Source organism: Eleginops maclovinus, chromosome 10, assembly GCF_036324505.1.
Source record: "Eleginops maclovinus isolate JMC-PN-2008 ecotype Puerto Natales chromosome 10, JC_Emac_rtc_rv5, whole genome shotgun sequence".
Classification (NCBI taxonomy): domain Eukaryota; kingdom Metazoa; phylum Chordata; class Actinopteri; order Perciformes; family Eleginopidae; genus Eleginops; species Eleginops maclovinus.
Genome location: NC_086358.1, coordinates 2,187,997 through 2,260,085, shown reverse-complemented (window position 1 = coordinate 2,260,085; position 72,089 = coordinate 2,187,997). Strand labels below are relative to the sequence as shown.

General features: G+C 41.9%; 1 protein-coding gene across 1 annotated transcript; it reads left to right on the top strand.

Annotated features, from left to right (window-relative positions):
* The first annotated feature begins 28,022 nt into the window (after positions 1 to 28,022).
* Positions 28,023 to 70,611, top strand: pemt (phosphatidylethanolamine N-methyltransferase). Its single transcript, XM_063892463.1, has 7 exons — positions 28,023 to 28,283; positions 30,519 to 30,626; positions 53,235 to 53,350; positions 58,643 to 58,788; positions 61,023 to 61,134; positions 69,121 to 69,195; positions 69,602 to 70,611. Exons 1-7 carry the CDS (start codon positions 28,182 to 28,184, stop codon positions 69,654 to 69,656), a joined length of 714 nt encoding a protein of 237 aa, XP_063748533.1. The 5' UTR covers positions 28,023 to 28,181; the 3' UTR covers positions 69,657 to 70,611.
* The last annotated feature ends 1,478 nt before the right edge of the window (positions 70,612 to 72,089 follow it).

Sequence of the window (72,089 nt, the reverse complement as noted above, 5' to 3'; positions counted from 1 at the left end):
GATGAAGGGAGGAAGTTATGTAGGGATGAAGGGAGGAAGGGATGTAGGGATGAAGGGAGGAAGGGGTAGATGGAAATGCTGACTCGTGGCATGGCTACAGTCAGTGTAGCTGTACCTCCAGGGTTTGTTGTTGGTAGATGTCCTGCTTCACTCAGAAAGGAGTTTTCTTATATTGATTTCCTCTCACGTGGAGCTTCACCACGCAGAATTTATCCGCTGAAGAAAGGAACGTTTCTGTTCAGGATGTTGTGACGTGACATTAGATTCAAAATGTACAAAAGTAATTGTTGAACCTCGGCGGGAAGAACACTGAACATTGACTTTTCTGTCCAGGGGTTCAACTTCTAAAATAAAGACCTCGAAGAGAGGAACATTCAACAGATATTCTTCCAGGTGAGAGTTTTCTTTTGGTAAAGCTGCAAGCAAAATAAAGCTGTGTAGGAGTTGTGAGTATAGATGTGTGTTCTGTGTACTGTTGCATACTCCAAATCTCTACTCTGTGATCATTAGGGTTTAAAGATGGCTGATCTTAAATGTTAACACCTTGATTGTGAAGCTGCTTTAAGATGCTACAGGACACCTTTCCCAAATGTCTACCTTCCAACCTTTGATAGTCTTGTGTGGAGCTCAGTTTTCTACAGTTTTTACTCAAACATTTTAGGCTTAAATCTTAGACAAATATGTGTATCGCTCCTGCTGATGGTGACGATGCGGACGAGATGTTCTCTCTTTCTGTTATTATGTCCTTCGTTGAAAGTGGAAAATATGTTTCCATGCATAATCTGTGTTCTCAGAGAGGCTGTGACTCAGACTCTGACTAATAGTTGGTCCAATATCTTTAAAACGTCCCCCTCTGGAGCAGTGCATACCTCCCTCCCTTGCTTGTCTTTGTTTGTGTTTTCTGAAGGTGGGCAACTTGAAGCACATGCTGACCTAGAGAAGTTTGTCATGTATTGTATTATGGGTCAGGGACTTTGATAAGAGGCATGCTGACCTGATTTCTGTTACAATGAACTGCAGATAGACTTTCACTAAACTGCATTTGACAAATATGAATCATTCCTCATTCATTTGGCTTTTAGGCTTTTGACAGTTTAGAAGCCATCTTATAACTGAACAGGCTTTGAGTCTCCAGGTTTCATCAGACATCCAAGAAAAAAGGAGTCAAGTGATCAATGTGTTTCAAAGATGAACATTCAATTTGATCAGCAAAGTGTTTTCTTTACAGCACACCTGATTACCTGCTATAACCGGAGACAGACAAACAAACTGTAAAAGTCTGATAAACCGGCAATTCATAAAAGGTTCTGGCTCCATATTTGAGTTCTAATAAATCAATATAATATATAGTCTACTCCCTTATCCTGGAGCACATAGAGTTAATGAAATGAATCTATAGTAGGGCAAGAAAAGATGGAATTCAACATAATCTAAATAGGAAACTTGCCTCCTAAGCCCACATTTCCTAAACAGTTTTTAAACAAACCACAGATTCCCAATCATTAGGAGGCCTCATGTTGCAAATCATTCATATTGTTTGAAAGGTGCCCTTGTCTCGGGTTGAATGCACACAAAAGTAGATTGCAAAAATGGCAACATTTTCCCAAACAGTCACAATGTTTTGATTCAGTTTTCCAAAAGCTTTTTACACTTCTCCGTCTGCTGATCAGTGAAGCTGCAGTTCCTTTTATGCTCAACAGGTGACAGACATGTACCACAGGTCTGCTAGGAAGCCACAACACCACTCACTGGAGGATGGACACATGATAGAAGAGATACAGGCAGTGCATGTCTTACAGTCAGATGTTTTTAAGACCATTTTTTTTCTGAATCAGCTGAATGCATTGGACAGTTTTACATCTTTACCACCGTGCTTCATAAATCGTGCATGTTCTAAATCATTGTTAAAGTCATTTTGCAAAGAAAGCATTACTAAATTCAGTTTGCAATGAATTAGGTAAACAACGCTATTTTTTGGTCTTGGTTTTGGTAGTTTCAGTAATTGCAAAGAGGTTAGATAATCACCACCATTACCAGTGTTTTGTACTGGGAGAGACCCTGCTGCACCGGGTGTCGTGGTCCCACATCGTGGAGCAGTGGTTCGTGACCTGTCATGTGAAGGTTATGCAACGATGAGAGGTCAGGAGAAGAAGAACCATCCAGAGATTTGACAGTGAAAATACAGCTTTAATCATATAGCTCTTTGTATACAGAGGTTGCAGCTTGAAGTGCTTCGACAGTTTGGCACACAACGCAAGACGAAAGGTAAAATAGGTCCAAAGGTTGGTAAAAGTAAGAAAAGAATACAAAACATAAATGTTTAAAACAGTAAAAGATGAAGACCAGTGAAAAGGGGATATTGCTTACTTAAAGTGAAACAAACCTAAATATTTCCAGTTGTTAAAACAGGTTGACTTAGTTTGCCTTTCTAAAACATCTGATTAGAAACATTTCCAAGCACGATTCAATCTAATCCGGATTCACTGTCTTTATGGATACCAATGAAGCGAAATTCTATCCAGTTTGTATTTCCATCCTCAAAGGTCTTGAAAACTCTGAGAATGAGTACAGATTAAATACAGTTAAGGAGGCCCCGGCCGTGGCGCGACTGGCTGGGGCACCTGCACCGTACGCCGGCGACCCGGGTTCGATTCCCGACCTGTGGTCCCCTTCCGGATCCCACCCCGACTCTCTCTCTCACCTTCCTGTCACTCTCCACTGTCCTATCCGATTAAAGGCAAACAAAAAACCCACAGTAAAATAATGGAAATGACTAATTACTAAAGAGCAATCGAAGGGGGGGTTGCTAAAGCTACGTTTACAGCGTTACGTTTTTAGCTCCTTTTTATGTCTCAAAGGATTCCTTGCCAATTATTCATTAATTATATAAAGATCCTAGTGAACATACAGCCTCCACAGTTTTACTTTCCATACTCAGAGGCATTGAGAAGACAGAATGAGTGTCCCGCTGCCTGAATGTGTGTAAATGTGTGCAATGGTGCGAACAAGTAAATAATAGCCGGTCATCGTCGAGCCACTCGCTAGCGGAGGGCCTCATATGACTGAGCGAGGGCCATCTGCTGCACCAGTTGCTCTCATGTCATTAACCCTGACTGAGGGCAGCATAACCCCGGTGGCTGGCCTGTAGTGGTCAGTGAAAGTGTGTGTGTGTGCTCATCCGTCACTAGTTGCCCAGCAGTCCACTCTACTGCGCTACAGTGAGCAGGATCCCCAAACAGAGCCATGTGATGTGTGTGTTTGTGTGCTTGATTTAGCCTCGGGTTTGTCGAGGAGCTATTATCACTTTGTGGAACATCTTTAAGTTTTCCCTGCTTACTGTGTACACTCACCACACACACACACACACACACACACACACACACACACACACACACACACACACACACACACACACACACACACACACACACACACACACACACACATCCCGGAGGAGAAACGCTGCATGTAACACCTCCAGACAAGGCTCTCTGATGAGACGGTGATCAGGGCCTTTTGGTTGTTTTTGTCTGGATTTTGTTTTTGTTGTTTTGTTGTCAGTCTGTTGTTGATACTGAGTCACAGGACTTTGTTCCACACTCAGCGGCGTAATTACCAGCTGATGGTGTGTTGCTGTAATCAAAGGAAGAAACACTGCAGACCAGGTGTGTTTCTATCGTTGTTTCAGTAACAGTACATCTATGGCGTGCCTCAGGGATCATGTCAGGGAAATGTGTTTCTTCAAAATGCATATTTCTTTGTAGACTGGGCTGAACTACACTGGTTTTACTGGTTTATGCTTTAGTGGATGGAAAGATGTGGTCAAACTGAGCTACACATGCTTGGATTGGACTGGTATGGATTGGTTGGCACTGGACTATGCTTCTTTGGATTTGCACTGAATGGGTTGGACAGCAATTAAATCAAAACTCCATCGGGTTGAATTAGATCATGCTTAATTGGACTGAACTGGACTAAGGAATTGAGTTGGACTGGGTTGGTAGATTGGGTCAAACCAAATGCTTGGATTGGATTGGATTAGACTAAACTAGACATGCTTGGATTTGATTGGATTGGTAGATTTGATCAAATATATGTTTGGATTGGATTGGTTGGAAGTGGGCTATATTTGTTTGGGTTGGCCTGGAATGGTTTGGACTGGACTGTGATGACCTAGGTTGGGTGGGATTGGACTAAATTATATTAGAGTGGACTGGTCTGACCTGGACTGGTCTGACCTGGACTGGTCTGACCTGGACTGGTCTGACCTGGACTGGCCCTAACTCAATGCGGATACTTGAATACCTTGCTTGGCTACATCACACTGGACTTACTTTGAATGTAAGGGATACGACTAGACTGGAATTGATGGGATTGGATGTTCTGGACTATATATGTTGGAATAGGTTGTAATCAATTGGCTTGATTGTGATTTTAATGGATTAGACTGGACTGGATTTTATTGTAAAGGGTTGCACTGATATAGTATTGAGTTGACCCGGGAAAGGACAAAAAGACAAAACGGTATGAGGTGTAATATTACATGTGTCAATGTGATCCCTTATTTCATAGAAAGAGCAAATACAGCATTATCTCTGTTGTTTACAGTCTGTGGCTCTTTTGGGAATATATGAACATCTTGTGTTGTCACAGTCTAGTTCTCTGTAATGTTGGGAAAGGTGCGCCAGTATTTGGACACAAAGCTTAATGTCCTCATTAGAGTTGATTGATAATCAACACTGAAACCAAACAGTTCTTCGATCTCCACCGGTGTTTGACTGCGCTGACAGTAATGTGGGTGTTTAGGTTGTTATAAGCACATGTGAATGATACCACATGAGATCAATATTTGTGTGTGTGTGCGTGTGTGTGTGTGTGTGTGTGTGTGTGTGTGTGTGTGTGTGTGTGTGTGTGTTTGGGTAGTTTCTGTTGTGGAGACGTCCAGCGTTCCAGCTATGCCTTCCCATTAAGATAAGCCTCCTCTCCACTCAGCTGAAGAAAGTCAACAGTGAGGCAAACCTCCAGCTGCGACACACACACACACACACACACACACACACACACACACACACACACACACACACACACACACACACACACACACACACACACACACACACACACACACACACACACACACACACACACAAACACTGTTGTTTACTCTCCTGTGGAGTAGTCAGGATGGCCCACATGAAAATACTTGATCTGTTCATTAACCTCGTCCAGAATTGATCAGATAAGATGACAGAACGAATGGAGAGATCAAAGGGAAATGGGTTTTATTATTAGGAAATGTATTTATTGTGAATATATTTTACTATGTGATGACGGAGGTGAGGGATCAGCAGTCAGGCAAGAGGAAAACATGTTATGATACACAACAGTGTGTGTGTGTGTGTGTGTCACACACACACAGAGGATGGTGGAGAAAGTCCCTTACAGTTGTTGCATTGCATAAAAGACAACACTGCATGAAAAGCTAACATGCTAACAGCGAGAGAACATGTTAGAGGTTCTCCTAACCTTTTAAACCGAGAATTAGCAGGCTAGCTAGCTCACTGCTAACCTGCATACTGATTTAACACTGTTTATTAAAGACCATTAGGTCCAGCAGTGGCTCAGTCAGTAGGGGCTTGGACTGGGAATCGTAGGGTCGCCGGTTCAAGTCCCCAAACAGACTTGAAATATGGAAAGTGGACTGCTACTTGGAGAGGTCCCAGTTCACCTCCTAGGCCCTGCTGTGGTGCCCTTGAGCAAGGCACCGGACACCTCCAATCCCAACCCCCCCATTGCTCCCCGGGCGCTGCACGATAGCTGCCCACTGCTCCTAGTACTAGGATGGGTTAAATGCAGAGGACTAATTTCCCTGTGTGTGCTCTGCTGTGTGCATGTGATTAATAAAGAGGGTTTCATCCTCCGATTCTCTATATGGCATCATGTGATAAGACGTATCGTAGCCTAGCTGTGTGATATGCCACTCCCACACACTTATTAGCAGTGTAGGATTGCATCCTGAAACCTTCCACTTTGCTTTGAGTTGACAAAAAGGCCCTTTCTAGAGTCAGTGATTGGTTTGTGGTTCTGGAAATCTGCAGAAACGTGATGGTGAAACCAGATAGGCTCCAGTGAAGAGAATCCGCTCCTAATGTCGACCTAAAGAGCTAACTCTGAGCTAACAGCACCAAGGCTCGTTAGCGATGTTGAAGATTTGTGTCTTTTCTTGCTGGATGAAGACAAGCCAAATATACAGCGGACAAGACAAAAGGAAAACACAGGTAACCTCATGTCTAGGCAGGTGTATGCATCTGCATTTCCATTGGTTTGAAGCGCTGAGGAAGAGGAGAATAGGAATAAAGACAGTCTTGCATGAGGTTGAATCAGGTAGATGTAATTACAGATGGAAAAGCTACAAAAAGCCACAAAATCAAACAACTTTCGGCTTTACCTTCCCTCCCGGCCAGCTGTGTCCAACCCATGCTTCGATCGTGTGATATTTTCTCACCTGCTTCTCCTCTAAAGACCATGCTGCTATAAAAGTAGGGTACCATGAATGAGGCTGCACATTTTCCACTGATTGAGCCATTGTAGGGCCTCGGTCCTGCAGTGATTCCACAGGGGGAAAAGCAAATGCACGGCAAAAATAGGGGGCATGATTTCACAGACAGTATTTTTAGCCCTGTGTTGGATAAGGACTGTGTGCAGGTTAAAGTTGTCCCTTGATGATGTCATTATGACTCATTGTCTGGACATGATGAGGGTAGCAGGTGGAGGGAGTGATTGCTGTGGTTGGTGTATCTATCGGGATGAAAATGACGAGATAATACCGACGCAAAAGTGGATCTATTTATCTTCAGACCCTTTCAGTCCCCATTGCGCTTCTTTACCGCCTCTTACGTTGCTGCCTCACATCTGCTGCTTGATTGTTATTTTAAGAAACAAATCACGCTCCTGTTTTCCATCCCCAGACTTGTGTAAGAAAAGCGTTGGACATTACACAAGTTTATCGGGGGTCTATGAATAGCCTCCGAGGGACATTTCAGTCTGAGGCCTCTGAGTTTTTTGCACACAACTGTGAAAATGGTTGTCATTTACTTTTGTAATACACATTTCTAATTCCTTCTCTAGGGGTGGAAGTGGAAGGGGGCTCACCTGGGATGACAGGTGTAGCCCTGGAGCCCTCTGGAAGTGTTGTGGGCCAATCAACGAAACCCTGAGGAAGGAGTTTAGTCCTATGAGCTCAACTCTGTGCTTCTCAAAATCAATTTTACATTCCAGTCGGTCTTTCACTTTGGTGTATGTTAGCATTACCTTGGTCTTAGCATTGTGCTATGTCGCATTTATGTACAGTATAGCCTCACAGAGATGCTAACATAGCCGTAGATTTTAAGTATTGCCAATAAAGACAAGAAGGAGAACCTGAAGGTATATCTGTCCAACCAGAGTTCTTCATACTGCTGCTGGTTCTCCACGCAAAGCTAAAGCAGTAAAAGTGATATGTAACAATCTGAGGGTGGATTAAAAGTGCTGCAGAGCTTCTTTACCTGCTTTCCAAAAGCCAGGTGAACAAATCAAACCCACCGGCAGCTTCACGCCTCGGCAGCTACAGTTAGATAAGCAGGAAGACTCAGGGGATCCGGTACGGGGCATTGTCTCAGAGTCGTGCACAGGCAGGTTATGATCATGCCTCACTCAGGACAGTTAAAGTTAGACTGGGACTCAGCCTCGGGACTGTGTTGGGATGTGAGTCACAGACTGGAAAAGGTTGCTGTCTGCAGACAACAAGCACATCAGAGTATTCTTCAGCAGCTTAAAGGAAATAACCTCATACTCTGGTATATAATAAAGACCCACCTTGTATACAGACTTTAAAGCCACAACTCTTTGATCTGACGCCACTAAAGGACTGAAATATCCCCAAAAAAACTCATGATAACTAAACTAAACAAGAACATGTTGCCGGTGTTGGAAGAAGCTAAGTAAATCTACTGAATCACCATTCTTAAGTGCAGTTTTTAGCTGCTTTATTTGCAATTTATGCAGTTTTTTCACCTTTATTCTCAACATTTTGGAAGAAAACATTCTTCATTTGACTCCTTTTTCTTTATTTGACAACATTAGTTACAGATCTATATAATTAATAGCAGATTAAGATCTAATTTATTAACTGTTATTAATTATGAATACAAGGCAGTCTTAAACATGGCCAAAGTTATCTTTACAGCTGCACAATGTTCACATTAAACGATCGATAATACACTGATGTAATAAATATAAATATACAATAACCTTTATCTGTTGACTATCCTTGGGTATGTTTAGGAACTATTTATTTACTATATTTATTTATTTATGGATTTATATTTTATCTACTTTATTCCGAAAATTGCCATTTTTTTTATACTAAAGCGTATTTTGATTCCAATACTTTAGATTTTTTGGGAACGCAGACACTGATCATGTAACAGAACGTTTCCATACTGTGGTATTCCTACTTTTATTTAAGTCAAGGATCTGTTTGTTCTTCCACCACTGCACGTTACAACCCAGGTATGAGGAACCTAAAATCCAACTGTGACACATAATGGAAATTGGCTTTGAGGAATCCCTTCTGTTCCCAGTATTTTCCCTGGAGGAACAAAGGACAGTCTGAAAGTGATTTGGAGTTCGGGTCTGAACACGTTGGGAAGGACCTGAGGTGAAAGCAGCTCTGCGAGCGGCCGTGAGTCACGCCTCACAGACTGCAGGTAATGAGAGGCTGCTGCTGGTAGCTGTCCAGCCTGGATCCCACTGCAGGTATGAATCCAGACTGTTGTCATAGCAACATCTGTACAGGTGGCTGGCGAAGTTCGTGACTGTCAATCTAGAGGTGTGTGATTATAGAGACTGTGTGTGTGTGTGTGTGTGTGTGTGTGTGTGTGTGTGTGTGTGTGTGTGTGTGTGTGTGTGTGTGTGTGTGTGTGTGTGTGTGTGTGTGTGTGTGTGTGTGTGTGTGTGTGTGTGTGTGTGTGTGTGTGTGTGTGTGCGCTAGTTTCATTTTTCTCAAGATTGAAAACCATTCTTCTGCTCTTTCGTCGTCTCCTTTTGTTTTTCCTGTCCTCCCCCTCCAACTCAACTCATTCTGTTTTGCAGGCAGTCGTGGAAACTATACTAAGAAGAACACCTGATTTAAACCTCAAATAGATGATGTTTTTTAATCTACTCCATGCTATTTTACTGAAGGCCTTCAATACAGAAATTGCTTTAGTCGTCCCTCCTAATCCAGAGAAGCAACGTCCAGTGTTCTCATAAGACACCACAACACCCCCTGCAATAAACACATTGATTGCATTTGATTACTTGGCCACCGTTACATCACCCACTTGTTTGTTGACTACAGCTTTGAAGCCTTGAGTTTCTGGCTTTTTGTCTGACGCAAGCATCGATGTTTGTCATGTACAATGGGATGGAACAATACCTTGTTAGGCGAACAAAATGGAACAATGAACTTTTGTGAACAGAAAACAATCTGTGACATTTTCTAAGATGAATACACCAATCCTACAAAACCTGCTACTGTCCTGGCGGCCCTTTAATCACGTAGACCATACGGCCCAAAGAACTTCCTGCTGTCGAGTAGCTTGTGATCCTGGGGGAAAAAACGTCCTTTTGTTCTAACTAAAACACACTCCCTCTGCAACAAACACACAGACTGTATATAATGTGTCACCCTCACATTACCCGTCAGTTTGATGACTATTGTTTTGAAGCCTAAAGTTGGATGTTAGTTATTTTGTTTGGCATTATCAACATTACAATCTTGTGTTGCTAGATCCCGAAGAGACACGAGAGGTTTGAACTGAGTACGATCAACTTTGAGCACACTGGAAAGACTAAAGCACCCATTGATGATCAACGTCAGAAATGAAGACATCTCTCTTTACTTCTGTCCAATTCTATAACTAACACTCAAAAACCAGCTCAGGGAAAAAGTCTGGCATATAGAGACAGTTTGTGGTGGATAAATCCAATCTAAAACCCACCTATCCCACGTGTGATGGGAGTTCACAGAACTGTCGATAAAGTTATACATATTCAGATTCACGCTGGTCAGGGTGGATGCCAGTGTGCTCCCAGTAACCTGAGTCAGAGAGGGATTACCCTCAGAGAACACTGTCACCCTGTTAACCTAGAAAACAACACTGCAGTGATTCACGTATCCATCACTCCGCTGAATATAGATGACTTTTTTTTCTACGCAGAGTTTCCAGCAGTCAGCCATTGCATCATGGCAGAGTCTCGTTTTGAAAGATCACCGAGTCCAGTTCACTCAGAGGAGAAATCCATCCTCTCCATCCGCTCCCGGCTGCCGTCAGTCTGCATCTGCTGCTCTTTGAATATAAAGAATATCAGTCTGAACCTTTGCTTTTTCAAATCTGGTACACACTTCGTTAACCCACTGACGGACTACAGACTGCAGCGAATCCCTTTGTGATTTAGAGACTGAAAGTGAACTGATTTTGCCTAAAATACAAAGCAACATAACTTTGCTTTACATTTTTTAAATGCTTAAATGTTTTGGCACCTTTCAGCTCATTGTTTTGGTTTTAAGACATCCAAAGACTGTTTGGTTTGCTCTCAGTGCTCGTATCTACACCGTGTTTTAGCAGCATCAAACATCTTTATTCAGCATGAAAAGAAGCTCTAAAGTCTCCTGCAAACTGTCAAGCTTCAACTTCAGCACCAAACAGGAGACGATATAAAAATGCAAAAGCAAAAGCAAGTATTTTGTGTTAAAGGGCCATATTTTCCAGTCTCTACTTTAAAGAGTCCTCTCCTGCTGATGTTCAGGTGTATATCAGTATGTAGAGTCTCTACTTTAAAGAGTCCTCTCCTGCTGATGTTCAGGTGTATATCAGTATGTAGTGTCTCTACTTTAAAGAGTCCTCTCCTGCTGATGTTCAGGTGTATATCAGTATGTAGCGTCTCTACTTTAAAGAGTCCTCTCCTGCTGATGTTCAGGTGTATATCAGTATGTAGAGTCTCTACTTTAAAGAGTCCTCTCCTGCTGATGTTCAGGTGTATATCAGTATGTAGAGTCTCTACTTTAAAGAGTCCTCTCCTGCTGATGTTCAGGTGTATATCAGTATGTAGAGTCTCTACTTTAAAGAGTCCTCTCCTGCTGATGTTCAGGTGTATATCAGTATGTAGTGTCTCTACTTTAAAGAGTCCTCTCCTGCTGATGTTCAGGTGTATATCAGTCTGTAGTGTCTCTACTTTAAAGAGTCCTCTCCTGCTGATGTTCAGGTGTATATCAGTCTGTAGTGTCTCTACTTTAAAGAGTCCTCTCCTGCTGATGTTCAGGTGTATATCAGTATGTAGTGTCTCTACTTTAAAGAGTCCTCTCCTGCTGATGTTCAGGTGTATATCAGTATGTAGTGTCTCTACTTTAAAGAGTCCTCTCCTGCTGAGGTTCAGGTGTATATCAGTATGTAGAGTCTCTACTTTAAAGAGTCCTCTCCTGCTGATGTTCAGGTGTATATCAGTATGTAGAGTCTCTACTTTAAAGAGTCCTCTCCTGGTGATGTTCAGGTGTATATCAGTATGTAGAGTCTCTACTTTAAAGAGTCCTCTCCTGCTGATGTTCAGGTGTATATCAGTATGTAGTGTCTCTACTTTAAAGAGTCCTCTCCTGCTGATGTTCAGGTGTATATCAGTATGTAGTGTCTCTACTTTAAAGAGTCCTCTCCTGCTGATGTTCAGGTGTATATCAGTCTGTAGTGTCTCTACTTTAAAGAGTCCTCAGAATGTCCTTCTAAAACTGATACTATGTGATATTATTTTATTCCACCTTGATGGTAAACAGACTTAGACATTTTGTTTGCCATATAAAAGTAAAACACAACGACTAGGACATAGTTTATATCTTTCAAACCCGTACAAAGTGAATACCAACGTACGCAAACCCTCACACAGCTGTGTTTTAATGTCACATAAACTAAATAGCTGGCTAGAAATCTTTCTATATAGGCAAAAACCAATTTCCCACAGTCTCCTTCAAAGTCAAGTCTCCTTCTCTAAAGCCAATCATCTCCGGCCTCTGCACAGTAATCGCTATGGCCACTGCTTCCATGGCAACGGGGTATACAGTACACTGCCGAAACAGCATGGTGTGTGTTCTCATTAAAGATGAAGACTAGATGTGAGCATGAGCTACTTACGATTCATGTGCTGACTAAATGTGGGCATCTGTACTGACCTGTTTCTCTTTCCATTGCACAATATTGGCTATCAGGAGAAGGGGGGGGGGGGGGGGGGGGTCCATTTTTGAGTCTAAGCCGATAGAAATACCTGCAGATATTGAACATGCACCTGTGGAAATGCACCACGACAATACCAATGTGACCAAAAGCTGGATTCTTCAAATTAAACGTGCAAAAATAAAATTCTAAATCGTCAATTGGGTTTGTTGTTGTTGTTGTTGTTGTTGTTGTTGTTGTACATGTATAGTTACACACAGCTTCCAGTGGTAATAACGCATCACATGACTCGAGCTAAATACAGACAGTATTTGCGTTGAGACAGACATAGATATAATTAGATTCCCGTGCGTGTGCCAATGTCTGTTTTCCCCTCTTGCTCATCCCTGCATCGCAGTGAATGGTTTCATTGGAAAAGTCCATTAGCACTGCTACCCAGAAGGGGGAAAGTAATCCAATAGAAATGAGCTAATCCAAGGTTCTCCACATTGAAATCGGGTTATATTTAGCTGTTTCTCCTGACTCATTGAAGGTTTGTGGAACATGTTCAATCAGGAGGGTCATTGAGAATAGACTTCCAGCCAGCCTTGTGTTATTGGGATGAGTTCAGCTCAGCCTCGTTCCAGTTTACGTGTTTTTCTCTGGTGTTGTTCTTCCCAAAGTCACGTTATGAAAGATGAACAATGGGCAGAAGGAACGGTCAAATCCTGTGACTCATGTTGCTTCATTCATTCATAAAGACGTCCATCTTCGTGGGTTAGAGTTGGCCTTATTCTACGTCAAATTTACCCACATCAAACACAGCCAGGTGGTTTGAGGTGTGTTACAGTCAGAGCGCTATTTCAGATAATACTAAGTAACACTTGCGCTCCTATTGGCTAGCGCTCTGACAGATTGTACCTGATAGCCTAAGGGGCGGGACATCTCTAAGCAGTTGACCAATCACAACAGAGCTGGCCAGCTAACCAATCAGAGCTGACTGGGCTCTGGTTTCAGACAGAGGGTGAAAAAAGGCAGTATGAAAAAAAAAAAATCAATTTCACTTTTTTCTAAAAACTATTTTTTCCCTTTTAGATCAAATTGAATTTCTTCTCATAATTCTGAATGGATCAGATGTTCCCTCTTCTCTGTCAGCTGTTCTGTTCTGTAGGCTCATTCTTTAAGGGTGAATCTCTAGTCCCACTGTTACGCTTCAACACACAGGACTAAAACTAATCTAAATAATCAAACTCAAAAGATCTTTCGGGACATGACAGGAAGCTGTAGGAACTTGCTTTTTACCCCCAGTTTCTGTGGAGAAAAACCTTCATTCCAGTTTGACTTTAGGCATGATGCTATTCAAACTGATCTTCTATAAAAATGAAGCATTAAAAGTCGAGTGTTCATTCAAAGCTCAGCACTTAATGAGAGCACACCATTAATCATCAGAGACCGTTCGCCTGCAGGTGTGGGCGTTCTCATAACCGCTGTGATTCATTTTGCATTGCAAAACTGGGGTCTTCAAGGTATGCTGTGCAATAATGTTGGAATGAACTTTGTGATTCAGATCTCTTTGAGGTTATCCGAACATGATGTGATCCAGTCTCTTCTGTGATTATGTGAAAGCCTTGCTTGTTTTCTTTCGTCTCCTGATGGTGCTCTGCTTGAACGCCTCTCACAGCTTCCGATGAGGATGAATAAAGAAAACGGTGACATTAAGAAAGGCAAAAGTCTGAGGGTCAAGGTCTCATTGTACAGATTCTACATTTTGTTCCTGGCATTGACAGGAAGCAGTTTAAAACGTTATTTCTTTTTACCACAGATGATGAAAACAAGCGGGTACAATATGTTCATTTTTCTGCATTGACAACCTCCCTATTCAAATGGAAACAGAATGACCTGGAGACTGTATGTGAGGGAGTACTTCCCCCTCTTACTGCTGTGTTTCATTCAGATTTTGCAAAGAAAAAAATCACACCTGTTTCCTTCAAACCTGCTGAAAGAATCCCAAAGATTATAGAGAGAAGTGAAGTGATCTAACTTAGCAGAAGCACCCACATGTTCCTTAATATTGCTGCCGTTCTTTATATTTTATAACACGTTTGGATGTTTTAATGGAGCCCTATTGTGCTTTCCTGTAGTGTGTTCTATAGGTTTGTGTGCATGTACATGGTATGCAAACACTAACATCCCAAAGTTTCCTTAAGTTCAGGCAGAATGAGAAAAAACGAAGAGCCTTTTGAACATTAAAGCATGGAAACAAGTCACAGGAGAGGCAGTACATACTGATATGAAGCTGGGAATGAGCACGGATGAATGCAAGTGCAACCAGCAAACAATCTGCTTTAGGAGAAACCAAGCAGCGAGACAAGGCGCAACACCCCAAACTATGTGATCCATTTAGGCATGTTTTATAAAAGTATCTACTGTGTAAGTATTTACCACATTGACACAACACACATTAAGTAAACCACTTCTGACGTAAGTGCATACCACGCATTTTGGTTTCATCAGTCAGCCATGAATGAAGCCTCTTTTGCAACGAGCAGTTATTGCCAGAACGTGACTGTGCAGCAGCCGCACTGTTCCTCTGCAGTGATGGAAACATTGATCCGTTTGTCAGAGCTTTGAAGTGTATATATATATAATGAATAAAACCAACAGGGATTTCAGAGTTAACATCATTTATACAAGTACATATAAGGCTCTGTTCAACACAGACTCCATTGACAGAAACAGTGTTTTCTTGGCCCGCAGTAAAAGCTCTGCTGTTGCATATTGAACAGTTTACGTAATGCATTTGCATAATTGGGACAAAGGGTTTGTTTTTGAATGTCAGTGTCATTTTGGATGTGTGCCAGACAAAGTATTTTAATATGTACCTTGGTCAGCTGGCTTATTCAGAGGCAAATGTTCTACTTTTTAATCCACAACATTTATTTAACACTTTACTTTCTGTCGATGGCGGCCGACAGGTGTAGACGTGTTTCAAGAACCCAACAAAAATGTCCGTTAGGGGACACGCTGCAGCTTCGCAAGACGATGCAAATATAAAAAACACAAATGTGCCAAAACACACGCAGATGAAGAACCGTCTTCACCAACTTGCAAAAACAAAAAGCTGCAATAACTCAAAACACAACGGCAACCAGGGGACACTGAAAGTGACGCACACAGCTGGGACCGGACCGCTTCAGGATCATAAAGCTGGACGACTGTCTCTGTGGGTAGAGTGAGTCTGTCAGGGAGTCTGTCTCAGAACTGAAGGTGTTTGTCAGTATATCTCAAGGTTAGCTACGTTAGCGAGTCATGTGAGCACATTGTTAGAATAAGACCAGAAAACATTTCAGGTGAGTTTCAACAACAGAGACAGAGACCAGCTTTATGATCCTGGTGGACCTGATGGTCCCAAATGTGTGCGTCACTCTTTAGTGTCCCCTGCTTCTTTCAGTGTTTGGTTTCTGCAGCTTTTAGTAACCGCTGCTCATGTTTCCTCAAGTTGGGTTTGGGCACATCTGAATTGTTCTATTTGCATCGCTTCTAAAGCTGCACAGTGTTTCTCTTGTGTTTCGGGCCATGGTAGTGCATTGGCAGCAGTTATCCACCGTATTCCTTACATAGCATAAACAGTAAATATACACATATTAGGATTACAAATATACTTATATCAATACAGCATCTATAAACTACAGAATAGGAAATATACTGTACAAGTTAGAAACATAGGCCAACTTTCTCCCATATTAAATCCATTATGCAAGTGTGCAGAATGGATGCAGTTGTTTTGATGACATTATAGAAACCTGAAGGAAAGAAAAGCCATATTTTATGTTATTTTGGGAATGTGTTTGTCCATAAAAGCTTGCTAACTCCTCCTTCACAGAACAATCAGCCAAAGATGGAACTGTGACTCAGACTGACAGGCTGAATTACGGAGGCCGCTCTGCGACCGGCTTCCGTCACTACAGCCTCTCATAGACAGACACATAAAATGACTATGATCAAATTACAAAGCCTCGTTAATCTCCTTCCCAGGCCGCGATGAAGAGTCCCCCACAGAGAGGTGACGCATGTTTCCTGACGACAGTGTTGAAAAAAGATCAGAAAGTTGACTCTTTTTAACAGTATGCGGTCATCTTCAACCCATCGATGGGGCACCGTCTACGCTCACTGTCAGGACTTACTAAGCTGAGGTCCTGCTTTAAAAACAACTGCCACATATATCCAGAGCTCATACAGCTGGAGTACAAGTACTCAGATCTTGTACTTGAGTAAAAGTAGAAGTACTCAAGTCTTGAGTAAAAGTAGAAGTACTCAGGTCTTGTACTTGAGTAAAGTAGAAGTACTCAGATCTTGTACTTGAGTAAAGTAGAAGTACTCAGATTTGGTACTTGAGTAAAGTAGAAGTACTCAGGTCTTGTACTTGAGTAAAGTAGAAGTACTCAGATCTGGTACTTGAGTAAAGTAGAAGTACTCAGATCTTGTACTTGAGTAAAGTAGAAGTACTCAGATCTTTTACTTGAGTAAAGTAGAAGTACTCAGGTCTTGTACTTGAGTAAAGTAGAAGTACTCAGGTCTTGTTCTTGAGTAAAGTAGAAGTACTCAGATCTTGTACTTGAGTAAAGTAGAAGTACTCAGGTCTTGTACTTGAGTAAAGTAGAAGTACTCAGGTCTTGTATTTGAGTAAAGTAAAGTACTCAGGTCTTGTACTTGAGTAAAGTAGAAGTACTCAGATCTTGTACTTGAGTAAAGTAGAAGTACTCAGGTCTTGTACTTGAGTAAAGTAGAAGTAGCAGAGTGTAGGAATACTCTGTCACAGTAAAAGTATTCTAAATGTTCCTCCAGTGAAAGTAGAAAGTACTCTCCTCTAAATGTACTTAAAGTAGCGACAGTAAAAGTAGTCATTGTCTGATTGGTCCATTTCAGAATAATATCTCTGATATGTTTTATAATGATTGATCATTAAAGTGTTCTCAGAGCTGGTAAAGGTGCAGCTAGTTTGAATGGCTTTGTATACTGCAGGGTAGCTGCTGGATTTACTGCAGGTGAACTACAGTCTGATTTAAGGGAGAACACTTTGATAGTTCTTTATTTTTAATGGAAATGCCTGTTTTAGTGACGTCCTTGTGACTCACCTGCACGCTTCTTTAACGTTAATGATCCCACTTTGGTGTCATTTCCCATCCATCAGCTGCTTCTATCACGGACATCTTCATCTGAATCAATCGTCAGAGACGGGACAGTGTTTACAGACAGAGCTCATGCACCGCTCGCCTCATTTACACCGTAATGAGGAAGGAGCAGAGGAGGGAAAAGTGGAAAGATGTCAGGAGGGGGAGAGAGGAAGCAGAAAGACAGAGAAGGGACATGATATGAGTTAGCTGAGGGAGAAGTTTGAGGAAGGAGCTTCAAATGAGTTGTAGTTGTAGGTTGTTACATCATATCCAAAGTCATAAGTGGCAGACTGTTCTGAAGCCCTGCTGTGTTGGGGACAAGAAGAAAAGAGTATCGTTTAAATATGGATAATGATATAACATTTTGACAATCTCCTCTCTATGGTGTTGGACTCCTCCATAGAAGTGTTGAGAAGAATAGAAGAAGAGCTTTGAAACCGAGGTTCAAACCATGGCCAATTTCAGCGTCAATGTTGTGTAATTATTGAAAGCTTCTGTATCAAACAAAACAGATCTCCATGTAGTGATTTGAAGTCATGCTTTTTATGTCAAACCCATGTGCTATTGCTTTAGGGCGGTGGTGGCAAAGTCCATAGGGGCTTGGCCTGGGAACTGCAAGACACTGGTTACCTACACTGCTCCCCGGGCGCCGTACATAATGGCAGCCCACTGCTCCTAACACTAGGATGGGTCAAATGCAGAGACCGCATTTCGTTGTCCTAGTACTTGTACTCTGTGCAATGACAATAAGTTGAATCTTATCTTATCTTATCTTTAGTAACCTGGTATTGTATGGTTAATCTGACCGTGGGTCAGGACCGAAAGAACGAGATCGTGGATACAAGCGGCCGAAATGGGATTTCTCCGCAGGGTGGCTGGCATCTCCCTTAGGGATAAGGTGAGAAGTTCAGTCATCCGGGAGGGACTCGGAGTAGAATCGCTGCTACTTCGCGTTGAAAGGAGCCAGTTGAGGTGGTTCGGGCACCTAGTGAGGATGCCACCTGGGCGCCTCCCTAGGGAGGTGTTCCAGGCACGTCCAGCTGGGAAGAGACCGAGGGGTAGACCTAGGACCAGGCGGAGGGGTTACATCTCTCCGCTGGCCTGGGAGCGACCTTGGAATCCCCCAGTCAGAGCTGGTTGATGTGGCCAGGGAAAGGAAAGTTTGGGGCTCTCTGCTGGAGCTGTTACCTCCGCAACCCTGACGGATAAGCGGGAGAAGATGGATGGATGGATGGTTGGAGGATGGATGGATGGATGGATGGATGGATGGATGGATGGATGGTTGGAGGATGGATGGATGGATGGATGGACGGACGGACGGACGGACGGACGGACGGATGGATGTGGCTAATCTTTAAAGACAGATATTTAAATAATAACCCAAAAGAAGTTCATAAGGAAATCGTGTTTGTCACCAGATGATAGCCAATGTGGTTAAACCTGGCCTGTTGACCTGCATTTAACTGAAAAGGGCTGGGTTTGATTGGTCAATACTACTTACACTACTATTTTTTGGGAGACCAAGATAAATAGGACTTTCTTAGAATCTGTCTTGACGAAATGTACATCGTTTTGCATCTATATATAACGCTTTATCAGGTATTTTCGACCCCTCAAAGCACTTTACTTTACCTCATTCATGCAGAGCACTAGGGAAGCTAACATTCACACACACTCACACACCGTTTGCCATCGGGAGCAACTCAGGGTTGATTACCTCGCCCAAGGAAACATCCACATGTTGGGCTGGGATCCAACCAACATCCTGCTGGGTGAAAGACGACGCACTCCCTTGCAGCCACAGACACGCCATCTATAACTGTAGCGTATAGGATGGGGATCTATGGATACACAGAAGGGCTCAAACATTAAATGGATGTATGGTTAGATTAGCAAAAAGCAAAGACGGCTTCCCAGTAAGACCTTATCAAATGATGTATTTACCTATTGCTCATACAGGAACAGTGTAAGCTGATTGAAGCATGTGCAGCTTTGCAGGTTTACGAAAAGTTTCCTTTGATTAATGTCCTTTAAAATACCTCCAGACATGCTTCTTTCTTTGCTGCTTGTGCTATAATTTAAAGGTCAATGTTTGTCCTTATGCAATTTCCCATTTGCTGTCTTAATTGTCTTGTTGACGCAGTTGCCACGCACCATCACTTTGACTTACATTTGCTTCCGGTGATATGGGATGTAAACATATTAAAGATACATAATAATGACATGGCAGCAACATAATAAAGCATTATCTGTTTGTTTACGTGCACACAGGAAAGACAATGAGTAACCACGAGCATACAGTACACAATCTGCACACCCAATGACGCCCTGCATGGATTACAAGAAGTGCATATCAGTTCTACATTACTGTAAGTTACAATCAGCAGTGGGTAAGGATCAATGGTCTTCGTGTAAATTACAGCTGGAGTGGGAACACAGCGTAAAAAAATCAATGGACGATCTGTACCTGCAGAGTAGTGATGAGTTTCATCATCATCATCATCATCATGCGTGCTAATTCGGTTAAGCTGACGACAGCAGTGGAAGTTTAAAGGGACGTAAACAAGAGGAGGTTTCCTTTGATTCATTTGCTTATCAACATCCTGTCCTGCTTTATTTAATCCCTCACTATTGAGATGTATTACAGGGGTCTGACTGTACAATGAGCTGCCAGAAACTAAAGACTATTACGGCAAAAAAGACTCTAGACAGTAAGATGTAGCTGCAGATGGAAGATTGCATGGGTTGATGAATGGATGCTTCAAGGTATCGGCGTAAATGGAGGCATGAATGGAAAGGTAGTTGGAGAATTGATTTAGGATGCTAAATATGGCTCATGATTGGGAAGGCTGATTTCCTTTTAACTACAGAGCTGGTTTCTGTGCAGAGCGGAAAACTAGTTGTGTTATTTTTCGGAGGTGAAGCTGTAATTTGGGGCAGAAATATTCTCTTGATCCATGTCAAACTTTAAAGCAGAGCCAAAGAAATGCCAAAACGTATAGGGGAAAACCAATATAGGAGTTGACAGAGAAGGAACGTATGATATTACACCTACTAGGACTTCCTCGGACAGATAGAGCTGGGGTTAGGGTTAGGGGTGAATGCTTTTGTGCTGAAATCTGTGTCTGTGAAGGTCTTCTCCTGCCTTTCATGTGTAGTAAGTTTCGCACCTTTAGCTTGGTCCATTGATGTACTTAGGGTTAGGGTTATCTGAACAGTAAGTGGTCCAGTCACCAAATTTGATGTGCATGATTGGCTCCTCCCACTGCTTATATGCACTAAGTTTGTCGCTTCTAGCTGCTTCCTTTCATAAAGCTGTCATTGACCCTCCATTGTAAATTGTAGTGGAAATGTCCAAGTGTTAGGGCTGATAAAACAGACATGGTCCTCATCTAACTCCCCAACAGTAAGTGGTCCAGTTACCAAATTTGATGTGCATGATTGGCTCCTCCCACTGCTTACATGCACCACGTGTGTTGCTTCTAGCTGCTTCCTTTCATATAGCTGTCATTGACCCTCCATTGTAGGGGGTTAGGGTTAGGGTCTATATCAGTGCTATTCTAATAAGGATGTTGGTCAGTTTTGGTCAACCATGAGCTAAAAGGAGAGGGAATATTAGACTCAAAGTCATCTGGTGGTCACAGACAGGCCTTCTAATCTGATCTAATGTTGATCGTGTTTCCTGTTTTATTTTGAAAAGCATTTACCTCTGGCTTGCATCAGTTTTTACTTCCTGTCTTTGGGTTTTCCCGTGGTGTGATTGTGCGATTCTTTTCACCTGCTGCTGTCCTGTGTTCCCCTGCCCTCCCTAGCTGTGTTTTATCTTTGGGATTAGCTTATGCATGTGTTTAAGTTCTGGTTTTTGCTTCGTGTCAGATCCTTTGTTTGTGCCTTGGAGGGTTCTGCTATGTTTCGCCCTGTACTGCCTGGATCACAGCCTTAAATTAAGGTATTTTTCTGTTGCTATCAATGCATTTGGGTCCAGCTTGCTCTGCTCCTATGGAGGAAATGGTGGCTCAATGTCTAAATAAGCAACTGTTTACCAAGTTTACCTTGTCAATTTAAAAGAAGGTGATTTGCATTTCACTTCCCCTGTCCTTGAGTGGCTCCAAGAAAAAATTGGTTTGAAAGATAGTCAGTTTCCATATCCAGAGATAAGTACAGCTGCTTCTTCTTCTTCTTCTTCTTCTGCTTCTTCTTCTTCTTCTTCTTCTTCTTCTTCGATTTGGTTAAGGTTACAGAACATTAACCTGTCGGCTGGTTCCACTGACAGCAGCTTTGTTCCTTTTGGATCTATTGAGTTTCATCAACCCGCTGACCGTCTCCAGCACCCGAAACCCAGACTACAGATGAGGACATTACATGTGGGTGAAGCCTTCACACACACAGTGAACAAACAGAGCACAGTGAACCTGGCGGACCCTGTGGTCATGAATGTTTCAGTCATCACATGTCATGTCCTGATTATGACCTTTTTTTCCCGCCTCCTCTCTGGATAAATGCATCCCTAGCTTTTTATTTTCCGGCCCTCTTTGCCCACTTCTAGGCTAATAAAGCACTTCAACCCTGTAAAGCCTAAACATAGAAAAACATTTGCAATTATTGTTTGACCTTTCAGATGTTGTAGGAAACCTCAGGCGCAGAAATGAAAGCATTTTCACGTATTTTACATTTTTGTTTTTAGAGAAATGTTGTAATATTGCAATGTAAAATAAAAGAAATCAAAATAAAATGTGATGAATGTATTCCACAATTACTAAATATATGTTCTAGACCGGTGGTTCTCAACTGGTCAAGCCTCAGGACCCACTTTTTCCTTGGTCAATAAAGCACGACCCAAAGCTTTGAACCACAGCAGTGATCTAAATATCTATGACACATATTTTTGTATTAAATAAAAACAGACTTGGAGACGATCCTGGATCACCACGTGACAACAGTTTTCAAAACCGTTTCTGGTCTCCGACATTTCCGGTCAAACGGCTCCTGCACGCGCACCTTTAGAAACGTAGGCCTTCAAAATAAAAGTTTGACTTTTTTCCTGGATTTTATTTTCTCTACTTTTTTGTTTCACTTTCATATCTGCGACCCCACTTTTGGGGTTTAGAACCACTGTTCTACACCTTATAATATCAATTTGGAAGGTGTGTTAGTTTATGGCCAGACGACGGGACCAATAAACACATTTGCTACCCAATAGCATCATGAGGCTGAACAGAAGGACCTTTGACTTTGACTTTTATAGGAAAACTTAAATTAAATTACAGCCTTACGGAGTTAATATGACTCCATCAATGTCTTATATAATTTGAAGCACATTACTATGTGTCAAACACCACAGTAGTGATTGGATGATCAACTGTTGCGGTACTAAATTAGCTCTCTTCAATTCTCCTCACAGGTTGCATAATGTGTTTTAATGAATATGACTGGTTCCCTTCTCAGTTTCATTTGAATGGCTTTTAAATGCCTCCATAGTGAGAAATTATCCAGTTATTCGCTATTAAACAGCAAGAATTTGAGAGAAAACTGAAAGTTAATCATCTTATCACCCCTAGGACTTGTAGAGGAAGGTGCTCTAAGATGTGGTCAACCTTCATGTTGAAAACAGGTTATCTTTGAGTCGCTTTTATGTTGAAAAAAATGATTGAAAAAGGTATTTTGTTTCTAAAACAAGCTGTTATTATTGGTCATAAATTGGTGTTTACGTGGAAACCAACAATTGTGAGGAGCAGAACGCTCTGCTCATATTATGTATGCTTTTCTTGTCACAGATGTCAAGCAAACATTGGACTTCTGCAGGAAACCAAATCAGTGGTCTCCTATTCATGTCATTTACCTGTGTGTGCCCATCCTCCTGTGTTTTTGTTAACTTCCTCTGTTACTCTGAGTACTCTATGTTCTCCCTGCAAATGCACCACAAAAGGGTTCTTTGGGAATGGTCGAAGCCCACAATTACTGCAAACAAAGAGCACCATAGTTTGATTAACACTGACTCCATGTTAGGTACATTTTCAGAACGAGCCGAACATGACACATAAGGCTGCATGCTATATGGAAGCTGACAGAGAAAGTCATTGTGGATCATTCGGCAGCTCTAAATATATGATCACGTGAAACTGAGTTTCTGACACCGTTTTATAACAAGGGAGGATTTGTAGAGAGTCATCATGCCTGCATCCATCATTGTTAATGGAAGGTCATGACAGAAAACATCACTCCTGACATTCAACCTCTCCTGCACGCCGGGTTTAGACGTGATGCGAGAGTGTGATATGTCCAGAGGAAAGAGAATCAATACCAATATGCACATAAAATGAGATATGAATCGCTCCTTTAGGATTTGAACAAATACAAAGAAGATGAACATTGCATTTGTTATGTAACACACACACACACACACACACACACACACACACACACACACACACACACACACACACACACACACACACACACACACACACACACCCATCATAGAATGTAATTGCAAACACTATTGGTTAGTATTGAGATAAAAAGTGCCGATGTCTCACGTCCACGTTTCTCTGCTGTTGTCAAGGTGCTGACTGTTTCTCATTTTCCAGATAGTCTTCAAGTCAAAGGTTAAGTATGATGCAAGAGCGTGCTTACTTCCAAACTGGGGCACACATCCTATCACTGATGCATCCTGGGAAGGAAAGAGTTACATATTGTTTGAATACACAACAAATCCCTCCATGCTTTAATGTTCAAACAGCTCTTTATTTTACACAGACTGCCTGTGCTGCCGCTCCTTTTTTCACCCTCCGTCTGAAACCAGAGCCCAGCGTGCTGATTGGTTAGCTAGGGCGGCTCTGTTGTGATTGGTCAACCGCTCAGATACTGTGTGTCCCGCCCCTCACCCTAATGATCCAGAAGTAAACAAATGAGTCCAATGGAGGGGTTTCGATGTGCTCTCATTATCTCAGTTTTGAAATCCAACACTGTGAGGTAGTCTCTCTTTCTTGATATATTTTTGTTGATATTGTTAGTTTGCCACAGAGGATTTAACAAGCTTATATGCAGGAGTAATTCACAGAAAAGGATGCATGTTTCCCTCTAGTGTTATGTAGTTATTTATTTGTCAAATGTACAAAAATGGCAGAGGATCCTGTATGTATGGAAATCAATAATAATCAATAAAGACGTGCATTTACGATCAGAATCAAACCAAATGTTGGTCTGCACATGAAAGGACATTGCTTTAGTGTAACAATCACAGTTTAATACAAATTCAATTGTGAAGTATTTTAAGGGCTGTTTCAAAACGGGTTAAAAATATCAAGAATTACAAATATATAGAACTTACTCTGAGAAGCAAAACAAATTGCACTTTAAATAGGTGACAGTTGAACAGAAATATGCTACAAGACCAAATGTGTATTAAACCCAGGCTTATGCTTAGCAGGAAATAAATACTATGCAAAGTTAACCAATCTCTTTCTGTTTGAATTTGGCCGGTATGTCCTCATCAAAATAATGTGACATACACACATTTCACACGTATTGTTCCTCACTGGTAAACACAGCATATCAAACCCCATCATTTCCTGCAGCTCTGCAGTCAAACACAGCGAGAGAAACATGAACAGCAGGAGGCTAAATGTTTGCCTTTCAACAATCTCTGTGTACATGGGAAAGCGCTGAATCATTACACAGATGAAATGTAATCAAACCCGTGAGAGGTCATTCATCGTTCACAGTAATGATTCACAGCACACACACACACACACACACACACACACACACACACACACACACACACACACACACACACACACACACACACACACACACACACACACACACACAGTTTCTATGATGGTATAAATGTCTTCATGCTGTTATTTCAATCAATCTGCATTCTGAATAATGTATGTATGATGCATGGTTGATGTTGAAAGTCAATGTAACAGTAAACTCAATGCTAGGCTTATTTTTCAAAATAAAAGCCCCACAGAGTCAATGTATCCAAACAGTAAACTCCAGATTAAGTTTATTTTTCAAAATAAAAGCATAAATATCCTAACAGAAATCTCAGGATGAGCTTTGTTTCTTAGAATAAATTCCTCTGAGAGCAGTCACCTTATCACTACTTTACCTCTGTGTTTAATTAGAAGGTTATATTCCTTGTTTTGCAGGAGAAAAGGAAGAAGAGGAAGAAGAGATGAAGGAGAAAGAAGTCCTGTAAGACTTAATGAAAGATAATCTCCACCTGCAGACTGGATGTCATGCTCGTCTCATTTTGCATGTTAGGAGTTCTCTCCTCTGATGAGCGGACAGTATACCCGGTCAGGAAGCTGCTGAGCTTCATACAACCTCTCCATGTCTCCCTCCACATGGGGCTTCTTCTGATTAACAGCAGGGGGTCGGAGGTGCAAAGGGAAGGAGAGAGAGGAGGATAAGAGGAGCGACATGTCAACAAACGAAAGGAGAAAAAAACTATATCAAGATCAGAGGACAATAAAGTGGAGATGAAGGGGAGAGGAAATTACTATCAAAATAGAAGAAAGGGACTTAAATAGATCTGAAGAGGTAAACAAGAGAAGGGGACAGAGGGGGAGGGAAACAGAGAGGAAACAGAGAGGGAAACAGAGAGGACACAGAGAGGGAAACAGAGAGGACACAGAGAGGGACACAGAGAGGACACAGAGAGGGAAACAGAGAGGACACAGAGAGGGAAACAGAGAGGACACAGAGAGGAAACAGAGAGGACACAGAGAGGAAACAGAGAGGAAACAGAGAGGGAAACAGAGAGGAAACAGAGAGGAAACAGAGAGGAAACAGAGGACACAGAGAGGACACAGAGAGGAAACTGGGTGGAAACTGAGAGGACACAGAGAGGAAACAGAGAGGAAACAGAGAGGACACAGAGAGGAAACAGAGAGGAAACAGAGAGGAAACAGAGAGGAAACAGAGAGGAAACAGAGAGGACACAGAGAGGGAAACAGAGAGGAAACAAAGAGGAAACAGAGAGGGAAACAGAGAGGGAAACAGAGAGGGAACAGAGAGGAAACAGAGGACACAGAGAGGAAACAGAGAGGAAACAGAGGACACAGAGAGGACACAGAGAGGAAACTGGGTGGAAACTGAGAGGACACAGAGAGGAAACAGAGAGGGAACAGAGAGGAAACAGAGGACACAGAGAGGAAACAGAGAGGAAACAGAGGACACAGAGAGGACACAGAGAGGAAACTGGGTGGAAACTGAGAGGACACAGAGAGGAAACAGAGAGGAAACAGAGAGGACACAGAGAGGAAACAGAGAGGAAACAGAGAGGACACAGAGAGGAAACAGAGAGGAAACAGAGAGGACACAGAGAGGAAACAGAGAGGGAAACAGAGAGGGAAACAGAGAAGAAACAGAGAGGGAAACAGAGAGGAAACAGAGAGGAAACAGAGAGGGAAACAGAGAGGGAAACAGAGAGGGAAACAGAGAGGAAACAGAGAGGGAAACAGAGAGGAAACAGAGAGGAAACAGAGAGGGAAACAGAGAGGGAAACAGATAGGAAACAAAGAGGAAACAGAGAGGAAACAGAGAGGAAACAGAGGACACAGAGAGGACACAGAGAGGAAACTGGGTGGAAACTGAGAGGACACAGAGAGGAAACAGAGAGGAAACAGAGAGGACACAGAGAGGAAACAGAGAGGAAACAGAGAGGAAACAGAGAGGGAAACAGAGAGGAAACAAAGAGGAAACAGAGAGGAAACAGAGAGGAAACAGAGAGGAAACAGAGGACACAGAGAGGAAACAGAGAGGAAACAGAGGACACAGAGAGGAAACTGGGTGGAAACTGAGAGGACACAGAGAGGAAACAGAGAGGAAACAGAGAGGACACAGAGAGGAAACAGAGAGGAAACAGAGAGGAAACAGAGAGGAAACAGAGGACACAGAGAGGAAACAGAGAGGACACAGAGAGGACACAGAGAGGAAACAGAGAGGACACAGAGAGGAAACTGAGAGGAAACTGAGAGGATTGGAGGAGGTGTAAATTAAACTGAGATGGAGGGAAGGAAAACATTGAGAACACTAATGACAATGATGAGACAAGAAGAAATACATGAGAAGTGAAGAGAAAAGGAGGAAACTGAAGAGATAATGAAAGAAAAAGGTCAAAGAGGCAAGAGAGGTCAGATAATATAGAAGAGAAAAGAAAGCAAAAGATAAAAGGAAGTAGGAGAAGAGAGCCACACATTAAAATACAGATACAATCTGAAAATACATATCTAAATAACTTAATGAAACACACAAAAACGTTGTTAAAACATACTCAAAATAAGTTAGAAAAATGACCTAAATGTTCCTAAATGCATAGTCTAAAACTGATATAAATCTCTCTAAAAAAGGTTCCTGTATAAACTGTTACTAGTTGGATTAATTCAAATCAAACATCATATTTTTATGTTTCATGCAGACATCGTATTTGTTTTCCTTTGACTTGTAGTATAAGTTTAACGTGGCATTAAAAGGAAATACTAATGTAAACTAGAACCATTAAAATGTGCACTAGCACTTTGGCTAGAATATGTGCAGCTTCTGTGAAACACCGCTCACCTGCTTCTCTCCGCTATAACTGCTGTATGAACTACATTTCCCAGGGTGCATTGCGTGGGGTAAGAGGTTATCAACACTTGTGTAGCTACTCCATAGCAACTGCCCATCTCTTTCCCCGAAAAATAAGAACTTTGCACCTAACATTGTGCAATTCTCGTGATCTTTCACACCCATAGATGAGGGCTGGTGGTCATCCAGTGTTTGCCCGGTGTTTATGAGTGACGTGGCCGCTGTGCAGGACGACAATCCCGGGGACAACAAGCACACTGTACCGCTGGACTGCTGCGGAGGACTGAGCAACGTGGATTACTCCAAGGTAAAACTAAAGGCTGTTGAATAATAAGCAGTTTGTGATGGTTTCATTTCACATGCATCAGTTTAACCTCTTAAACAAGCAGCGAAAAAGGCTCTGTTTGACCGACTGAACGGAATCCGTGACAGCAGGAAACAGGCGGCACAGTCGGATCTTTCAAAATAAAAGCATGGTTTTCTGCAAACAGAAAGCTCAGTGAATTTAATTTATGGGAACATTTCGCATTCATACCAAGATATTGTGTGACTTCCGACAACATTTTGCCTAATTGTACCTAGAATAACAACAATATGGCACCACTATTAAAGACAACCAAAACTAAATTTGATTTTGGCAAATATTTAATTTGATATTATTATTATAATATATATTTTGTATCATTCTTTTTATTTTAATTGAATATATTTTACTCTGCATGCGTACCTGTAAATGCATGGTGCAAAAATAAATCTAATGTTGACTACAAGCAATACAATCATGCAGGCTGTGATTAAATGCAACTTGATTAAACATCATATTGAAGCAACATTTTGCTGCAAATTCAATCAAAACAACACAAATTATATTTTGAAAATCTTATTTGAAATTACAATTTTGAAATAATATCTATTTTGCAAAATTCCCGTGTGTGTTGGCTATTGTTCCGACCTTTTTGTGCATTACATTTCTTAATTCTCATTTTGAGTCACTACATCTGGTGGTGTTTTGCTGTACGGCCTGCAGCAGCTCACATTGAATGGTCCCTCTTTGACTAGAAAAGTATCCATCTATACAAACCGAACCAGCTTCGGTAATTGTCAGGCATAATTTCACTAATGTTCAGTAATGTAATGGCTTTAATGGGATGGATCAGATGTTTTAGAGAGGGCTTGTCTCAGGTACTTATCTGTAATCAGTGTATTCCCTCCTGTAGATGAGGATTGGTGGGTGTGGTTTAATGAAACATGCTGCAGTATCAACACAGGACCAAAGCAATGTGCTACTGTGGACAATGGCAGCAGCACAACATATTTAAACACCAAAACAAAGTCAAAATCAGACTAAATGCACACTTTATTTAGAATATTATCAGTGCATGAACTTGACGTCGGACAGACTACTCTTTATGATGGGCAAGTTTGACAAACGATGCATTTTATCTCATAGAACCAACACTCTTTTGGGGGATTACTGTTTTAATGCACGTTAATTACTGTATCTTTTGTCAATTGAGTTGAAGAAAGCACAGATAATGATTCCAAACAGAAAAGCCTCTATTATCTGCACATAAAGTAGTGAAAGTCTTCTGAATATAACATACATTTAAACATTTAGGTGGCTCCACAGCAGTACAGTTTATAGTTTCTGTGTTGGTGCTTGGTCTATACACTGACTGAGGATAAGTAACTAATACAACTCCTACAACTTTATACATAAATACACAGAAGTAGTTATTACTACCCCTTGATGCAGGGATACAGCCTGTATGTCTGATAATACTTCATGAATGTACACAAAGAGGACTACTACTTACGTTGCTGATGCACAAACAGTTTGTACGAAACGTGCCTTTTTAAAATTGTATGAAATCTGCTGTATTTTCCTTGTTGGTATAAAAGCATCCGAACATAATTGAAGCCGTTGACCTATAACACATACTTGTGTGCTCTTCTTCTCTTGCATCACAGGGCATACAGTAAGCACTCCAGTGTAGACACAGAAGAAACATCACTCTGTGCTGCTCCACATCTTATCAGTCATTAAAGTACAATTGTAGGCCAATTTGCAAGGGTCCATTTAAAAAAAAAGTAGGTCATCTGTTCTTTCAATTCGCTCACAATGAAAACATTGTATGAAAGTCCACTTCTGAGTACACAGCACAACACTGCAGTGAAGAACAAGAGCAGAGATAATGTTATTTAACGTCCAGCTTTTGAAGTTGGAATATAGCTTAGATGATCAAAAAGAATCTTACAGGTCAAACAATAAATGGTGTCCACGGTTGTCCTTCCTTTGGCATCTTTTTTGTCAATGGTTTTAATGGTAACCTTGAACAGCTTTGGATGGAAAACACACATTAATTCACATTATCTTGAGATTTTCTCAGAAGCTGTTAGATATTGCGCTCTATTTCAACAGAAAAACCTGACTTAGTATTTCCTTCGCTGTACAGGTCACCTAAGATGCTTTTATAACCAGCTATGAAAGGCAAACACACATCCTTCTATCAGTGAAGTTTTTGTGTTTGGTTTCTTTCAGATGGACGTGACGCTTATGAAAGAAGTCCTGAAGCACATCAACTTTCGTGACTCCAGCTTTTGCATCGCCGTGATCGCCATCATCTTTAACCCACTCTTCTGGAATGTGGTGAGACATACTGTACATGTTGTAGCTTCTGAACAACCCAGGCACATCGTCTGGTATCCTTGTGTAATCTAGGTGAGCTAACTAAAAAAAACGGTCAAACCAAGACGTGGAAATCATGAAGTCTTTCATTTTCCCAAAACTATTCTCCTGATTGGATTTTAATACAACCATTTCTCTAAAGCATAGTTATATGGCTTGAATTGTTAATGGTGCCATGTGTGTCTTAACCCTTTTCTACCCACTGTGGGTGCTTGTGATTCTGATCGTTACACTGACGCGTGTTTGTGTTCATTAACTCATAAAGGGAATTCGGTGGTGCTTACGGCTCAGCCAGGTGGGAACACTGAATCCATGGGTGGGAATCTGCTGTGGGACCATGTCTTTGTTTCTGCAAATCCTTTGGGGTCCAAACTTCTACTTGAATTGAAGCCCTACTACTGACTTTTTACATGTTATACCTCTGGAAAAAAGTCCTGCAACCAACATACTTAGTGATCATGTCCTTTTTGCTGCAGAACCTGCTCCTACTATAGGGAAAGCTACAGGGGACTTAAGCTATTGCTCCTAAGCCCTACTGTTGGGTGCATAAAACACACAAACAAAATCATCAAAAAGGGTAAATACCTTTTTACTTTAAGAAAATGATCTAAAAACTTGCTTAGAAAATGTGAGTCATAGTGAGTCAATCCATAACTTTCTATCTAGTGTCGCTGAGGCTGATAAAACTTTCAGAGAAGGTTTTACTTGACGGACAAGATAGTTGTATATCAGATATCCTATCTCTTAAATGTTTAAGATCAGGATTAGGCAACCACGACTCACATCTCATAGACTTGATATTTCTATTACATAATATTGCGTCTCATCTGGCCGGAAATAACGTGGGTTTTCTGGGTTTGTTGATATTAACCAACGTCAAAGCGAATCTGAAGAATCGTCTTTCCGATCGCCTTGAGATCAAATGTTTGATTTGATTTTCAAGAGATGCAGAAGTGCTATAGAGACTTGAGTCATACATCACATCTTCCTCAGTGATGGGCCAGTGAATCATGCCGTCAACAATCACTGACAGCACACCGTCTGCATATGCTTGGAGCTTTACTGCACTTAACTTAAAGTAGTCTAGTAGAAAATGAGTCCTCGCCCACGCTCCTAATGGGGCATTTTGATGTCAAACTAATTATAATGTAGTTGCTCATAACGAAGAATGTAGGAATTTAAAATGACAAAATGCACAAGAGATTAAGCTTTTACTGCAATAATTCCTTTTACTTAGTTATCTACATCTATTTTCTACTGCTTGGTTGAATACTCTGTTCTGATTGGTCAACTTGGACACTCCGGAGGTTGTTAATTCTTGCTAACAGTCCGTTGCTAAGAAGAACAGACCGTTGCTAAGGGGTTAAAGGGCAGTCATACCAATACACAGAAAGAAGTTGGGTCAATTTAATGTCAGCTGTGGACAGCAAACATTATATTTCTCCCTCAGAAAACAGTGTGGAATACTAAGTAAACACTAAAGGGAACAGCAGAAGAAGACAGACAGGAAGTAAACACTAAAGGGAACAACAGAAGAAGACAGACAGGAAGTGAACACTAAAGGGAACAGCAGAAGAAGACAGACAGGAAGTGAACACTAAAGGGAACAGCAGAAGAAGACAGACAGGAAGTAAACACTAAAGGGAACAGCAGAAGAAGACAGACAGGAAGTAAACACTAAAGGGAACAGCAGAAGAAGACAGACAGGAAGTGAACACTAAAGGGAACAACAAAAGAAGACAGACAGGAAGTAAACACTAAAGGGAACAGCAGAAGAAGACAGACAGGAAGTAAACACTAAAGGGAACAGCAGAAGAAGACAGACAGGAAGTGAACACTAAAGGGAACAGCAGAAGAAGACAGACAGGAAGTGAACACTAAAGGGAACAGCAGAAGAAGACAGACAGGAAGTGAACACTAAAGGGAAGAGCAGAAGAAGACAGACAGGAAGTAAACACTAAAGGGAACAGCAGAAGAAGACAGACAGGAAGTAAACACTAAAGGGAACAGCAGAAGAAGACAGACAGGAAGTGAACACTAAAGGAAACGGCAAAAGAAGACAGACAGGAAGTAAACACTAAAGGGAACAGCAGAAGAAGACAGACAGGAAGTAAACACTAAAGGGAACAGCAGAAGAAGACAGACAGGAAGTGAACACTAAAGGGAACAGCAGAAGAAGACAGACAGGAAGTAAACACTAAAGGGAACACAATAATGGCGCTGGCAGTGTTTAAAGACTAGTTTATGAAAAAGAGAAAGGTGAACAGACTTGAACAGTAACACAAAACCTTCATCAGTTCAAAGAATACGATCATTTTTAAAGTAAAATTCCTCAAATTTGCTGTTTTTATTCACTGCTGTTGCAACTCGTTACCCTACTCAAACAGTTTCACGTATTTCATGTCAAGGTTGTCATTTTCTAGCATAAAGGAAAGCCACTGAGGGTCTTTTGGACCTGCACATGATCACAAATCACCCTTGTTGTGCGTTATACTGGAAGATAATGGCTGTAATGGGGCTCCTTCAGGCAAACATCATTAGGACTTGTTGAACCAACAGGGATAAAAGATCTTTTCATTTGATCTGTTTGAGCGTGGTTACTTTTTTTAAACCACAATCGCTCGTGGAGAAAGAAACACAAAGAATCGATATTTGAAATCACGTCTGTGACATGTGACAGGCTTTGAAACGTGGGATTTTCAGAAGAAATGTATTTACTTTGTCCGCAAACTTGCACCTTTGTGTCTGCACACACGATTCAAAGCAGGTGTGCATTTAAGGCAATGACATATTGATGAAAGTGAAGCAGGTTCCTCACCCGCTTTTGTTACTCTGTCGCCCTGTTTGACGGTGAACCACATGCTGCATGTGCTGTGCTGCTGATTGCGCTGAAGGGTTATCTTGTGCTTGTTCGGAAAGTCTAGAATGTTCTTACATGCATAAAACAATCACGTCGCCCAAGGGCTGTAACTTCATAGTTTTTTTTGGGGGGCTTTCTAATTTGTGTTTTCCTTTTAGCTCTGTTTGGGTCAACGTCCCAAATCTTTATATACGTACTTTAAATGTTGGACTATGTTCTGTAAATGTTTAATATTCTCTTTGTTAATTGAGAGATCACACTTTCTATATGAGCATAGTTGTGGCTAAGGCTGCCCTTGGATGTGGACTATAGTGCAGTATTCTAATCGCAGGTATTTGTTAAAGTGTAATTATGTGTTGAAATACATTTTGGATGAAGTATGGTGCAGCTGTATACTTATGAAAGGATGCTTTCTTACTACAGATCCAAATATAAACTCACACTATCATAATTGAATGTATTTTTCAATCAAAATGAGAAGTTGAACTTTTTCCAATTACTGCAGCTGAAGGTGGAGGGAGGTTAAGATAAAATAACCACAATTACCAACAACTGTTTTTGTTACTTGAGGCAGCAGAAAAACCTCCAAACACTATCTACCTTATTAAGTAGAAATACACTTCAGCAGACACATCAACATTAGCAAACCTTTGGGGTTTTGTTTCTATCAGAATCTGTTTGTGATTTCCTGCATTTCGGCGATTAGGTTTCGTATTATTAAGACAGCGCTTTTATTTTGAAATTCCATATCTACATGCATTCAGACATCTTTAATGCTTCCTACTCTTTGAGTCATTGAAGGAGGACAGCTGTGACCCTTTTCAGGTAATATCCGAAAGGTAGAAACTTTCCTCTGTAACGGTCGCACGCTGAGGAGCACCCCGCCCTGTCACTGAGGTCTATTGTAATAAATAACTGATGGTTGATCTGACCGGGAAGCTGCACACGCTCTGACATGAAGAGTCTGATCTGAAGAGGCTCAGCAGAATGAAATGACCCAGAGATTAGATGGTGGTACATGCAGCTCTTTCAAGAGGCATGCATTTATACTGGGTTAGCAGTTCCTTATGTTCTTATGACTCATTGCTGGTGCGCCAGTGTTCAGCTTTCATTAGCTTTAGTGACTAATGTTAGGGTTAGTCTCAACCAACCAGGCCCATTGTAAGAGACAACCTCCACAGCCCGACATGCAGAAGTAATCCACCTCCCAGTCTCTCTGTGTTACAGTTGCACCATTATCAGGAATGAGGACTGAGACAGAGGAACACACTGAGCGCTGCAGGGCAAGATGTGTGTGTTGGCGAGCAAGAGTGACAGAACAAGGGGAAAGAGGAGGTTGACAGTGACCCAAATGAAGACGTTTTTATTTTTCATCCCGCCTTTTAGTCTTTTTCCATCAACGACATTGCATTTTCGATCGTGCCGTTTGCATCGGCTGTTCTTAGTCGTGAAAAAAGGGTCTTTGTGGAACATAATTCCTTCAGAAAGTCCAGACCAGTTCAGACGGCACGCACACTCACCTTCCAATTGAGTGTGTTGTGTGCCGCATTTGGAGTTACGCCGAATACTCTAACATCGCATTTTAGGGACAAAAGAGGGGGCAAGAGGGGAGCAGGGGCGGTTCTAGAGGGGGTGGGCAACAGGGGCCAGTGCCCCCGTAATGCTGACCTGGGACCCCCCTGGCAAAACTAAAGTTACTGAAACAAATACCAATTACTGTATTTTGTGTTTATTTTACGCAATTACTTTATAAGATGTTTGTCTTTCTTAACCCGTGTTTATTGTGCCCCCCCCCCGAGTAATATTGGGCTAGAACTGCCACTGCACCAGAGGCTGAGAAGAACCGTAGAAGTGATAGAGTTTACAGAAGATTAGAAGACATGGTGGAAAGAAATCTAAAGGTTTTCATTTAGTTTTTCTCTTAGTACAAAATGCTCCACATACACATCGAGTCTCGACCTGAACGTAACATGCAGGTGAACGCTTTGCTGACCTCTGGAAAAAACCAGCTGGAACCAGTCATTTTCCTGGTTGAAAGGACATCTCTCCCTGTATAATAATCCCACTTAAGGGCTTTTAACGCTACATTTTCGTTCAGCAGAGCAAGGGACTCAGCGGCTGCTCTCTAATAATGGAGGTCTACTTTGCATTAGCCCTGAACGCCGTGTTCCTTCTAAGGCAGACACAGCGAGGCCTTGATCGGGATGTACAGGCCCCCAGCATACTTAGCATTTTGTCTTGAATTGAGCACACACTCAAATGAGTCCTGCTGGTTTGAGCCATGCCTAAGGTTAATACCAAATGCTGCGATGAATCCCAAGAGCCACTCCTCAGAACATCTATAGATGTAAAGTCCTTATTCTTTGGTACTGAGGCGTCAGATCAGTGATATTCTTTGCCGTTGATGTTTTGGCTCAGTTGCCCCCTTTCAACCAAAGCTGGTTTGGAGCTGGGCCCAGTTGCAAGCCAGTTTTTGTTATATCCACGACTTCCTACAATCCCTGCAGACTTATGCAACACCTAATCACACCATGGACTACGTGTGTGTGTGTGTGTGTGTGTGTGTGTGTGTGTGTGTGTGTGTGTGTGTGTGTGTGTGTGTGTGTGTGTGTGTGTGTGTGTGTGTGTGTGTGTGTGTGTGTGTGTGTGTGTGTGTGTGTGTGTGTGTGTGTGTGTGTGTGTGTGTGTGTGTGTGTGTGTGTGTGTGTGTGTGTGTGTGTGTGTGTGTGTGTGTGTGTGTGTGCGTGTACGTGCGTGCGTGGCTTAAGTAGTGACTCATCCACTGATTTGAGTTGCTAAAAGCCTCTGTAAAGTGCAGGCTTCACTGTCAAAGAGACTGTCTGTCTGTCTGTCTGTCTGTCTGTCTGTCTGTCTGTCTGTCTGTCTGTCTGGTCTGTCTGGTCGTCTGGTCGTCTGTCTGTCTGTCTGTCTGTCTGTCTGTCTGTCTGTCTGTCTGTCTGTCAGCCGCCTCTCATTACTCTCTGATGCTTTTACCCTGAGCCCTGATTGCTGGGGGGAGAGTCATCAGGTGTGTGTGATGATGTAACCGCCTCCCACTGAGCGGCGGTGATCGTTAGCCGAGGTGATTGATGTCGTGCAGAAAGCTTTTCCTGTCTTCTGAGTGAAAATGGCTTTGATGTAAGTCAAAGGGGGATCGATATCAGGGCTTTGTTTAAATCTAGTTTTGTTTTGATTATAAAAGATGGTTCGTCTGCTGGGACCTTTTTGTTTTTCCATATTTAGCCCTTACCAAATATTTAGCTTACCGCAAGTTGAACGTCGCTCTCGTCCTTTTGCTCTTTCGATACCATTTGGATTCATTGTGCAGAAAAAACAAATCAGAGGTCCGCCCCAACCCTGGGATCCTATAACCATGCCTTATCGTTGCACCTATGCACTTGTTTCTGCAACCATTCTGTAATGAATGGTATGTTCTGTTTGTTTGGTTTTTAATTGTTAAGTGTTAAAGCCTATGGAAAGCACTTTGCCTTGCCTTTGTGTCTTAAGATGTGCTACACAAATACACTAACCTTAACCCTGTTGGTCATTTTAACCCTGTGGCCATTTGGGGAACTGCAGTTGTTTTTTTCTCCTTTACTCGCTTCATTTTTCGGCACAGGAACTTGCTGCTCGATCGAACTGTACACTGATGACACCCTTATCTATTAATGCAACCCATAATCTATTTCATTGACCATAAAAATCAAATGAGTCATCTGGCTTCAACTGTCACTGTTGTTTGCAATGGTACGTAGAAATGGTACGCTCTGACGTGCTGATTCGAAAGGGAATATCCTTTCTACTAAAGGAATGTATGGATTCTGGAGTAAGGTATTATAGATAACAGTGTATTAAGAACACTACAGTACGTGTACCTTATATTTGATGTTTGTGCTATATCAGCGTGTTTACTTGGTAGAACTGTTCCTAAATATCTTGATTATGACTGTTTGAATCTGAAATGTGTAGTATTTTTTGCCGTTCCTCTCCTTGCAGTCTTTAGTCTCAGCCTCCGTACAGCTCCTCCAATAAAGTCAGTTGGACATAACGCAATCTGAAAGGAAAAACCTGACGCCTGCTTCTTGATCATACTAAGCAGTAGCATATTGCTGTGTTACTTCGTACTGGTTCTGTTTTTTTTTCTGCTCTTTTTGATTTTCCTATCAAACACTGAAGCGTCTCGGACTCTCCACTGTCTCCTTTTACTTTTTCCAAGTCAAACAATGCACAAAATTAAACATGTTATGCATCTACTTCCATGTAAGCTAGCCCACAGCTGATATATGTCAGTACAATCTTGTCTTGGTTGCCATTGAACAAACACTCTACTTACTGGCTCTTGCATTGTCTGGAGTGGGACAGGATTGGCTGTCACATGTAGTCTTTCTTTAGCCCCAACACCCAGGTTTAAAATAAATGTGGCTCATACAAGTGTTTCAAAGTATATTTGGAACTGATGTCCTGAGTCATGTTCCAGTGCACCATTTCTTCTCGGCTCTTCATCATCCTCTCAGCTCTTTCTCACCTTCTTCGCTCCCTGCTGTTTTCTTTCTGCTGCTCTCACCACCAATATTAGTTCACAGTGATTCACACTGGGGTATTTTTCTGAAGCTTGGTTCCTGTTTGACGCTCCTTCCAATCCCCTGTGTCTTTTTTTTAGCCAGGTATCCAATATCCTCAGTGTGTTTACCTCTGAGTGTTCTTTTGTTTGTGTGCATGTAAATGGTCTGCAGAGGGTAAAATCTCAGACACAGTTGAGTGAAAGGCACGTTTAACTAAAAGCATTCATGATGACTGCATATCATTTAGTCTTTTGCTGTTTTTATACCAATAATGCCCATTGTTTTGTTTAATCACACTGTTTGTTAGATTGCGTCGACTGTGGATGGGGAAACAGATTTCAGTTTTAAACTTCCTGTAAAAGTTGTGTTCTGCATGACCACCTTGTGATACGTTTATCAGGAACCAAATCTTTAAAAAGATCTCTTTGCAGAGGAATGCATTGCTTTGAATCTCAGCTGGTAATAGCTGGACTCATTCTGCAGGACTCAAAAGGGTTTTGCAAAAATGACAGCCTCGTCTTTTCTTATGAAAACTTGGCATGTGACCAAACTCTTGTACCATATACTGTATTGTTTTTAGACAGTGACCCATTAGCTAAAACTAGGACAGGGGTTTTACTTTTCAGTTACACATAACACATTTAAAAGAAATAATGTCTTCGCTGCTCCTGCCTCTGAAAGGCTCGATCAGACAGAGCACTTTTTTGCAGGTTGAAAATGTGAGACTCCTTTTTTTTGTGGAATTTCTCGGATGATTTAAAAGAATAGCAGCTTACTTTGTTAACCAACGAGTGCTAATGTTAGCTCCACACCAACCATGAACTGTGCACTACCTTGTAGTTCCTAAAAACTGTTCCAATGAAGTCATATAGGTCAGATATCCAGGTCAGAACGCCTTCAGTTCATCCAATTAGACGACTGGGAAAAAGATGATGATCTTGGATGCTTGGATGCTCTGGGTTTCATTGTTTTCCAACTCATGCATTAACCTGAGGCGCTCAGGAATGCAAAAGCAGCGTGCCAAATGCTTCACTGACAAAAAGAAGCTGCCTCAGGCGCTGTCTGATCATAAAGGTACTTTGTGAAGTTTATGACCCCTAGTAGCACTGCGAGGCCATGCTACCATAAGTGGTTTATTATCTGGTAGGAAAGATTTGAGCCATTAACCATTTACGTGCACAGAAAGTCTGCATTTCACTGCACTCTGCAAAGTCCTTCCTTCCATCTAAAATCACTCAGGTGAGAGTGCTGTGGCCCAAAAAAAATGTTGCTTCTAGTGGGAATTTCCACGGTTGTTTGAGATGATGCATCATTCAGATTTAATTCTCGCCTCTCAGGTTTCCCTGGTCCAGCCTCTGCACATATCTCGAACTCCTCCAGGGTCAAATCTGCTGCCACGTTAATGAGATTAGATCGGGTCGCTCTGACTCTCTGGTGTTTTTAGTTTTGTATCAAGCCCCGGCCCGCCACGCTGCAGATAGCAGGCTGTGGGAGCTAGCTGTGCAACTAGAGATAATAAAATGTGCACACAGAATGATGCTGACCTTCAAATAAATAATAAAACACGCTCCAGTCCAGCAGTAGTGGAGTGGAAGAAATTGAGTACTTAACAAAGTATTTTATCTTGCAACAATATGTCAAATATTCCTCTAATTGCTAATTGGATATTGCACTAGTCTATATTTCACATCTGATTGAATGCAGATTCATTTTGCAGTCCTTCCTGACCTGCAGTAAGATACTTTTTGTCGATTATTGACCCTAACCAGGCCGTGATGTTAAGTAACATCCTATACAGCATAAAGGCCTTTTTATATTTCCAAGCCCTACAATCTGCATTACATAAACCAACATGAACACCCCGTGAAATTCAGATCTGTCCGCAGATGAGACGCTGGTTTAACACAAAAGCGTCCGTACATGGAGCCAGCGCTGTCAGGGCAAGGTGAGGCCAGTTTACGCATTCAGCACAAGGCCTTTCAAAGTGCTTCAGAAGAGTAAGAAACACAGTAAAAGCTTTAAGATATAGTGCAACCAAACACGTTATATAACATGATAAATATATATCTTGTCATGAAAAGGCAAAGAGAATACAAATAAAAGAAGCTCACATTGGATTGAGATATGGTATACAATAAAAGGGCTTTACATTGAAAACAACCTTAAATGCATTAAGATAAAGTGCAACAGAAACTCATTAAATACAATGAAAAACAGTCATTTTTAAAAAGAGGCAAGAGAATAACAATCATTTAAAAAAGGTATAAAATGACATTTCAAGATTTGAGATGTGAATAGTTATTTTGTGCCTCTGCTGTGATAGTTCACAGGTCTTTAATATTCAGAAGGGTCTTTATTTTTCTCATACTGCCTGATTCAAGCCTTTGCATACCCTTTACATGCACAAAAACACACTAGAACACACTTCAGGAAATGGAAAATCCCCTAAAAAGGACATTTAAATGGTCTGCAAAGGCTAAAATCACACATTGTACCGGACGAAGGGGCGGGACATCTCTAAGCGCTAGTCCAATCACAACAGAGCCGGCCAACTAACCAATCAGAGCAGACTGGGCTCTGGTTTCAGACAGAGGGTGAAAAGAGGTGCTGCATCACAGAAAGTATGAGAAACATAAAGAGACTCTACATACTGATATACACCTGAACATCAGCAGGAGAGGACTCTTTAAAGTAGAGACACTACATACTGATATACACCTGAACATCAGCAGGAGAGGACTCTTTAAAGTAGAGACTCTACATACTGATATACACCTGAACATCAGCAGGAGAGGACTCTTTAAAGTAGAGACACTACATACTGATATACACCTGAACATCAGCAGGAGAGGACTCTTTAAAGTAGAGACACTACATACTGATATACACCTAAACATCAACAGGAGAGGACTCTTTAAAGTAGAGACACTACATACTGATATACACCTAAACATCAGCAGGAGAGGACTCTTTAAAGTAGAGACTCTACATACTGATATACACCTGAACATCAGCAGGAGAGGACTCTTTAAAGTAGAGACACTACATACTGATATACACCTGAACATCAGCAGGAGAGGACTCTTTAAAGTAGAGACTCTACATACTGATATACACCTGAACATCAGCAGGAGAGGACTCTTTAAAGTAGAGACACTACATACTGATATACACCTGAACATCAGCAGGAGAGGACTCTTTAAAGTAGAGACTCTACATACTGATATACACCTGAACATCAGCAGGAGAGGACTCTTTAAAGTAGAGACACTACATACTGATATACACCTGAACATCAGCAGGAGAGGACTCTTTAAAGTAGAGACGCTACATACTGATATACACCTGAACATCAGCAGGAGAGGACTCTTTAAAGTAGAGACTCTACATACTGATATACACCTGAACATCAGCAGGAGAGGACTCTTTAAAGTAGAGACTCTACATACTGATATACACCTGAACATCAGCAGGAGAGGACTCTTTAAAGTAGAGACTCTACATACTGATATACACCTGAACATCAGCAGGAGAGGACTCTTTAAAGTAGAGACTCTACATACTGATATACACCTGAACATCAGCAGGAGAGGACTCTTTAAAGTAGAGACTCTACATACTGATATACACCTGAACATCAGCAGGAGAGGACTCTTTAAAGTAGAGACGCTACATACTGATATATATATATATATATATTAAAGACTTGAAAGATTATCCCTTAAAGGTTTATTTAAAAAACAACATTTTTAGTAAAATATGGAAATCAAGTCGATTAATTGCTATCAAGTATTTGTACTGAATAACAGACTTACTAAATAAATAGAGAACGATGTTTTTGTTTGTTTTTAACTTGAATTGCTCTTTCTGCCTAGAGTTTGGTGTGAATTTGCACACAAAAGATTCAGCAAATGACTTTCGAGGGGGTCTCGGGATACGTCCTCTTCTGACATTTTTACATTACCCTAAAAGATGAATGCAGATCTGTTGTTGTGATGAAACCCTTCATTTCCTGCGCTTCAGTTGCAGTTTTTAGCAGAATGAGATTCAACATTTCATCAAAATATGTTCACAATATTTTGATGGTCTGACTCACAAGCTTTACGCACAAAGTCTTTGTGGCAGAATGCAAACTTAATGGAAGTTATCTTCAGAATAGTTATTAGCGAGACGACGTCAGCAGACTTTGTGTGTGTGTGTGTGTGTGTGTGTGTGTGTGTGTGTGTGTGTGTGTGTGTGTGTGTGTGCTTTCTGTATACCTGTGGCTGTAGTTCAGACCTCAAATGACACTGTCGTTGTGAAGTGTTCAGAACTGATTGATGTTTCTGAATGTCTGCAGATGTACTGTGTTTCTTAAGTAATTGAGACTTTATTTGGTTCAGACAAACGCGTATGAATATTGACGACTTATTCAGTCCCAATGCAAATACCTGGGCTCTGGGTATAAGCCGAAATTTGGAGGAAATGTTCCTTTATGCGGTGACGTTCCCAGAAGGAATCACTCTCTCCCTCACAGACTGTCTTGACCTGACACTCTGATGGTGCTCAACGTCATTTAGGTACTACAGCAGACAGTAAGACATTGTCATCTGTTTTTGGGTATATTTGAGTTGCTGTATTTCATAGTGGGAATTTAGCCTTTGCAGACCATTTACATGCACAGAAACCTTTATAACCCACTACAGCAAAGGGAAACACCCCAAAAGGCTCTTGACTTGACCACCTATAACTTTTAGTGAGGGTTCATAAAGAAAGACATCCATTCTATTCACATTTTACTTTGAAAGACAAAAAACTGTCGACCAAATTGTGTATTTTTCTATGCTTTATTTGTAATCAGACATCCTAATGACTATTTCTTGTCTCCACCACTTTTATTAGAAGCTGCACAAACATGACTTCCCCTCTCACTGTGCCCTGAAAGCAGAGGTCAGACTGAACCGAACAAATGGACGCACCTCTCTGCAGCATTTTAAACATCACCCGATCTTCTCCCTGCATATGCAGTCGGTTCCAGTCATCGGGTCTGCTGCCCAGTGACCTACATCTTTGGGAACAAGGGACTAGATTATGCTGTCCTCTGCAGCAGCTGTTGTTCTGTAACAACTGAAGCTGCTTTGGAAAAAGTTCAGCTATAATCTGTGATCGTATGATTGCTCCTGCTCCTTCCACTCTCCTTGTTTGCTGCTGTGATATAAAAAACATTCACAGGCTTTGTTGTCGTACAGCTTCAGCAGAGTGTTGTCAATAAAGGTCCAATGCTCCTCCAACAACACAACATACAAAATGTGTATCATGAAAAGAAAAAGACATAAATAGTTTAACAGACATCCCGATGCGAGTACAGTGAAATATATCCATTTAAGATAGAAGAAGAACCATAGATTGATAAACCATAGTCGTTCGTTGGAAAAAACATGAAGGGTTTAAAGTTTTCTTGCCAGAAAGGTTAGCATTGTTGAGGTGTTTCTAGTATTGAGAATTATGGATTCATTCTCAGCGATAAAATACCAGTGAGGATTCTTGCTTCTGGGTCTGTTTATGCATGGAAACCTGTACTTCCTACTGTAGCAGGAACCAAGCCGTGTTGTGTGCTTTAGCAGGTGTCTACATCTGTCTTGCAATGGATGTAAAAGATCCTGGTATTCTTTTTTTTAATTCCCAGTGTGAGGCTGATGGACGCGGACCCATCCAGACGCTGTATCCAGTGCTCTTCATGGACTTGTGATCTAAATGAAGTCTGAGCTCAAAAGGAGGGTGGTTTGGAGCAAGAACGCTGGCCATTCCCCTTAATGCTTATGGTGTGATTTGGTGTCACACAAATTAACGAGTGTGTAGTTGAGATCAAAATGAATGCAGAGTTTAGCGAAAACCGCAAGAATTAGGGGTTATTGGTTCCCCTGCTGAAGACCGGAAAGACAGTTTGATCAGATTGTTTCAGACCGAGAGGAATAAAGGTAAATGCAGGCAGACAGTCTAAGGAATATAATGGGATTTTTGGACATTAAAGCATTTACTGTAAACATGAGCTGCAACCAAAATGAAATTGTGAATCTAAAAAGGAGCATTACGTGTCTGCTCGAATGCTCCTTCACCTCAAATGACTGAAGGTTCCAGGAAGACAACAGTAGCTGATCTCAGTCATTAAACATAATCATTACTGATCACGTGGATTGAGTTCAGTCAGTCAGATACATTCAGATATATATTCATGACTTTTGTAAAGAACATTTAGTTTGTTTCATTCATCAAACCCTCCATGCTGCTGTTGTTCATTGGACTCAATTAGACTGATTGGAAGGGCGCTATGACCTCAGATGTACCCACCCATTGTTCACTCTCATAGGCATTGCAAACTATGTCAATAAAACCAATTCAAACTCCAGATATCAGATTTGCTGTCAGATGAAGTTCAAAGATTGGAAGATTGAACAGTTCTTGGAAGGAAAGGTACTTGAAAGCAGCCAACCCATTTCTCGGAAATGTTACATCTTTATTTTTTCAACATGTTTGACAAGAGCAGAAAAAAACGCTTCAGATTATTCCATCCTCATGGCCGTGAATGAAAGGAGAGTGAAACGTTATTGTGAATCCGACCCGTGATTCAGAGCCAAAACATAATGGCTTCTTTCTTGGGCCATGCACCTTTCCACCAATTTTCTTGAAAATCCGGCCTGTAGATTTCTCCGTAACCCTGCTGACAGACAGACAAACTGAGCTAAAAAAAATACCCTTCATTTTACCAAAACTGTTGCTCATAAATGTCGGCTAATGTAAAGGAACTAGAGCACGGTCACATGACTTCACGTCACCACCGCTAAGCTAAAGGCGGCTAATGTTGGTCTATAAAGGAACTACAGCACGGTCACATGACTTCATGTCACCACCGCTAAGCTAAAGGTGGCTAATGTTGGGCTATAAAGGAACTACAGCACGGTCACATGACTTCACGTCACCACCGCTAAGCTAAAGGTGGCTAATGTTGGGCTATAAAGGAACTACAGCACGGTCACATGACTTCACGTCACCACCGCTAAGCTAAAGGCGGCTAATGTTGGGCTATAAAGGAACTACAGCACGGTCACAGGACTTCACGTCACCACCGCTAAGCTAAAGGCGGCTAATGTTGGGCTATAAAGGAACTACAGCACGGTCACATGACTTCACGTCACCACCGCTAAGCTAAAGGTGGCTAATGTTGGGCTATAAAGGAACTACAGCACGGTCACATGACTTCACGTCACCACCGCTAAGCTAAAGGCGGCTAATGTTGGGCTATAAAGGAACTACAGCACAGTCACATGACTTCACGTCAACACCGCTAAGCTAAAGGAGGCTAATGTTGGGCTATAAAGGAACTACGGCACGGTCACATGACTTCACGTCACCACCGCTAAGCTAAAGGAGGCTAATGTTGGTCTATAAAGGAACTACAGCACGGTCACATGACTTCACGTCAACACCGCTAAGCTAAAGGTGGCTAATGTTGGGCTGTAAAGGAACTACAGCACGGTCACATGACTTCACGTCACCACCGCTAAGCTAAAGGAGGCTAATGTTGGGCAGCTTGTGTTAACTACTTTCATAGCTATCGCGCTTAACAGAATCGAATCGATATGTCTCTCCTCCCGACCACCGTTCAGGCCATAGATCGCTATGGTCCGTTTGTATGCCCTGAGCTTTTCATTAAGGCAGATGATCAGCTTCAGGAAGCCAAATCACCGCGTGACTGAAAGGATTCTGTGCCTTCGGGTCAATGAAAATACAGAACCGTGTGCATCACAAACAAGCCCCAGTCTGAGACAGTCATCCCCCTGAAGAGGACAACTTCAGTACCTCACAGCTGAGTCACTGTGAGTGACATTTTCAGGGATGTAATAGGTCTGAACCTCCATGAAGGTGGAACAAATGCAGTCACATTACGGTCGTTTAAAGGGCAGAATTAACTGGTGGTTAATGGAGAGCAAGATGCAACACTTCAACAGTTAAATAAAAAAGAAATCAACCTTCACTTTTGTTCATTCGATGGAGGTAATGACCTTTAGCAATGCAACAGACTGAATCACTTATAGTTGTGTGACTGAAAGGTTAAACGAAGGGTAGCAAAGGCCATGGAGCCAAACAGGTTAACCCTTACAATAATGACCATGACCATTAAGGGAAATCTCATGAACGGTCCAAAATAGTTTTTAGTTCGCCAATAAATTCAGTTTTTTTGTGTAGAAAATTTAGGCAAGGTGGTGGAAAAAGTATCATATTTGTCAAGAAATATCTAGAAGTCCCAAATATGTAAGGCCTAATCAACTAAAGTCTATAAATATCCATTACCAGATGGTCCAGATTGGGGCAATAGGCTAAAACACTAGTAAATGAAGCTTCCTGTTCCCTTATTTTGTTCCAATTTAAACTAAATTCAATCAGTTTTGTTGATAGAGCCTCCAGTATCTGCTTGACTTGACAAAATGTCCATAAATCTCCAGATATTTTTAATATTCAATTAGCATATTGAGAACTGAGGATGATCTAATCAGGGTGTCGCTGATGTGCATGTGATCCGTCTATGTTCTTGTTCCTCGTTGCTGCAGAACAGCACACACTCTCGCATTAATGCATTGGGCTGAGCGTGTGTTTGCATATGTGTGCACGTTGTAACCGCCAGCTGTTGATTGGCTGATTAAATAACAGTCCATGTTGGAGACATTAAAGGTGCTTTCACATCTGTACTGTGTTTCCACTACATTTATTAGTTGCTAGGCAGATTAGGATGAATGATGGTAAATATAATCAGCCCTTAAATCAGACTGTAGTTCACCTGCAGTAAATCCAGCAGCTACCCTGCAGTATACAAAGCCATTCAAAGTAGCTGCACCTTTACCAGCTCTGAGAACACTTTAATGATCAATCATTATAAAACATATCAGAGATATTATTCTGAAATGGACCAATCAGACAATGAGTACTTTTACTGTCGCTACTTTAAGTACATTTAGAGGAGAGTACTTTCTACTTTCACTGGAGGAACATTTAGAATACTTTTACTGTGACAGAGTATTCCTACACTCTGGTACTTCTACTTTACTCAAGTACAAGACCTGAGTACTTCTACTTTACTCAAGAACAAGACCTGAGTACTTCTACTTTACTCAAGTACAAGATCTGAGTACTTCTACTTTACTCAAGTACAAGATCTGAGTACTTCTACTTTACTCAAGTACAAGATCTGAGTACTTCTGTTTTACTCAAGTACAAGATCTGAGTACTTCTACTTTACTCAAGTACAAGATCTGAGTACTTCTACTTTACTCAAGTACAAGATCTGAGTACTTCTACTTTACTCAAGAACAAGACCTGAGTACTTCTACTTTACTCAAGTACAAGATCTGAGTACTTCTACTTTACTCAAGTACAAGATCTGAGTACTTCTACTTTACTCAAGAACAAGACCTGAGTACTTCTACTTTACTCAAGTACAAGATCTGAGTACTTCTACTTTACTCAAGTACAAGATCTGAGTACTTCTACTTTACTCAAGTACAAGATCTGAGTACTTCTACTTTTACTCAAGTACAAGATCCTGAGTACTTCTACTTTACTCAAGTACAAGATCAGAGTACTTCTACTTTACTCAAGTACAAGATCTGAGTACTTCTACTTTACTCAAGTACAAGACCTGAGTACTTCTACTTTTAGAATGTGTTTGTTTATTGAACACTTGAAAGGTGCTCTATAAATACAGGTGTATTGTTGTCATCTACCTGTGATGCACTCGATCACAGTGAGTGACTAATGGGTAAAACCTGCAGTGAGCACAACCCTAACCCTAACCCTAACCTACCACTGAAGGGGCTGAACCCAAGGTATATTATCCGTACATCGACTTAAACACACCGACATTTGTGGTTCATATTTGAAGGTAAGGCTTTATTCTCCCATGCTTTTGCTGCCTACATGTTTTCCTATTACAGAGCATCAGATGTTCTATTTAAATGTCCTGCGCTGAAGCCAATTCAAGGCTCTGCATCTCAGATTGAAGTGGGCTTATGGAGGCGCAGGGAGAGCCTGCTGCTTTGATTAAATTTGTCTCGAAGAACTGCTCATTCTGCCAAAGAAGCTGGCGCCTCTCCCCGTCCTCTCCCCATCCCTGCCGCCCGTTATCCCCGTGGCTTAAATAATGACTTGGTAACGGCGTCAGTAGTCCGCCTGAAAAGCACTTAGGTATTTTTAGTATCACCCCGGTGGGCCATCATGGTGGATGATTGTTGGGAGATGCAGTCCTCAGACCGGACTGAGTGACATTAATGACCAGCTAATGCAGATGATGGCAGGTCATTGTGATATCCTACAGGTTAATAACATGTGTTCCTGGGTTTCAAATTGACCACATGTACGTGTGTTGTTTCAAATAAACCTCTTGTGGAGGAAACTCGTTTCACTCGAAAGCATGAAGTGTGCCTTTCTCAGGGGACAGCCAACTGTGCAATGTGCAAAATGTTAATATAATTAGGAATAAGAGGCTTCTTTAGTCAGGTGCAAGTAGAAAAAAGGAAAGGATATGTCACTGCTCGGTACTTGAATGCCACCCTTGATGTTTCATCTTCATGCTCTGCACCGAGGTGGCGGATGCATCACTTCTGAAATGAAAAATCGATCAGTACATTGCTTTTTAACGCTGTAATTACATCCACAGCTCCCGAGTCCTCCTCTTATTTAAGGTTTATTTCATGCTGTTCACATGGATCTTGAGGTTTGAAATGTGAGATTTTTAAGGGGTAACATGGATCCACGCCTGAGCCCAGTTAAAAAACAAGGAAAGTGTTTGTCACATGGGTCAAAAGAAACGTTCCTTTTTTCAAGTTTATTTCTACGGCACATTTCAGACACAAAAGCATTTGATTGAGCTTCACACTAAACCTCAAGCTCTTCGAGACAACTTGGAATCTCACAACACAAAGGCTCATTAAAGAGCTCACAGAATAGATCATTTTAAAAAAGCAGAAGTCAAAGTGAGGTGTAAGAAATGAGGGATTGTTTGAAAGCAGTTCTTTGGACTTTGTTCCAAAAATATGGTGCAGTTAAAAACTATCTGAGCTCGCATTGTACCTGTTGTTATGCTGTCAGTACTTTGGGTGGAAATAAAACAGATTCCTATGTGGTGTAAAGAAAGAAAAGGCACGACTGGTGAGAGACACGTTGTTTTACTGATTTAGAGCAGCAAGTCTGACAGAAAACCTCAAACCAAAATGCAGATTCTCCCGGTAAAATGTTAAAGTGATGCCAGGAAACAATCTCTCTGTTGGTCAGAAAGGGTTTAATGAGTCCAGAGATATGGAGATGGGGTCAGATGTCTGGTCAGACGGCAGAGACAGCTTACGGAGGATAAATAGGGGATGGATGTCCGGTGGGTCTGCGGGGGACGAGTGGCAGGCAGCAGGCTGACACTGAGACTGAGATTTCTGATCCTTTCTTTACTCTCCTTTTTTCTGGAGAGGAAGTAAAGGAACCGGAGCTCTGGATCTATTTGTTGTTGGAGGTGCGATATATGACTCAGCAGCTTTAAGACATGAAGACACTATTATTCTAATGCAGGATTTTCACTGGAAAGTGGGCGGGGCTTAATTTAGACTTGTCCATCAGAAACCTCTTCAGTCTACGTCAGCTGTTCAGGCTTGTGCTCTGAGTGTCTGAGCACCTGTGCCGCTACGCTCTAGGAATAAACAAGAAGGCATGATGACACATCAATGTGCCGTCACGTTAAATTTGAAATGATGCATACCAACATTAACATGCATTATGACACCTCTGAAGCCACAAACGCCTTACCTGCGAGGCGAATCTTTCCACTTATTCCCGTCCAGTCTCCCGTGGAGCAGGCGGTAGTGTGGTCAACGTGTGGACGCAACCTCCGTTTGAGTCACAGAGACCTTCAGTTGTTGGGTGGAAGAGACATTAAGGGAACTGCATACAGCTGCAATGAAAATAGTTATTTAGTTTGACGATCCAAAGGCAACACATGTTCAAATTGAGGTTGAAGGTCCCATACTCAGGTGATGAAGTGGGTCTTACCTTGGTTGGTTATTGGCTAATGGTTTGCCCAACCCAAAAAACAATGTGACATCCCAAAGTTGCCAAATCAGCTCATTTTCAGACAGGTTTTTATATAGATTGTATTGAAAACCCTCCTGCCTATATGGTTGTGTGGGAGGCGGGGCTTAGCTTCCACCTACCTGCCCACACCTGAACTCTTTTAAGGCCTGAAGCAGCCCTGCTCAGTCTGTCAGAAGCAGCATGCAGATCCACATGTGCTCTTGATGCATTATTTGTCCTTTGTCAAACTGTGACCAACTCTGAAGGAAATAAATGCATCTCCACATACTTTGACTGCCATGTCAAGGCAGAATGGATCAGGACCAAAAAAAAGAGGGAATCTTTTGTCCCGAAACTCTCTTACACACTGGCGACAGGAAAAAGTGGATTTTGTGTAATAAGTGACCTTAAAATCTCTTGGTATTTACAGTTTTTCATCACTATTACTGGCTGCTCCTTTTACTACCACTGTAAAATGGCACAGTGCAATATATCAGGTGTAACATCTACTACCGGCAGCATCTTCCACAACAGCTGTGAGAATAACCTCTGAGCATAGGTGTAGATTCTCAGCCTATAACTCCTTCCTTTTTTCCACCCCGCACAGTCTATTCATCTTACCTTCATTATTTATTTTATTCTCTGCACTAAAGCATGGAATTAAGTGTTGCTATGGAAACATGTCTCTCGCTTTCCCCTGATTTTGCTGTGTTTAAAAAATCATTTACGCATTACCTCGGCCCGCTGTGAGTCCGTGAATCAGAAGACTTCTATCCGTAATGGCACAAACAGATGACTCGGCCATTAAGGCTGCAGCAATAAAAGCAAATGTGGTCTTAAATGAAATATGGACTGGAGCAGTGTTCATACAGCAGGAGGCACAGGGTTCGTTAGCGGCTCAATATGAGTTAAAACATTTGTATTCTTCATAAACAACAGGAATGTAATCGCTTCTATTTAAAGTCCTTAAGTATACATGTTAAATGATGAGCTGCCGGTCCCTGCGGAGTGTGCAAGGTACAACATGGGGAGCTGAAACCTGTAAACAAACATCAATTAGGAGCTCTGCGGAGAGAGTACAGCTGCCTGGACCAGCTGTCTTAAATTACAGTACTGGACAGATGAGCCATAAAAACAGCCTCTGATGGTCTGCTGTACAATTCTATTTGTGTATCCATCCCAGCAGGGATATTTGAGCATCCAACGATGATCATATATTTACCTTTAATATCAGGTATTAACTTAATTCACCTAAAGGTACAGGTAATACATTTTGGTTTCAAGACGAGAGAGAGAGAGGGAGAGGAGAGAGAGAGAGGGAGAGGGAGAGGGAGAGAGAGAGAGAGGGAGAGGGAGAGGGAGAGGGAGAGAGAGAGAGAGGGAGAGAGAGAGAGAGAGAGAGGGAGAGGGAGAGAGGGAGAGAGAGAGGGAGGGAGAGAGATGGAAATATGTGATTTTGGTTTCGAGACATTGGTTTGCGGAGGAATCCTAAAAAGCCTTAGAACACAAAGGTAAACTTCACTAAATGTGAAAGAGGAATAGCTTCAGGGAAACTCAAAAGTACCATGGGATCAGGCTTGGAGCAGAAAGACTCGCAGTAAAACAGAAACGGTTGTTTAATCTGGAGAGGAAAGAAGTCAGAACACAGAGCACGTACCTGTTGTTCACGTACCTGTTGTCACCTGTTAAATGACTGTTTCTTAATGCTCTTAATGTCTTTTATTTTTGTGAAGCACTTTGAATTGCCTTGTGTTGAAAGGTGCTATAAATAAACTTGCCTCGCCTTGAGAACGTCTGAGGAGGTCAGATTTGGTGTCCTTTCTCATAGACCAGGGGTGTCCAATCTACGGCCCGGGGGCCAAATGAGGCCCACAGGCCATTCTGAATCGGCCTTCAGCAAATTCTAAAAGTATAATGAATACGGCCCACAAATGAAACTTCTGCTTGTCTTATGTTGTACTTCTCAAATGTATATGTTAACATATATTAATGAGCCCAATTTAAAATACATTCAGTCATTTAGAATTTAAACATTCTCTAACAAATCTGAGTTGATAAAGAAACAATAATGTATTTCTATAACGAGCTGGAGATGTAACCTTCATATTTACTCTCATTATCAGCAATCTGAGGCTTCTGTTTTAAGGAATGAGCTGCCAACAGAACAAATGAACCCCTAAAGAGAGACGGGATGTAGGCTGTTTTAAGTATCGTGCATTATTCACCTACATCTGATTTGTTTTGCTAACATATAACTTAACTTATGAGGCGATATTCACCTCTATCAGGGGCCCAGCTCTCTGGATATTTTTCTGTATGTGGCCCTCTGTCATAGACAGACCATCTTTATTTCCCCTCCTCCCACTGCTAACAGCTACACAGCTATTATTCAGACTCTGAGGCAGGACTTCTGAGCATTTCATTCATTTAGAGTCGTGGAAAAACCTGTTATGTTACTCCTGGTTTGGAGCCTTTGTGATGTTGTTCTCCAAATACACGAATCCAACCACTTGTAAATCACGAAGAGGCACTTTAAAATCAAATCAGACAAGGGGAAACAAATCTCACGGGGTCTTAAAAAGGCCAAACCCATCAGACACACTCAGAATAAATTGATAAATATCTGACAAATGGGTCATTGTTCTGGATTATTTGTGCGTTGAAATCATATTTCTATATACATTTTAAGCCGCTATAGACCGTATGAACTTACAGCAACGATCTGCTGTAGATTGTCCAGCGTTTAGCAGTAGCCAGGTGGAGGCCAAAACAGAGCAAAAAGTGAACTTACATTCATCAGATTAACCGAAAACATCTCAACATAAATGCTAATGTTACCCAGTAATGTTTGCATGAGTAAATAGGCCAATGTTTCCTAATGAATGAGTTTGTATTAACTTGAGTCTGAAGATGTATGTCATTGTTTTCTGGACTTACTGGTCAGTCGTGGTTGTCTGACGTTGAAAAATTGGGATAAAAGGTCATTTCTATTACTAGTAACGGATTCTAATGGATAAAACCATCATCTCACGACCCCTGCTTTCTGTCTCTGTCATCTGTCAGGTGGCGAGATGGGAGCATCGTTCTCGGACCCTCTCCAAACTCTTTGGCAGCCCCTCGCTGGCGTGTTACTGCCTGGGCTTCGTCATCATTCTGCTCAACGTGTACCGCAGCCACAGGTGAAGCACACACTTTTCTGTCTACCAAGTTTGTTTGTAGAATAGGTTTGTGTGCACTTGAGCTTAGTATCAAAGACACAGTTCACTTTCATGACCTTAAAACACACTTTGTAAGGGTTTGAGATCTTGACAAGGGGACAAGTTAACGCTGCTTAACTGTCTATTTCCATCTTAATTGGACCTTAATTGACAAAACATACATCATTCTGTGTTGTAGAAACCTTGACACTAGAGATTGAAACCATGAAATTGTTAGGAAAACTTTTACTAAGGTTAAACATCAAGTGATGAATTGGCTCATTTTCTCATAGACTTCTATAGAATCTTACATCTTTATGCAACCAGTCGAGACCCCCCCTTGTTTCGCCGTTAAAAAATAAGGCACTTCGCCATTGGCTTCACTTTTTAGGATGTTTTCGACTCTAGCTGTGAGGTTGTTTGGTCCTCCTCCCCTGGGAAGGTCGTTGTGCAACCCCAAACTGCTCATGATGGCATCGCCAATGGTACATTTCCCCGTAATTCCCTGTATTACTACAGCCCAGTTGCTAAATGCTACACCCAGCTGAGCCACTTTGATAAACCTCTTTTTCTTTCTCCATTCATCTTATACTTCATTCTTCTATCTCCGTGCCCTTGTGTCTCTCTCTCTCTCTCTCTCCCACTGTGGCACTTCTTTCTTCCTTTCTCCCGCCCTTATCGTCGCCCACCACGGTTCTGCTTGTGCCGGTGTCAACCCCCACGCCTGCCGATCGCACAGCAAACCCAGTGGAAGTACAGCCGGACGGACAAAGCGTCGACAAAGCACATTCAACAAAACCCGGCATTTTGCAGCGTGGCAGTGCCAGAACAATTCTCTGTGTCTGATGTTTGTTGCCCGGGCAACAACGCTTTTGGAACGAGCTTCGTCAAAGTGGTGTATCGTCTTTTCTTTCACCGTTTCTGAGGAAAATGGTAATCAGCGCAGTGCGGCAGGAGAAACTAAGAATCGTAGTGGTACAATAACAGGAATAGAACATGTGAGTGAGGCGCTAGAAGGTCGAAGTGCCCAATTATGATGGAAGGAGCTCTTTAAAATGAGCTTTTGAAATGCTTTTAGAGGCACTGTTGCGATGTTGTCACTTAGGGTAATGAATGATGAAAGAGAATTCAGACAACCACATCTTGTGCGATCATCTCTATTTCTACATCATTCAATCCCAGTTGCTCCAGTTTGCCAAAAACCAAGGAGGTTTTGGTTCAGTTTGTGTGTCAGCAGGATTACGGGGAGAAATACTGCCCAGAACTTCATGCAATTTGGTGGAAGGGTGTAGCATTAGCACATCCAAATCATGACGCAGCTACATGACTTTATTTCACTTTTTTCAACATTGCAAGATATGGATAGCCTTGGTTGAGGTCTGCTCTCTACGCGGGTTTGAAATAAGTAATATTGAGCGTATTTTAAGATCAAATGGGAAGCCAGTCCAAAACAAGCATCTACTATGACTCGACAGCATCGCAAACAAACCGTATTGCATTTGCTGTAGCTCCTCCAAAATAAAAGCCTCCCATTTTCCGCTGGTAGAATGTCTGTGCGCCACACTGGGGCCGTTTTAGAACACGAATACAAAAGTACTAACAGATAAACGTTCATTAAAAAGGATTATTTTAGAAGCTCTGTAATAAATATAAGCAAGGTTGATCTCTGCTGTGAAGTCCTGTGTTGTTTTACCGATGATAAACGTGGCAGATAGACGGAAAAAGCAGTATCTGTTTCTAATACCCGTTTACTGAACTTTAAGTGCTGCTTTTATTCTACTTACTGTATGTATTTATACACCTGCTGTTTATGTTCCACCACAGATGTAAACACTGCTTTTGACAGTTGAATGGTTATCTGTTTAGCACACCCGTTTATGTCCAGTAAAAATAATAAAGCCTTCAGTGAAAGATGCCAAGGGCTCTAAGGAGTGTGTGATTTCTATTCAGTGTCTTTAATCGGCACTCTTTCCATTGAGGAAGCATAAGGAGATGGGAGTTTGGGTATGCTAATGCAGTGTGTGTGTGTGTGTGTGTGTGTGTGTGTGTGTGTGTGTGTGTGTGTGTGTGTGTGTGTGTGTGTGTGTGTGTGTGTGTGTGTGTGTGTGTGTGTGTGTGTGTGTGTGTGAGCGAGCACTTGACCATAGCTTACTTAACACACCTTGCTCTGGCGAGTAATCCTGTCAGTGGTAAGTGAAGGCTGACTTTCTCACAGCTGCAAACGGAAATGTGTCATGATGTTCATAAAGGAAAGGTAAATACAGACGGACCGGAGGAGGAAATAGGGCAGATGTAGTCCTGACAAAGTCCTGCAAGACATCTCAATCCCTGACGATAACATGCAGACTTTTCAAAATTCACTTCCATCATCAGGAGCTCGGTTAACTTCAGGAACAGATAGTGTTCTGTTGGGTAAAATGACAAAGTGACAATTTCTGAACATCTAGGTTGTAATTAACACCGTAATTAAGTGACAGCTTCCCAGACATCCTCGCTCTGTGTACATCCTTGTAGACAAACATGGAATACATGCAGCATTTTATGGGATGTACAGTATGTAAAGGTAGCATAATGTATGTAAAACAGTACCGGTCAACAAAACAAATCCTGCCCCGCCTTTATGTTAGCCTCCATTCCTGTCCTTACTTTTAATAGGGTGTCTAATATGGTGACAATGCTGACAAAAAGCAATGCATTTGGTCAATCTTTTCCCAATGTTGAATAAGCTCACCCTTAAAATTAGACTTGTACGTCCTATAAAACAAAAAGGACTCTGGTTACACGGTGTTTCTTGTGTTTGTATTATAAAAAGGTTTTCCGTCATCGCCTGGCCGTGTTTCCTTCCATTCAGACTTTCCATTTCATATGTTATAAAGGTAGGAAAAATAGTTGATGTGTGACAAAAGTGGGTCTTTAATTCTCCTCTAATTGCCACTGTAATCCCTCCGAACGTAACTGCTGCTGTCGAAGAATCTGATCAAATGACAATGGAAAAGAAATAAAATGAAACAAATGAAATACAGAATAAAAAAAGGTAATAAAATTTAGGGAATAACACGTACAAATAGGCTGGAATATACCATGAAACCATGTGGACAGAAAAAGATACCAAACATGCATCGTGCCCGTTTTTCTTGGAGCTACAGAGTGCTTTAGGCGAGCAGTGACCTGTCATCAGCCGTAACAGAACAATAATGCATCTCACCCAATAACCCCCCGCCGGCATTTCGTCCTCCAGACCCCATTTCCCATCTCTTTCCAATCCCAGTCCCAGCGGTGTGCCCTCCCCGGCCCCACCACTTAACACAGAGCTCAGCGGTCGCCCTTTGTTTGTGACGCAGGGGAACCACATGCCCCATGACATTACACTTCCTGTTTGCTTGGACAAAGGCACAACCACCATAAGACTCACAGCACAGACCCCATAACCCAGATTTCTGTTTTTAACCCCTAACCTACTTTTGATTTGGGGCGTATTGTGTAGAATACAGTACATACACAAAAAAGTGTGTCAAACCCAAGGCCTGACTGTGCTTTGTTATTTTTTACACACTCGTTCACGATCTGTGTTCTGTGTAGAGTAGGTTATAGACAGAGAGCTCAAAATCATCCAACTTTGCGGCCATACTGATTAAGCATACTTTAACAGAGGAGAACCATTCAAAGTTTACTCAGCTCTCCAGACTCTCGACTTTATTGGACTGAAAGGGTTTTTTGATAGATGCCACGGTTTTCCTAATATCACAGTTTACGTTTTGTGACGTTTTCAGGCCGTTTCAGATTTTCTAATGGGTGTGTATGGGACCGAATGTTCAGTGTGGATGACATCATCACTTAGAGTGTAGAGGGGCTTTGAAATCCCTCTACATCCCATAATATTCACTCCTTTTGCCATCATTTTACATGACTTTAGTAGCAAAATCAGTCAGCGTTGTCTCGATGGCTTCATTATATCAAATAGACGTACAAATCAGGCCCAGAATGCCCATGTAAAATATTTTGCTCGTGAGAACACCCGGACACTTTAATAAAACTGCCTCCGCAGCCGCGATTTACACTCTTCATACACACAAATCAAACAGTGGTTCATGAGGGCACTCAGATGCTCACGCCAAATACTTGTGTCGATACCTTTAACAGTTTTCTGATGAGGAGGCGAAACCGCCACACTAAAACCTCCGAATGATACCACCAGGGTAACCTTGTTGCTGGGCAGACTAGGGCAGACACAGACTGACTAACATCGTCTAATTAAGTGTTTTTATAGGGGAATTTGCTAGTGGATCGTAAAGCTGCACTTTCTGCAAAGTGTAGGACTGAAGATGTTAACAAAAAAGGAACAAAATATTTCATCCTTGTTTTTCTTCTCAAAACCACTTACCTAGAACCAACTCAGATTAAGTGCAGCTTTAATTGAGTTTAACCTTTTGTCACATCTCCATTCATTCGTTATAAGTACTATATTGTTAACTACAAACCAAACTAAAAGCACCTTTTACAGCAGACGTACCTTTCGATACTCTCATTGTAGGATAACTCATTTGGAAGCTAAATGAAAATGGTACAGTATAAGAAAACCACTCACACGCAACACGACCCTCAAATCATCTGTAGACGCAGGGCTAAATGTGAGTGTTGAGTCAGGGAAAGGTAAAAGCACTCCTGCTAACAAGGACTCTACTTCTACTTCTGCCTGCTCTCTCTCTCTCTCTCTCTCTCTCTCTCTCTCTCTCTCTCTCTCTCTCTCTCACACACACACACACACACACACACCAGTTATTTTCGTGTCTACACTCCAGCAGCTTGACCTTTATTCTCCAGCAGCAGCAGTGTGTGTGTGTGTGTGTGTTGTGTTTCTTCTTCTTATGTTCTGACAAATATAGATGGCCTGGATATTCCTTAAACACAGAACGTGGATGAAAGTATGTTCATTTCACAAACAGAAGAGATTTAGAAGCTAATTTCCATTTGAAGGTACAGATCCATGAAGTAGTAACCCATCTATCTGAGAAGCTATTTTATTTACTGATTCTCAGGCATCGTAATGGCAAGTCTTATTGCCATTACGATGCCTCATCAAAAGCAAAGCAATAGCATGTGTCATGAGCAGCATGAGTCTTATTAAAGTAGGTCAACATAACGGTCTTTTTTTTGGTTCTGGTGATTCTTATGTTCTGCCCCTTAAATCCACAGTATTTTCTCCAGCAGGCCCTGAGTGGAACCACAGCATGTACCTGTCTGAATGGAGGTGTCTGTGATGTGTTTCCCCCGCAGTATGACGGTGGCGATGAAGGTCCAGGCCCGCTGGGAGCTGATGGACCGGACGGACGTGTTCTACGCCGGCGTGGCTCTCATGGTGCTGGGCACGGTGCTGGTGGTGAGCAGCTTCCTGGCTCTGGGATTCACCGGAACCTTCTTAGGTGGGTATCAAACCCTGTGTGAAATATTAAAGGAGCGAAAGAGTTTGTTAGCATTAATTAGCATTACTAAGAATGCTTCTCTTAAAACGTGCACCTGGTAAATATGCACGATTCAGGTCAGACTGTTCCCAATACCACTGTGAGTTGAGTCTAATCCTGACTTCCTTTAGTTCAGTTAAACAATAATAGGTATTTCTAGAATAAAAAAAGACTAGTTAGTTGTATTATGATCTATATATGTATTTCTTTATTATAGGAGCTACATGATAAAAGGTTCACTTCTTCCCTTCAGACTTTAAATAATTATTTAGATTTATTATTTTATATTTGTTGAACGGATTTATCATAAAGAGTTACGTATATTTGCCTCAAGGTGTTTTTTTTTAGGATTTTCACCAAGAAACCATGTATTTGGGGATCTTGCAGGAGGTTTTTTTTATACACCCTATGTTTTCTTCCCTAATTTCTGGATCATGCGTGACTTTCATGAGAAAACCCTGCAGAAGGAAACGTGACTTCACACACGTTTAACAAACACCGCCTCGCATTCTGCTCATGCAAATGTACGCGTCTGCCTTCGAGGACAACCACGTTTTGTTTTCATCTTCCGGGCCATTGTGTGTTTCCAGGCATCGAGTCAAATGTTCACGAGTATCATCGGCGTGTCACCGTCACGACCGTTTGGCAAGACCAGGTTTCTGGGTCAGTCCGTTTCAGTGAGTCACCCCCGAGAAGCAGACAGTCTCAGAGCGCTCTTCACTCTCTGCCAACTTATCCTCAACTGTGTCGACAGAAGGGCGGCAGCAAGTGTGTGTGTGTGTGTGTGTGTGTGTGTGTGTGTGTGTGTGTGTGTGTGTGTGTGTGTGTGTGTGTGTGTGTGTGTGTGTGTGTGTGTGTGTGTGTGTGAACAAGCATTCACTTTGCATGCAGTTTAAGCAGAGGAATCACAATTCCTTTCGTTCTCTGACCGTTGAGAGCAGGACTGCCGAAGTCTCTCTCTCTCTCAGTTTTTCTTCAAGTACAACAGAGTAAGTGATGAGATGCACCAGATAGGAGCCGATATCAGTCAGGACAAAAGTTTCCCAGGCACATGTGAGCTGTGACGGCAGTAAAGAGATAACAGGAGTGTTGTTGCTGTGAAGGTGACACACAGTTTCTGCCTTCTGCAGATGCATTAGACGCTGTTTCTCACTTCTGGAGTTGCTAATTGGACTATAATCAGTTATCTATGCAGGGAAAAAGGAAGTCTTGACCTTCCTTCACTGGAAATATAAACAGTCACTCCATAGGTCAAACTGTCCTCAGCAGGAACTGGTCGATTGGTGTGGATTTTGGGTTTGCATTTTCATGCTACAATCGAGGATAACTCTAACTTTAACTCTATAAAAGTTACTCTGGATAATGGGAATGCCACAGCCCGGCACACACGGTGACAATTAGACTCTAAATGTGCCAGAAATGCACCTCGTAAAGCATTGGCATTATATTCTACACACACAGTGAGTGTGACCCGATGATTCAAAGTGATGGCAAGAAACAAACATCTAAACAAATCTAATTACACACACACATCTTCATTTGAACTCCTCCCGATTGCACACGCACGTCTCTAACCTCTGGGCCGACACTCTCTACTCCCTACAAGCTGCCAATTTTAAAACCCCACTGAAACAACAGTGACGCAGAAACACACAGAACTTGTGCTCTGATGTCAAATCTGAACGGTGTTGCAAGCTGTGGATGTCAGAAATGAGGTCAGCAATTATGTTTGCTTTTGTATCCAAAACCAAACCCCTCTGGTATAATCCGTCCCCCCTGTGGTGCTAAAACAAGTCTCATTCTCATACAGATTGGGCATCAACAGCTTCCTTTTGACAGCAAACAGAACCAGCAGCTCCTGTCTACAGGAACCAGTTGATATACTGGTGCCAAAGTGAGGACCATCACACTTCCAGTACCTGCTGGGAGAGTCTCCAGCTTTCTGTTTCACTGAACAGAAGAAAAGAGAGAATAAAAAATGGCTTTCGTTCGTTATGAAATGTTTTATGAGTTTTGTGGGAAAAATATCTGATGGTCACATGTATTAACCCTGTGTGTGTGTGTGTGTGTGTGTGTGTGTGTGTGTGTGTGTGTGTGTGTGTGTGTGTGTGTCTGTGTGTCTGTGTGTCTGTGTGTCTGTGTGTCTGTGGGTGTGTGGGTGTGTGTGTGTGTGTGTGTGTGTGTGTGTGTTTCAGGTGATTACTTTGGTATCCTGATGGAGGAGAAGGTGACCTGCTTCCCCTTCAACGTCTTGGAGAACCCCATGTACTGGGGCAGCACCGCCAACTACCTGGGGCTGGCACTCATGTAAGTGTGTGTGTGTGTGTGTGTGTGTGTGTGTGTGTGTGTGTGTGTGTGTGTGTGTGTGTGTGTGTGTGTGTGTGTGTGTGTGTGTGTGTGTGTGTGTGTGTGTGTGTGTGTGTGTGTGTGTGTGTGTGTGTGTGTGTGTGTGTGTGTGTGTGTGTGTGTGTGTACCTGAGCAGTTTTCAACACACTGAATAAGTGACAGGATGATTGCTGTCGTGCGTCAGACGGCGTTTTATCCAAAGTGAGGTCCGGATTTGCAAATGCAAAAAGCGATGTTTTCTCCAAATCACTTTCCCTCTTTTTTAAGGTACAACATTTTGAGCCTCGTTTCCGTGACAACAGCACATGACTCATTGCTAGGCGATCAAAATTGACGAGACAGCTGCCAATACAATCCATTAGCCCGCTCCCCCGCCCTCCCACCATGCCTTTGTAGTAACTTTGTGTCTCACCCACATGTCTCCCCCCTTTTACCTCTAACGTGTGTTGTCCTCTGCCCACGGTGCCTCTGCCCTCCTTAGCAACGGTCTGTTCTCCTTAGCAACGGTCTGTTAACGTCAATTAGCAGCCGTCTGTAATGTCCAAATCGACCAATCAGCTTTGAGTGTTCAACTATATTGTGTCACGACACAAACACCACGTCTGCAGGCTGCACATCAATGCCGTTGTTTTTTCTCCCCTTGAGATATAAAATAAAAACCCATCAGGCTTCACTGTGAGAGAGTACTACAGGAGCTTAGTCATGTCAGTCACAAACAAAGACTGCGTACAGATGCAACATGGAGGAGGAGAAAAATAACCCCCCCCACACACACACACACACAGACACACACACACATTAACCACTAACTGGTCTCTCCGACACACATGAGCACTCAGACGTGTGTTGAGTAAGAGCTGGAGCTGAAATAGCAGCAGGATTATTATTTTCAGGTATTTTGAAGGATGGTTCTTCAATCACTGTATCATGCGGGTGCATTTCATAATGTTCCCTGGCAGCTTATATATAGCACACATGTTATAGGAAAGTAGGTTATGAGTTAAAAGCTATAAGGTTTTCAAGAGACACTTTTGAAAAGGAAAATGCGATTGGCTTCACTTCTCATTTAGAGTGTGTCGTATATTTTCCATGACGCACATAATAAGAAATACAGCAACAGAATACACGGACAGGCTTACACACTAACACCTTAATCACATTTTACATGCCGTGAAGCCAGAGCAACACATGCATCCACATGTCCGTGCATCACTGCATGGTTTACTCCAAACAAATAAGAAATGTCCTACCCATTTCTCTCTGATTGCTCTCTGATTGATCACTTTTTAAAGTAAGAAAGTGCCTTCATCGTGTGGAATTGCATCTGTCGGGCCTATAATGTACCCTGAGTTTCTTATAATTGCACTGAATACACGTCTTGTAGGAAAGTAGGTTATGACATAAGAGTTGTGACAGTTTGCAAAATAAATTGTTGCTTTTCGAGAGAGCAACTCGGGTTCTGAACAGGAACAGTGCAACATTATCAATGCAAGGATTATTCATCAAACATAAATCAAATAGAGCACATTTGTTGGCATTCAATGGAAAATGTGTGGAGTTAAAGGCATTAAAATATACAGATTTTACGTCAAAAAATGGCACCGAGGATGGCTGCCGTGTCTCGAGCTCCTCACCAACTCCACATCTTAGTGTTTTTATTGTTTGACTTTGTTGGTTGTTTTTAACTTTCTTTGCAACATGCAAACCGCCCAAGCGAGCCCTATCATCCAATATGATAGAGAACAACTTTTACGCACCAGGTCGCTGGAGGACAGCAATAATCCACCACGACCTGCAAACAATGGAGAGTCTCTGTGTTTACCTGTGGAGCTCTACCTGTGGAGCGCAGGAGGAAGACACAATGGGGATCCTGGGCCGGGGTCCTGGTCAGGCTGAGGAAACGTGAAAACAGGCCTGGATAAACGGCGAAGTCCGAGCTAAACTTAAAGCACGGGCCGTCGCCTACAGCGGCGGTGATTTGGATGAGTACAGGAAATCCAGTCATGCACTCCGGAGAGCTATTAGCAGTGCGAAAAGACAATACAGGGACAAGGTGGAGTCGAACTACAAGGGCTCCAACGCCAGAAATATGTGGTCTGGACTAAAACCAATAACGGACTACAAAAGGACAAGGAGTGGTGCTGAGGAAGTGTCTGCATCTCTCCCAGATGAACTGAACACATTTTATGCACGCTTTGAGAGGCCCCCGGCTGTGGAGGCACAGAATAACACTTATGTGAGAATGCTGTTCATTGACTACAGTTCAGCATTCAACACCATTTTGCCCTTCAAGCTCATCATTAAGCTCAGGGACCTTGGGCTCAACAGCGCCCTCTGTGACTGGATCCTGAGCTTCCTGACGGGCAGATCTCAGGCAGTGCGGATGGGGAACATCACATCCTCCACCTTGACCCTCGACACCGGAGCCCCTCAGGGTTGTGTGCTCAGCCCTCTCCTCTACTCCCTGTTCACGCACGACTGCGTGGCCACACACAGCTCCAACACCATCATCAATTTTGCTGACGACACGACCGTCATCGGCCTGATCACAGACGGCGACGAGACGGCGTACAGAGAGGAGGTCAGAGCCCTGACATCTTGGTGCCAGGACAACAACCTCCATCTCAACGTCAGCAAAACAAAGGAGCTGATTGTGGACTACAGGAAGAGGCAGAGAGAGGCACACACACCCATCACCATCGACGGGACTCCTGTGGAGAGAGTCAGCAGCTTCAGGTTCCTCGGGGTAAACATCAGTGAGGACCTGACATGGACACATCACACCAGGGTCATATCCAAGACGGCTCGACAGCGGCTCTTCTTCCTCCGCAGGCTGCGGAAGTTCAACATGGACTCCAGGATACTCTGCAACTTCTACAGGTGCACCATCGAGAGTATCCTGACTGGCTGCATCACCGCCTGGTATGGCAGTTGCACCGCCCTCAACCGTAAGACTCTACAGAGGGTGGTGAAAACTGCTCAGCACATCACCAGGACGGAGCTGCCATCCATGGAGGACCTCTACTCCCAGCGGTGTAGGAAGAAGGCCGGTAGGATATTAAAGGACCCCCATCACCCCAGCACCAATCTGTTCTGTCTGCTGCCGTCTGGCAGACGGTACCGCAGCATCCGGACCAAGACCACCAGACTCAGAGACAGTTTTATACCACAGGCTATAAGACTACTGAACTCCTGAGCTCTGTGAATGTCTACTCACATCTGTTTATAGTACACACATACATATATATATATATATTATACACATCTGCCATATACATCTGTTATACATAATATATGCATCTGTCCATACCTCCTCATTCAACAGTGTAAAGTGTTTAAATACTTTCAATGTATTCCACATATGTATATATTTCACATCCTCAAATCTTTACTGTTGTTATTGTAAATATTGTATTTATCTTATTCGCACCATGTATGTTGAGTTGTTGGAGGAGCATGGGACATAAGATTTTTTTATTGCCAACATATACGCTGTCTCTGCTGTGCATATGACCAATAAAACATTTGAACCTTTGAAATGTGTAGATAAATCCACTTTTTGCCCCCGGTCCACTTGCATTTTTTTCTCACACTTTCAAAACACTCAGCAGCTTCTTACTTTCTTTCTGAGTGATTGACGGTGTGGTGAATCCCCTCAGATCAGGGATCAGTGTCATGAGTCTCGCTCGGGGGGGAAGAAGCAGAAACATCTAGAAAAGAGAGCAACACTGACTTTCTAAAGGTCACTGTAACCCCGTGTGTGTGTGTGTGTGTGTGTGTGCGTGTGCGTGTGCGTGTGCGTGCACAGTATGCAACACCAGAGGGAGAGTCAAGGCATGAAACACTCCATAATCTCATGACATAGCGTCATGCACAAAGCGTGTATTCATGGAGACATCCGTGATCACAGCATGGAAGCACGATATGTGTTTTACTGAATCAACGAGTTATATAATACCATCACTCCAGCAGATCAGCTCCACTTTAAAGAGTCCTCTCCTGCTGATGTTCAGGTGTATATCAGTATGTAGCGTCTCTACTTTAAAGAGTCCTCTCCTGCTGATGTTCAGGTGTATATCAGTATGTAGAGTCTCTACTTTAAAGAGTCCTCTCCTGCTGATGTTCAGGTGTATATCAGTATGTAGAGTCTCTACTTTAAAGAGTCCTCTCCTGCTGATGTTCAGGTGTATATCAGTATGTAGAGTCTCTACTTTAAAGAGTCCTCTCCTGCTGATGTTCAGGTGTATATCAGTATGTAGAGTCTCTACTTTAATGAGTCCTCTCCTGCTGATGTTCAGGTGTATATCAGTATGTAGAGTCTCTACTTTAAAGAGTCCTCTCCTGCTGATGTTCAGGTGTATATCAGTATGTAGAGTCTCTACTTTAAAGAGTCCTCTCCTGCTGATGTTCAGGTGTATATCAGTATGTAGTGTCTCTACTTTAAAGAGTCCTCTCCTGCTGATGTTCAGGTGTATATCAGTATGTAGTGTCTCTACTTTAAAGAGTCCTCTCCTGCTGATGTTCAGGTGTATATCAGTATGTAGAGTCTCTACTTTAAAGAGTCCTCTCCTGCTGATGTTCAGGTGTATATCAGTATGTAGTGTCTCTACTGGGACATGTCTCCGTGCTTTAATGTTCAAAAAGCTCTTTATTTTTGTCATACTGCCTGTGCTGCAGCATCTGATTGGTTAGCTGGCCGGTTCTGTTGTGATTGGTCAACCTGCTTAGAGATGTCCCGCCCCTTAGCCTGTTGTTAACAATGTGTTGGAGTGCTAGTGTTCCGTAGTGATGTATGTTCTTAATTGGCTGTTATACACTCCTTCCATAAGCATTGTGTGTGTGTGTGTGTGTGTGTGTGTGTGTGTGTGTGTGTGTGTGTGTGTGTGTGTGTGTGTGTGTGTGTGTGTGTGTGTGTGTGTGTGTGTGTGTGTGTGTGTGTGTGTGTGTGTGTGTGTGTGTGTGTGTGTGTGTGTGTGTGTGTGTGTGCGTGTGCTCGCAGATTGAGCCCCATCAAACAACAAGCTGTACTAATGCCATTCATCAAGCCGCCCTCTCAAATATGAACAGACTGTCTGACCTACATATTCCTTTTCACAGGACATAGAGTGAAGGTCTCCCTTCATTATGTGAAAACCGGGTCTGTTTTAATGGTGTTCAGCAGTTCTTATCCAACTATCACATCTACTTTTGTCCCTTTTTTAAAAATACATTTGCACATCGAGTGTCATTTCTATTGTATTATGTGTCAAAAAGGACACCAGCTTTTACACAAAGGCCTATGAAAGGTATAAATGTATAAATGTGTTTTTTTGACCCCATTTGCTCAATGTGTTTGCCCAAATACAGCCGGCATTAGAGCTCCTGCGTGCTGGTTCACACAGACAGCACATACAGAAACACATGCATATAGATGCACAGGATGGGAATACAAATATATGATGATAGCATTAATGTATGCGGATACACATTGACAGCTGTCCTCGGTGCCGATCATGGTTCATATAACACATCATGTAACAGTGGAGCTTTCAAAAGGCATCCGTATCCACAGCAGGAAGAGAAACCTGGCATGGAGACAGATTGGAGACATAATTACTGTAAAGAAATGCTTAATTTCTTCTTCCTGTGGCTCACAAACTGAATCAGAAGAGGGGCAAATTCACTCCAGTGCATGCATAACCACAGTAAGAAGAATTAGGTTGTAATTATAACTGTTTTATAAGATATTCCAAAACTTAAATAATACAAATAAATGATTTATATTTTTTAATTTAATTAAAATAATATATTCAAAAAAAGTAAGTATATTAATATCATCATATATATAATATATTAATATTATCACAATTGGTTTTGATGTTTCAATATGTGCAGTATATTCTAATTTAAAGTATAGGCGCTGTGATGCTATAAAGTATATTGTGTTGTAAAACAATTAAAGAATATACTTTAAAAAATACTTTCAAACATTGAATACATTTAAAGAAACATAAATAAACAAAACAAGTCTGAATAGAATATGTGCAGTACATTAGAAACTAAAGTATGAGAGCTGTGAAGCTTCAAAATATATTCAAATAAACACATTCAGAATATTTAAACAACAATTTCCCCAACAAACAATATGATAGAATATATATTTAAAACCTAGAATAAATTAAGATAAATCTAAAGGAATTCAAAATGTAGGAGCTGTTTAGTTTGTATTTAACCAGGATAGGTCTCATTGAGTTCTGGCCCAAGTGACCTGCTTCAGAGTCTCTTTGAGTCTGTTTAAAGAAACCAGCTGTAGAGTTTCAGCTCATTTTGCAGCTGGTTCCAAACCACAGGAATGTCACCAAACCCCCTCTACCCCAGTCCAGTACGGACTTTTGGGACCATAAGAAGACACAAGTCTTCGGTGTGAAGCCGATAACACTTGCAGTCCTTGTAGATCCTTAGATAGAGAGGAAGAGCCCCAAGAATAGCCTCATATATCAGGATGTGCCACAGGGTCAGGGAAGACCATCCAACAGGAGCATATAGGTTGCAGTGGTGCGTCAAGGTGTTGAGGTTTGTAATGAATCCCAGAGCACCGTGGGAGGGGATGCATTCACAGTCCACGGTGCAAAAGGTGTAGGAGCTGTGTTGTTATGAAAGACGTTGTGCAAGCTTTACATAATCTGTGTCATAGCTTTACTTCATTCCAGGTTTACTCATGAATATCCGCCCACACTCTGACCTGATTCCACTTTTTTAATTTGTAATCATTACGTTTGGTTGAGTGTTGAGCTGAGATTATAATGACATGGAGCGCATATGGGACACACACGCACGATGTGTCGGCAGCGAGTTTAGGATAAGTGTTACAGCTTCCTGTCACTCACACCGCGGCACCACATGAGGGTGCTTTTATCCCAGCACTTTTATTAATTACCCCCAATCATCGTCCCCTTTAAGACTTCCTCTAAATGAGCGTGTGATTTGTAATGGGCTCTTTTCTCTGTTGACATAAATCTGGGTCAGTTACACTTTTTCATCAGGTGTTCAGGTCAGGGTAGTGTGCATTTATTTATTTAAAATCAGACTCTTTTAGAGTTTATCTAACTTTTTGTTTTCAAAACTGACCCTGAAGACACTACATACTGATATACACCTGAACATCAGCAGGAGAGGACTCTTTAAAGTAGAGACTCTACATACTGATATACACCTGAACATCAGCAGGAGAGGACTCTTTAAAGTAGAGCCTCTACATACTGATATACACCTGAACATCAGCAGGAGAGGACTCTTTAAAGTAGAGACACTACATACTGATATACACCTGAACATCAGCAGGAGAGGACTCTTTAAAGTAGAGACACTACATACTGATATACACCTGAACATCAGCAGGAGAGGACTCTTTAAAGTAGAGACTCTACATACTGATATACACCTGAACATCAGCAGGAGAGGACTCTTTAAAGTAGAGACACTACATACTGATATACACCTGAACATCAGCAGGAGAGGACTCTTTAAAGTAGAGACACTACATACTGATATACACCTGAACATCAGCAGGAGAGGACTCTTTAAAGTAGAGACTCTACATACTGATATACACCTGAACATCAGCAGGAGAGGACTCTTTAAAGTAGAGACTCTACATACTGATATACACCTGAACATCAGCAGGAGAGGACTCTTTAAAGTAGAGACTCTACATACTGATATACACCTGAACATCAGCAGGAGAGGACTCTTTAAAGTAGAGACTCTACATACTGATATACACCTGAACATCAGCAGGAGAGGACTCTTTAAAGTAGAGACTCTACATACTGATATACACCTGAACATCAGCAGGAGAGGACTCTTTAAAGTAGAGACTCTACATACTAATATAATAATAGACACTGAAGTTGTCTTTATGTACACAGAACAGAACGTACCCTGACCCGGCTCTCTCTCTGTTCCAGCGGTTCCAGTCCTGTTGGTCTCGTCCTGACTGCGATAGTCGCCGTGGCTTACAAGGTGGCGATACGAATCGAGGGGTAAGTCTTTACTTTAGTCTCTCAATGAAGTGCATTTAGTTCATCACTCATGTGCAAAATAATAACAACAGCCCAAAAAATCATACAACTAATGACCACTAAAGAAAAGAAAATGCCTGGAAAAATGAAATGAGTCAATTAAAACTAAATTAAAATGAACATAAATCATAATAAGCTGCTGTTTTATTACCAGCTGTTTATTTGACATGGGGTTCAGTGTGTGTGTGTGTGTGTGTGTGTGTGTGTGTGTGTGTGCATCCATGTGCAACAGTGTGGAGACACAAGACATCTTCCTATCACACACACCCCTCACGGTTCATCACACACACGCTCCTGGCACAGAGTGGTACGGCCTCCCTGTCTCTGATTTATTGTCCCATTAATGTTTGTTCTGCTGTATTTACAGACCATTCACCGAGCACATCTACCTGGAGAGGAGTCAGCGGCGTAAGCTTCAATAATCAACCCCCCCCCCCCCCCCCGAGGACCCCGCCCCCGCACTTCCTGCTCCTGATCCGGCCGAGGATTCCCATCCTGACACGAAGACGGACAGACTGATGGACAAACAGAGCTGGTTATTAATCTGTCTCCAGGAAGGATTCAAGTGTACGGAAGAAGATTAGAAGTCTACTTTGCTTTTTACATTTGGCCACATCCCCAAAAATGATCCTAATTTGACCCTTATCCTCTTCCGTGCAACGGTCCACACTGCAGTGTATGAATGTCGAAGCTACATTGAGCCATTTTTCTCACGCCATTTTGGACGTTATCTTTCCGACAAACTTCAATCAAAGAGGCCCTGTTATTCTTTTGGGGGTTTTCCCTTTCCTTTAGTTTGTTCTGTAGGTTTTAGTGCATGTAAATGGTATGCAAAAGCTACACATTCTGTGCCAGCTAACCAGTCGGAGCAGAAAACGTCCTCTTTAATTACGTTATTAATTCATGTCAGGTATTTTTATTTGTCATCGTGCAAAATACCAGGGTCTCTCACCTGACACACCTCAAAGGAATCAAGTCATAATTAATGTTTACTGTCATCATAACCTACATGATGTCTGTTTTAAATGACACACTGATATGCGCTGGATTAGATTTGTTTTTCTGAACAATCACATGATTATGGATGTACTGGTGTGACTGAAATCTTTGTTTTGTTCTGTACAAAGCTGTCATTTTAGGGTTATAGGAATGGTCCAACCATCCCTCAGAGAAGCGTCTCCTGCAACACTGCCGTTTTCACTGCACGAAATTAAAGTTTCACACAGTTTTTAATGTTAATTATGAACCCTTTTGATACCAGAGGAGCGTTACAGATTTAAAGTGCACCTATGCAAACCATTCACTCTGTACATACACCCCGCCTGCTGAGGTTACCGGGGCATTTGTGATTAAATAAAGAGCGTGTGTTGGTCTCTCTCCATGGGTCACGACTGCTGATTTGCTGCACTTAAAGCGACACCTCTCACGGGCATGTCTGGAGATGCATAATTCGCCCTTCTGTGAATTTATCGGACATGTAAGCACAGTGCTAATTCCCTTTATGAAAGCAGCATGCAACTCCACTGATGGCAGATGTACAGACTAACCTAGATTCTCAAATGTAGGCCACGACACAAAGAGATATGGAGGTTACCTTGTGTAGCATGTCCATGGAGGTCAATGTGGTTATATAGAGACTCGCACAGCAGAGAGAGAAAACATGTTCTTCTGCTGTTAGCTTTAATGGAAACGCATGTACTTTGCTGGACAACCACAGAGATGTGCACTATGAGGTGAATAACTCCTACATTTAAAAGGCGGATGAACACGTTTCTATGCAGTTGAACCGTGTAGGATTTTATGTGGCAAATGCATTTATACATTGATTTGTGACGGACGCATTCAGGCATGGACTTCCTGTTCCAGGGCTAGCTCCTTGAACTCTACTGTGAAAAAGAATACAGCCTCCACCAGACCGGGTTTCCTTTGTGTTTATATATGTTACATATCACAGTCAGGGCCGTCAGTCAGGTCAGAAAAAGTTAACTAATCACAGTTTTACCTTTTAGTTCTACCAATTCAGCTACCTATTACTTGCACCATTTCTTTTACCATACCAAATTCCTCTATCCTCTATTCCCTATCTATTTTCTATTTGTTTTATTTATTAAAAATAATATTACTTTGGTCCCTTTATTGTTTCCCTTATTTTCCTTATCTGATTGTATAGAGGTCTATGAAAAAAACCTCTTACTTTTCACTTCATTTATCACCTCACTGAACATTAATGGTCTTACTGGCTTATGGCACCAAACAAACATGATGGTGACGGCCAAAAACGCCAAACTAGAGACTTCAAAACAGTCGTCCACAAACCAATAGGTTATGTCCTGCAGGCTGAGTCCACTTCTTCAACACCTCCATCCAAGAAGCCTTACACACACTCAATACCTTGCTTTTTTTTGCCTGTATGCTACACGTTTCCTAACAAGACACAGGGTTATTGACATATGTATTTTTTTCACGACATGCACGAAACAATACGTCTGAATCAGCTGTTCTGGTGCCTCCTGTTTCACCCGGCAACAGCCTCCTCTTCTTCTTCACTCAAAGAAACTACTTCGGTTGTATGAAGCTCTACAGTGAAAATAATGGAAACAGCTTTTCCTGCACCTCCTAACAAACATATGTGTGTTTAGTAAACAAATGGTCTGCTTGCAGCTCATAGAGTCCTATTGTGAACCAGGAACTGTTGAGTACCCCAGAGTATTATGTTAGAAATGTACAGTACGGGGCCCCAGCTCATGGAAAATCGCAGATGCTAACCTGCATATGTTGCGCAGTTTCCCCACTTAGCACAAGTTGCATTATATAGCCTATGGGGACAATAATAAAGGGTCATGGGGTTAAGGAGG

Coding starts and splice junctions, on each gene's coding strand:
- pemt (XM_063892463.1), top strand. CDS start 28,182: ATGAGTGACGTGGCCGCTGTGCAGGACGACAATCCCGGGGACAACAAG. Junction 28,284..30,518: donor GCAACGTGGATTACTCCAAG/GTAAAACTAAAG, acceptor GGTTTCTTTCAG/ATGGACGTGACGCTTATGAA. Junction 61,135..69,120: donor TACCTGGGGCTGGCACTCAT/GTAAGTGTGTGT, acceptor TCTCTGTTCCAG/CGGTTCCAGTCCTGTTGGTC.